The 72,089-nt window shown below is 45.0% G+C and overlaps 1 protein-coding gene across 3 annotated transcripts; it reads left to right on the top strand.

Annotated features, from left to right (window-relative positions):
• The first annotated feature begins 16,586 nt into the window (after positions 1 to 16,586).
• On the top strand, positions 16,587 to 56,627 carry UBXN7 (UBX domain protein 7). 3 transcript variants are annotated; one of them, XM_073674379.1, is made up of 11 exons: positions 16,587 to 16,857; positions 22,162 to 22,309; positions 23,112 to 23,176; positions 25,414 to 25,479; positions 33,941 to 34,053; positions 44,032 to 44,178; positions 46,641 to 46,731; positions 46,841 to 46,974; positions 47,303 to 47,726; positions 51,094 to 51,173; positions 52,728 to 56,627. In XM_073674379.1, exons 1-11 carry the CDS (start codon positions 16,800 to 16,802, stop codon positions 52,887 to 52,889), a joined length of 1,488 nt encoding a protein of 495 aa, XP_073530480.1. In that variant the 5' UTR covers positions 16,587 to 16,799; the 3' UTR covers positions 52,890 to 56,627. The 3 variants fall into 3 exon arrangements, with proteins under 3 accessions (XP_073530480.1, XP_073530478.1, XP_073530479.1); XM_073674377.1 differs by having other exon boundaries at positions 16,589 to 16,857; positions 47,303 to 47,732; XM_073674378.1 differs by having other exon boundaries at positions 16,592 to 16,857; positions 46,841 to 46,968; positions 47,303 to 47,732.
• Positions 56,628 to 72,089: the final 15,462 nt, after the last annotated feature.

Raw genomic sequence — 72,089 nt, 5'->3', positions numbered from 1 at the left:
GAGGGTCTGCCTTAATATCACCAGTAAAGACCCTGAACTGCACTGCAAAGACTCTGAGTCGTTCCTGCTTCATCGCCGCACCAGCACTACTAGTGCTGGGACTCCCGTGCACTATCACCCGCACCATCAACTACACTGCCCTGGGGCTCCACTCTTCCCGTGGGGAGTCACACTACCTCAGCTGCACACACCATCAGCCCCAGCGGTCTGCCTTGCAGCGGCGGTCCGCGCTGACCGCAATCCACGGGTGGCGTAGTCAGACAATTAACCTAAAACCCCCACAAAATACCGCCATCGGCCTGACCACCCTGAGCCTCGGGACCGGGTCACCGCCACGGATTCTACGACCCCCAGAGACCCGGCTCCAGGTATCCCATACACATCCACACTAGGCCCAGGGGGCGAGTCATGTGCAAAGCAGTCATCAAAGCAAAAGGTGGCTACTTTGAAGAACCTAGAATATAAGACATATTTTCAGTTGTTTCACACTTTTTTGTGAAGTATATAATTCCACATGTGTTAATTCATAGTTTTGATGCCTTCAGTGTGAATGTACAATTTTCATAGTCATGAAAATACAGAAAAAGCTTTAAATGAGAAGGTGTCCAAACTTTTGGTCTGTAGTATGTATGTATATATATTTTATTATACTGCTCAACAAAAATAAAGGGAACACTCATAACACATCCTAGATCTGAATGAATGAATGAAATATTCTCATTGAATACTTTGTTCTGTACAAAGTTGAATGTGCTGACAACAAAATCACACAAAAATCATTAATGGAAATCAAATTTATTAACCAATGGAGGCCTGGATTTGGAGTCACCCCCAAAATTAAAGTGGAAAAACACACTACAGGCTGATCCAACTTTGATGTAATGTCCTTAAAACAAGTCAAAATAAGGCTCAGTATTGTGTGTGGCCTCCACGTGCCTGTATGACCTCCCTACAACGCCTGGGCATGCTCCTGATGAGGTTGCGGATGGTCTCCTGTGGGATCTCCTCCCAGACCTGGACTAAAGCATCCGCCAACTCCTGGACAGTCTGTGGTGCAACGTGACGTTGGTGGATGGAGAGAGACATGATGTCCCAGATGTGTTCAATCGGATTCAGGTCTGGGGAACGGGCGGGCCAGTCCATAGCTTCAATGTCTTCTGCCTTCATCTTGCACGAACTGCAGACACACTCCAGCCACATGAGGTCTGGCATTGTCCTGCATTAGGAGGAACCCAGGGCCAACCGTACCAGCATATGGTCTCACAAGGGGTTTGAGGATCTCATCTCTGTACCTAATGACAGTCAGGCCACCTCTGGCGAGCACATGGAGGGCTGTGCGCCCCTCCAAAGAAACGCCACCCCACACCATTACTGACCCACTGCCAAACTGGTCATGCTGAAGGATGTTGAAGGCAGCAAATCGCTCTCCACGGCGTCTCCAGACTTTGTCGCGTCTGTCACATGTGCTCAGTGTGAACCTGCTTTCATCTGTGAAGAGAACAGGGCGCCAGTGGCGACTTTGCCAATCCTGGTGTTCTGTGGCAAATGCCAAGCGTCCTGCACGGTGTTGGGCTGTGAGCACAACCCCCATCTGTGGTCGTCGGGCCCTCATACCACCCTCATGGAGTCGGTTTCTAACCGTTTGTGCAGACACATGCACATTTGTGGCCTGCTGGAGGTCATTTTGCTGGGCTCTGGCAGTGCTCCTTCTGTTCCTCCTTGCACAAAGGCGGAGGTAGCAGTCCTGCTGCTGGGTTTTTGCCCTCCTACGGACCCCTCCATGTCTCCTGGTGTACTGGCCTGTCTCCTGGTAGCGCCTCCAGCCTCTGGACACTACCCTGACAAACACAGTAAACCTTCTTGGCACAGCTCACATTGATGTGCCATCCTGGATGAGCTGCACTACCTGAGCACCTTCTGTGGGTTGTAGAGTCCATCTCATGCTACCACAAGTGTGAAAGCCCAACCAACATTAAAAGTGACCAAAACATCAGCCAGAAAGCATTGGTACTGAGATGTGGTCTGTGGTCCCCACCTGCAGAACCACTCCTTTTATTGAGGGTGTCTTGATAATTGCCAATAATTTCCATCTATTGTCTATTCCATTTGCACAACAGCATGTGAAATTGATTGTCAATCAGTGTTGTTTCCTAAGTGGACAGTTTGATTTCACAGAAGTTTGATTTACTTGGAGTTATATTCTGTTGTTTAAGTGTTCCCTTTATTTTTTCGAGCAGTGTATATTATATATATCTCTAGAGCTGTAGCTCTCTCTCTAGATCTCTAGAGCTGTAGTTCTCTCTAGAGCTGTAGTTCTCTCTAGAGCTGTAGTTCTCTCTAGAGCTGTAGTTCTCTCTAGAGCTGTAGTTCTCTCTAGAGCTGTAGTTCTCTCTAGAGCTGTAGCTCTCTCTCTAGAGCTGTAGCTCTCTCTAGATCTCTAGAGCTGTAGCTATTTCTCTAGATCTCTAGAGCTGTAGCTCTCTCTCTAGATCTCTCGAGCTGTAGCTCTCTCTCTAGATCTCTCGAGCTGTAGCTCTCTCTAGATCTCTCGAGCTGTAGCTCTCTCTAGATCTCTCGAGCTGTAGCTCTCTCTCTAGATCTCTCGAGCTGTAGCTCTCTCTCTAGATCTCTCGAGCTGTAGCTCTCTCTCTAGATCTCTCGAGCTGTAGCTCTCTCTCTAGATCTCTCGAGCTGTAGCTCTCTCTAGATCTCTCGAGCTGTAGCTCTCTCTCTAGATCTCTCGAGCTGTAGCTCTCTCTCTAGATCTCTCGAGCTGTAGCTCTCTCTCTAGATCTCTCGAGCTGTAGCTCTCTCTCTAGATCTCTCGAGCTGTAGCTCTCTCTCTAGATCTCTCGAGCTGTAGCTCTCTCTCTAGATCTCTCGAGCTGTAGCTCTCTCTCTAGATCTCTCGAGCTGTAGCTCTCTCTCTAGATCTCTCGAGCTGTAGCTCTATCTCTAGATCTCTCGAGCTGTAGCTCTCTCTCTAGATCTCTCGAGCTGTAGCTCTCTCTCTAGATCTCTCGAGCTGTAGCTCTCTCTCTAGATCTCTCGAGCTGTAGCTCTCTCTCTAGATCTCTCGAGCTGTAGCTCTCTAGATCTCTCGAGCTGTAGCTCTCTCTCTAGATCTCTCGAGCTGTAGCTCTCTCTCTAGATCTCTCGAGCTGTAGCTCTCTCTCTAGATCTCTCGAGCTGTAGCTCTCTCTCTAGATCTCTCGAGCTGTAGCTCTCTCTCTAGATCTCTCGAGCTGTAGCTCTCTCTCTAGATCTCTCGAGCTGTAGCTCTCTCTCTAGATCTCTCGAGCTGTAGCTCTCTCTCTAGATCTCTCGAGCTGTAGCTCTCTCTCTAGATCTCTCGAGCTGTAGCTCTCTCTCTAGATCTCTCGAGCTGTAGCTCTCTCTCTAGATCTCTCGAGCTGTAGCTCTCTCTCTAGATCTCTCGAGCTGTAGCTCTCTCTCTAGATCTCTCGAGCTGTAGCTCTCTCTCTAGATCTCTCGAGCTGTAGCTCTCTCTCTAGATCTCTCGAGCTGTAGCTCTCTCTCTAGATCTCTCGAGCTGTAGCTCTCTCTCTAGATCTCTCGAGCTGTAGCTCTCTCTCTAGATCTCTCGAGCTGTAGCTCTCTATATTATAAGGATTTCTGGGAGTAACATTGGGTGATAGAGAAAATAGAATAGTCCTATAAGAAAAAGAGAAAAAGGACTTGAGGGTGGTATTAGGATTAGGTATTGATAGATTCATAATACCTCCCTTCCGTGGGCTATTCAAATGTTGGAGGAGTTTTTGTTTTTTTCTCTCTGAAGCAAGTTGAGCATTATGCCCCTCTGAGGTGCTCATTGGACACCTACTAATAAATAATTTTATATAGCACCAACGTATTCTTCAGCACTTTACAATTACACACCATCTTCAATTTATAATCTCCCTGTGGTCATATATATCACTAAACTTCCAAATAAATTCAGAAAAAAAATAACTTTTTTAGACTACGTTACAAATTAATGTAAAATGTGGAGCACATTACCATTCTCTGTTTTGGGACAGATCAATCTTGTCAAAATAATTCTATTACCAAAAGGGCTATATTTACTAGACACATGCCCAAGTCTTTTTTTCTGATCTGCAATCACTTTGTTTCAAGAGCTGCGCCATATTAAAGATATATTATATATACCTGCAGTAACCGTTAGGCTGTGTGCCCACGATGCGGATTTAATGCATTTCCGCCGCAAATACGCATTAAAAACGCTTGGTAGAAGGTCTGCCATGTCCCCCAATGATAATCCACATGTGCTGTGCACATGCTGCGGAAATTTCCCCTGCAGATTATCATTGCGGAAAAATCTGCAGCATTACCAATTATTGTGCGTAATCGCGGCGAAATTGCTGCTACTGACTTGCATTGAACCGCATAACCTCCGCATGTATACGGAGGTTATGCAGTTCAATGTGCGGATGGTACGCGGGTCTGGAGAAGAGGAGACTCTCCTCCAGACCCGGGTACCATTAGTTAAAAAAGAATTAAAACGTAAAAAAAAAAAAACATTATACTTACCTCTCCGGCAGCCCCCTGTCTCCTCTCCGGTGGCGTGCTCTGTCTTCGACGTCCCGCGGTGTTCTGAAAGGACCTGTGATGACGTCATTTAGTCGTGATGGTCACAAGACCACTGACGTCAAGAAGATTGAGCACGCCACCGGAGAGGTAAGTATAATGTTTTTTTATTTTTTTACGTTTTAATTATTTTTTTTACTATTGATGCTGCATTTAAAGCAGCATAAGTTGGTCACACAATATAAACCATGCCAGTTGCATGGATTTATATAGTGTGACCAACTTGTCAAGCACTTTTCCAAGTGATGCTCAAAATCGCTTGAAAAAAACGCTTCTCCCTGGCAGAAAAAAACTCATGTACAATCCGCATGTGTTTTTTCTTTCAGGGAGAGGCAGAAACGCTCTGGAAAAATCCGCATCATTTTAGCATTGTGGGCACATAGCCTTACTCCACGATACCACTGCATGACCAGCTCTACCCTCACCTACTGCATCATCACCCATCCCTTGTAGACCGTGAGCCCTCGCGGGCAGGATCCTCTCTCCTCCTGTACCAGTCGCCGTCACGTTTTGTTAAAGATCATTGTAATTGTTTTTGTATGTATCCCCCTTTTTCACATGAAAAGAACCATGGAATAAATGGCACTATAATATTAATAATAATAATATATAAGTATTTTACAAAGACCTAAGGCACAGAGAGGAAAGACACCGACTGACATTTACTTCTTTTTTAGCATGAAATTGCCTAAATCAATGCATTAGACCTGTCGTTTGCTTTATTACTGAACAGCTGGCCAATCTCCAAGACTACTTTTTGATTTATCTTTGCCTTTAACTTTTATTCTTCTACGAATTCATAAATTAGCAATCCCAGTGTGGGAAGCAAGTAAGGAGGTAGACTGGTACAATGGGCATCTCGGATGTTCCTCTGTGGAACAACCCTATACTTGATCACCTTTTCACAATAAAGGATAGTCTGTTTTGGAAGGTGCATAATGTTAACATTCTTGGTAATATTTACATGAAAAATGCTATTAAATAATTTGCACAAATGTAGGAAATTAGAGAAGCAGCCAATAGGCCCATGGTCACGCTGGAGAAGCTGCAGAGATCCACAGCTCAGGTGGGAGAATCTGTCCACAGCACAACTACTAGTTTTATACTCCACAAATCTGCCCTTATGGAAAGGGTGGCAAGAAGAAAGCCATTCTTGAAAGCAAGCCATAAAAAGTCCCATTCACAGTTTGCAAATTGCCATGTAGGGGACACGGCTACTATGAGGAAGAAGGTATTCTGGTTAGATGAGACCAAAGAACTTTTGGGCTAAATGTAAAGTGCTATATGTAGCAAAGCTAACACTGCACATGACCCTGAAAACACCATCCCCATTGTCAAACATGGTAGTGGCAGCATCATGCTGTGGGGAGGCTTTTCTTCAGCAGGGACAGGGAAGCTGGTCAGAGTTTATGGTGAAAAAAAGATTGAGCTAAATAAATGTTTTTCTCCACATATGCCTTGGATTCCCTCAAGGCATTTGTGGATAAAACGGAATGTTGTTAAGCCCACCCATGGTTTCTGCACAGTAGTTGTTTTGGACTTAAGGTGGGTCTCCTGCCAACATGTGATGTCAAAATGCTTAGGGTGTAGGTACTTCAGCACCAAAGCCCTTTTAATTTTATCACTCAATCCCTGCACATTCCAGGACAGGTATGTGACAGGCCAAGTCGCACACTAAGTGGATGTAGATATATTAGCCATAGAGATAGATAAGAATAGGTACAAACATATTAAGGATTACGTTCTGACCGAACCTCTGACAGATGCACAAAAATGAAGTAAAGCACACATCAGTAATATTAACCCCTTTATGATGTGTGCCGTAATAGTACGATACACCTCATATCCACTTGTTTGGCGCGGGCTCCAGTGCTGATCTATATAGCTGACATGCGCCCGCAACAGCCGCGGGTGGAATCGTGATCCACCTGTGGCTGTTAACTAGTTAACTGCCGCTGTCAGAGAAAGCACGTTGTTTGCTCCACCCATCGGCGACCCCGTCACATGACTGCGGGTCGCCAATGGGTTGGCATGACAACCTGGGGTCTTCAGGAGACCCCTGCGGTTTTTCATAGCTAGATTGCCGCTGGGCGGCGCTCATAGCAAATGAGCATTTCTGCTACACACAGGCGATCTGATGATCACCTGTGTGTAGTACAGGAGATCAGACAAGTGCTGCTTCTAGTCTCCCATGAAGACTATTGAAGCATGCAAAAAGTAAAAAAAAAAAAAAAAAAGTTTCTAAAAATATAAAAAGAATGAAAAGAATATAAAAGTTTAAATCACCCCCCCCCTCTTGCTCCATTCAAAATAAAACAAATCAAACATACACATATTTGGTATCACCACGTTTAGAATCGCCGATCTATCAATAGAAAATAATTCTAAACTCCAGATTTACGTTCTTTGGTCGCCACAACATTGCAATAAAATGCAATAACGGGCGATCAAAGCATTGGATCTACCTCAAAATGGTATCAATAAAAACGTCACAAAAAATAGGCCCTCACCCGATCCCAGATCACGAAAAATGGAGATGCTACAGGTCTCAGAAAATGGAGCCATTTTTTTTTTTTTTTTTTAACAAACGTTGGATTTTTTTTTTCACCACTTAAATACCAAAACATGTATAGATTATTTTTTAGCTACGAACTCGTAATGACCTGGAGAATCATAATGGCCGATCAGTTTTAGCATTCAGTGAGCGTGGTAAAAAAAAAAAAAAAAAAAAATTGTGGAATTGCACTTTTTTTTGCAATTTCACCGCACTTGGAATTTGTTTTCCAGTACACAATATTGTAAATTCAATGGTGTCGTTCAAAAGTACAACTTGTCCCGCAAAAAACAAGCCCTCACATGGCCTTATTGACAGAAAAATAAAAAAGTTATGGCTCTGGGAACAAGGGGAGCAAAAAACGAAAACGGTTAAAGATAAGAACACCGTTCACCGCCTTCCCAAAGATAGCGAGACCTGCATCTCAAACCAAAAGTACACCAGGACAGAGGTATTAATGAGAAAGTAGGGAACACAATTTTCGTTGAGAAAGATCTGACACTTGTTTTTGATTTACTTTTGGCTTCTGAATCTTAAAGTGACCCCAGTTTTTCTGTATCGCAACTTTTTAAACTACATAATACCCTCCCTTTGTCTCCAAACCATACAAAATGTACATACAATGGAAAATAATGCACAAAATAACCTAAATGTAATGTCTATTGAAAGCGATTTTGTTCATACGCAAGATACATTGTTGCTGTAAGGGCTCGCTCACGTACGCGTATTCATCGTCAATGTTATACCGGATAGCACTCGGACCAGTGTTATACTATGGGGCAGCCATGGAAAATAGGCTTGCTTGACAAATGTGCTGATGTTCGTCCTTTGGCTGGGAATGGTGAAACTGACACATATAACAAAAGGAATCAGGGCTGTTTAGGCACTTATGATGAAAAATAGAGACAGACTTAATCTGAAAGAAAGGAAATAAGTGTGAATAAAAAATAAACTCTGCTTACCTCTTGTATACTGACTTTCGGAATACATTTCACTATATAGAGCGGCACACCTCTTGCCAAACCTCTTGCCACACTATCTCACGTGTCACTGAATTGCCTAGACCAGGGGTGGGCAATTAATTTTCCCAAGGTGCCACATTAGAGACCGTGACTATTGTGGTGGTGGGCCGAACCAATAGGCTGAAATTAATTCTGCTCAATATTAATAAACTAATTACAATTAATATAAATATAAAATAAAATATTGAGCAGAAATAAGTATGCTGACAACCCCCTATATACCATAAGAGCCCCCACATAGCCTCCTATATACAGTACGAGCCCCCACATAGCCTCCTATATACAGTATGAGCCCCCACATAGCTCCCTATATACAGAATGTACCCTCACATTGCCTCCTATATGCAGCATGAGCCCCATATAGCTTACCTATATACAACAAGAGCCCCACATGGGCTCCCATGTACAGCACGAGGCCCAAACAGCCTCACATACACAGCACAAGCTCTCATATAGCCTCCTATATACAAACTAACATCCCATACACATGAAAGAAAAAAACCACATACTCCCTTTGCTCCCATTCTCTGGGCGCCCTGGCTCTGCTCCTGTCTCTGGTGTATTGACTCTCCGTAGTGCACAGCTGGTGTGGTGAAATTACATCATCGCTTGTGCTGGCTCACATGCTGATTGGTGGAATAAAGGGCCGGCGGCCCCGTCCTCCCCCAATGTATTCACCGCTGTCTGCATCCTGAGGATGCAGATAGCGGGTAGCAGCGGTGGATGGGTGACGGGCTGTGGGGGCACGGTATGGCCCGTGGGCCACTGATTCAGCCCTTCGGCGGTCTCAGTCTGCGGGTCGGACTTGAATAGCCAGAGGGCTGGATGTAGCCTGCGGGCCACACTTTGCCTAGGTCTGACCTAGACAAATAACCTGTTTCTGATCGCTAAGGTTGTCCCCCACCCCTTCCCACTCGAGGGCGATATGAGAGCACTATTGCTACCGTCGATCCAGCCTAGAGTAATCGCATTAAGATAAGTTGTAGAGGAAAACTATAATGTGATAGAAAAAAACTAACCGCAGTTTTGAAATCAGCATGCCTATTTCAGTCTAAATCAGCAGGAAAATCAAACTCAACAAAAATGATGTTCAAAATTGTTCCCCAGCGAATTGTGGAATAAGTACATGCTGCAATAGTCCACCTGTAATGTTATGAATATAAGTTATTCAGCATAGCAAAGTTGCATTCAAGTTTGTTTTACAGCAAAGGATACATTGCTTGTTGGTGCATGGTTAAACAAGAAAAGGTTGAGGGATCAAAAGACCCCTCCAAGAATGAGTCCCAAACAGACATAGAATTACTAGTGAGATGAGTGTCTACTCGGGTGCCTCAACTCCAGCCAATTGTGCACCCCCTGCGGACTTTCAGAGAAGACCAGTTGCTGGAAAAGATGGATGCTGTATAGAACATTACGTATTGAAAATTGTTGCCCAGCTTTAGAGTACAAATCTACAGTCACTCTATGTGACTGCAGACTAGTGAATCCTCACATCGCACACACTGCATGCTGTAGGGATTCTCCAGTGCTGGGAGCAGCGGTCATCCAATTTGCTTCTGGCCACATTCCAACTGGACATGTCCGTCTTCACTCAAAACACCTGTATTGAGCAAGGCTGCGCACGTCTAGTCGGCATATGACCCCATATATGCAAATCACATTCTTGCAGTCACGCACTTGCTGCTCCTGGCACCGGCGTCACATAGACTGACTGCATACTTCTACCCTAAGGATGGACAACCCATTTAAAGTTATGTTTTGTAAGACTTTTCATGACAGAAATAAGTTGAGCTCTCCTGCACTGCACCTCAGCCGAAAAGTCTGGGTACACATGAATCCAGGTACTCTCAAATGGAATAGGGTCTTTTTACCTGAAGGGAAACAAAGAAGCGTGTCCAGGTCTCAGTAAATCAAAAATTTTGTGATGGTGTGAGGTGGAGCATCCAACAGTTGGGTAGGGATACAATGAACTCTCTCAACTGTGAATATAGACAAAAGATCAGAGGATTCATTCCATAGGTGTTAATTGATCTTCCATAAAGTGTAAAGCGATCTTGCATGTCGCTTATCCTTTGTTCTGCTTCGTCACAGTTCTCTCGTTTTCTGGGAATTTTGTTCTATGGTAGAAATGTCAACTTTGAGTTAAACAATTCTAGATGTTAATGCTGTCTGGCATTGATGGATCGTCTGAAGAACTTCCTGGGTGTCACTCCTCTGAGATTCGTAACAAGATTCCTCTGAAGAGACTTGCTGGAAATCAAGTGCCGTGTCTTTCACAGCTTTGGTTCCGCAGTTTTTTTCCAGTCTTTTATCCGCTTCTGAATGTCTCTCATGTTGTAACTGCTGGGATCTTGGCAGGCATTTTAAGAAAGACATGTAGGTTGTGATGTAGAAGCGTTGGAGTCAGTAGAAACTGAGTTATCAATTGTCGGATGCAAGTGGAATGCAGCAGAGTATTGACACTACGTCCCACGTTGTGAGGGGTGTAGCAGGAGGGCTAAGTTGGAGAGCGATGCCAATGTCCAATGTATGTGCCGGGGCTGTAGATCTCTAGGTAGGTAAGGAAAAGAAATGAAAAGTCCATCTGAGAAAAATGGCATCTCACAGGTTAACTAGGAGAGTGCCAGCAGAAACATTAAGGAAGTGATATAGTGAGGAGGGGGGCTGGAGTAGACAAATCCACATAGAAAAAGACATATGTAGCCACAGTAAAATTATCAAATGGGTAATAATAGCCAGGACGGGACAGACCTTGCACTGCCACGTTAAAGATATCACATGCACTGGACAATGGGAGAAGATTACTTTGTAAAGATTAAAATACGGAATGTTCTGTATTGTATGTAGAAAAAGACATGTTGCAGCTTTCCTGTCTGCCACACGATGGCAGCATAGTACTGTGCACAGGTTGAGTTCCTGCCTGATGGTACCCGTGTAGAGATGTGCGGCTCCCCCGTTGACATGCTGATCAGGGTTACCAAGCGTCCAAAAATTCTAGGACATAAATAGGGCACTTTTTTGGCCTATCTCTAAATAAATGTAACTTGTCCGTGATTTTTTTGAAGCTGAAGAAATTTATACAAATTATTTTGACTGTAATTATAATCATTTTACAGGTCACAGTAAATGCAGCTGATGTCTCCATATCAGAATTATGGGCGGCAGTCATTTATCACTTATGATCATAATGATTTATTATAATTTTCCAATGGGTCTGTTAAAGATATAGTCTTGTTTGTGATTTTTTGATAAGCTGTCCAGAAAAAATAAAAAATCAAGATGGCACCCCTGACTGCTGATAAATAATGTCACTGCACCCAATGCTGACCTTCGGGATACAACTGTGCCCCACTCTTTAGTCTCCTCTCCCCCCTTTGAGCACTGGGCGGTAAGTGACACAGTGAGAAGGAGGGGTATTGATGTCCGCTGCAGATGCACAGCTTGTGACACTATCGCTTCATGTCCCCGCCGTCTGGTGAAGATTGCACTTGCCAGTGAAAAAGCGCACCCGGGGACCAATGCATGTTTGGATTTGGTTTCAATGACCACAGCACAGGAGAAAAAAGGAGACTGTGGGCTTCTAGTCCTCCATCCTAGTGTGAGGCCACGGCTCTGATCTTCATGTAAGCCACCCTCACTGACCACCATAATGGGCCCAGAAGCTCACTCCAGGCAGCGAGACAGACGCAGTCAGGAGCTCTCACACATGGTCCCCACTCCGGAGAATATTTACTTCTATTCTCCATGAAATATCAATTCAGATCGATCATCTTTTCCTATAACTATGTGTTGTGCCACTTCTAATATTCCTACCGTATATTTCTGAATAAATTGAGAACGTTCCCATTCCCCCTGTCAAAGAGGTTGGACCCTGTTCAGTCTGGCTGTCAGCACTAATTGGCCAATGGCTGACTGCACGGACAGCCCCCGAGCACCTAGTTGTCGATTTATTCACACATTTCTAAACAGAATAGATGAGGAAAGGTACAATTGACTGAATTGAAGTATACAAGTATTTACTACAACTGACATGTCAGGACAAGTTCTCATTAACCTATTAACCCCTTAACGACCGCCGATGCGCATTAAAATGGCAGTCGTTAAGGGCCCTTATTCCCTCATCGCTGTTTTAGAAAGGCAATCAGGAATAGCGCTGCCCGGCAGTGGCAATTCCCGCGGGTGTCAGCTGTATGTGACGGCTGACACCCTGCAGTATCGGCCCCAGCCAGTTTTGCGACCGATCGAGTCCAATTAACCCCTTAAATACCGCTGTCAATCGCGACAGTGGTATTTAAGTTGTTACAAGGGGGTCACAAGACCCCCTTAGTAGCCATCAGAACCCCGAGATGAGAATCGTGGGTCCCAATGGTTATGTGATGACCCCAGCGTACGGTGGCCTGTGAGATCCAGCTATAAGCTGGGTCTCACAGGCTGAGTCAGTGACTCACTGATAGGTCTCATGCTCTCCAAATGTAACATGGCGTTTGCTCTCAATTCCAGACATTTTTGTGTTCAAAAAGTTAAACAGCGCACCTTCCTTCTGCCCAAACAATAATTTTCCTCTACGTATGGGGTATCGTCGTACTCAGAAGAAATTTCACACCAAATTTTGGGGTCCATTTTATCCTGTTACCCTTGTGGAAAAAAAAATAAAAAAATAGGCTAAAGTAAAATGTTTGTGAAAAAAAAGTAAAATGTTTATTTTTTCCTTCCTTTAGTTCCTGTGAAGCACCTGAAGGGTTAATAAACTTCTTGAATGTGGTTTTAAGGACTTTGAGGGGTGCAGTTTTTAGAATGGTGTCACTTTTGGGTATTTGCTGTCATTTAAATGTGATGTAGTCCCTAAAAAATGGTTTTGTAAACTTTGTTCTAAAAATGAGAAATCGCTGGTCTAACTTCCTAACAAAAAAAATAATGTTTCAAAAATGATGTTGATGTAAAGTAGGCATGTGGGAAATGTTATTTATTAACTATTTTGTGAAACATATCTCTCTGATTTAAGGGCATAAGAGTTAAAGTTTGAAAATTGCAAAGTTTTCACGGAATTTCCAATAGTTTCACAACTAAACGCAAGTATGAAACAAATTTTACTACTTTCATGAAGTACAATATGTCATGAAAAAACAAATCTCAGAATCAGGGGAATCTGTTGAAGTGTTCAGAGTAATTACCTCATAAAGTGACAGTGGTCAGAATTGCAACAATTGACCTGGTCATTAAGGACATAATTGGTTCTGTCACTAAGGGGTTAAACCGGCCCGCCGTTATTTTTGTACATTCTTATGGTTGACCTCTAACCAAATTTGAATTTAACGCCATGATCAAAAGATGACTTTCCACGGTGGGTCGTGATCCCAAAGGTTATGGTAATCACTCTTTCCGCATGGGGGACACAAAAGAGTCTGCTTGTGTGGTTATTACGGAGTGGCAGCTGAGATGCAGAGGTAGATGGAGGTAAAACTGCTACACAGATGCATTTGACCAGTTCTTGGTAACTAACATTTATATCCCATAGGACGACCAAAGGTTTGAATCATCAGACATTCGCATATCTTCTGGGCTGCCCAAAGGGCCGAATGCCATTCAGGAGCCTGGAGCCTTGGTGTTGAAGAGGCAGACATTCACTGGAAAGGGATACGTGGCCTACGGTGGTCGCAGGTGCTACCGGAGGTGGTGGAAATCAGCAGAAATGCTTAAAGTCCAATAATTTTAGTACTGCACGCAGGGGGTAATGGTATAGGTATTGTGAGGTTGGGCTAACTGGTGACCCTGACGAAGATAGATTTGGAGTGTTTTTCCCTGAATTGATAGTGGTCTGGTCTGAGGTCATCCCTAGGCTGGAATGGCACGGTGCCAGGGATGCTGCAGCTGTGGAGTAAGCGAGGAGAACTATGAACACCCACATTTCTCGGTATGGAAGGACTAGCAGCGGAGTAGTGGTTTGTCACAGATAATTAGAGGGGGATAATAGTCATTTATTGAGACCCCATGGTGTCCACTTAAATTATATCAGCCTGGATATCTTTTATCAGGAATTCAAGATGGCATCAAATTTGCATTATTTCTTTTGGGTGGGGGTCGGAGCAAGGTGTAGGAGGTACACTCGCTCCTTATGGCGGTCATTAAGTACCAGGATAGTTTATAAGGTATGGAGTTCCACGTCACCAGTATCCCGGCTAAGAGCATTCTACCCATGGTACGAAAGTACGAGTTTTTATAAGGTTATGATGTCTAAATAAAAGCTGTGGCCAAACCACATCCATGAAAGGTTGAACTTGTGTCGTTTCAGTTATTTATGGGAAGTCTGGTTGGTATAGATCTATTAAGTTTGTTGCATTCACACAGTCATAATTATAGTGTGCTTGCTATTATTATTAGATAGGTAACCCACATACCAGAAGAGAAAAGGTGTATATTTTATTAAGGTACTAACACCTCCTTTCCTACAACTTCCTTAACACCTTCACGACATTTGACATACGTTTACGTCATGGGAGGGAAAATGTTCCCGCAAAATTATGTAAATTTACGTCATGGCGATCATGCAGGCACAGGAGCGGTGCCCACACGATCTTCGTCAACTCATCCTGCAAAAAACAAGCCCTTACAAGACTCTGTTGGCAGAAATATAGAAAAATTATAGCTTTCAAAATATGGCGATGCAAAAACTTGTTTTTGCAAAAAAAGTGTCATTTAGTGTGTGACAGCAGCCAAACATAAAACCAATTCTTCACCTGCTCCAGATTTGCTCATTCTGCCTCCCAAAGATCGCAGCTTGGCTCGGCTCACATTTATCCTGCGCTCTGCGCTGAGCGCTTACATCGGGGTTTCCATGTAAATCTCTGAAATCCTTGATTCAGACGTCCGTGTTATTTGCTGATTTGTGATGTTTATTGTTTAAAAAAACACGCATTAAACATGACATTATTTTTTCCATTCTCAAGTGTTTTTCATTATTTTTTAGTAATTTTATAGGATGAAGAAATCTTATTTATTCTCCCTCTGGAATTCAGAGACATAAAAATACCCTGCTGTATACAATAGCTATAGCTCCAATCTGTAATGTTGAAGGCTGTGGGTTCAATTACCGGGTAGACTTACAAAAAAGAAAAAAAAAACATTTTTGTAATTCGCTTTTATTATTTTTAGTAGTTTTATAGGAACAAAAAATCTGACTTTTTCTTCACCTCATTATATAGAGACCGTAGAAATACATTGTCAGCCTAGAGTGAACAGATTTGGGGCATCGTCTGCTGTGTAAAAGTCATTTAACCCTTTAAAAATGTATTTGAATGAGAAAATTGTTTGTCTGCCCACTTTGATGCCAGCTGTTATGCCCAGAACTGTTTGGGCCAGGCTGAAATTACCAGAATTTGATGTGAGCCATCTCTTTCTGTGTCTGGAGTGTGAGCTCAGTGACCTACAAAGCCATTTAAAGGGAACTTGTCACCAGAAAAATGCTAGTAACCTGCAGGTTAACAGCGTTATTATGCTGCCCGGCGCCTGCTCGTAGCCAAACACTGCGGGGAGTAAATTAACTTTATTCCTCCCCGACAGCGTTCCGGTTTCAGTCACGGGGTGGCGCTGGTTCATTCACCACTCTAATTATACAGAGCACGGCTGTAACTGTGCCCCCGACTGACAGCCAGCCCCAATGCTGAGCCTGTGTCAGTCAGGGCCAGGGGCGCGATTAGAGCTGCCGCTCTGTACTGAAGGTGAATGATCCGGTGCCACCCCCGTGACTGAAACCAGAACGCTGCCAGGGAGGAATAAAGTTCATTTTCTCCCCAGCCTTTGGCAAAGTGCAGGCGCCGGGCAGGTTAGTAACACTATTAGCCTGCAGATTAACCCCGTATCTGCAGATTAACAGCATTTTTTGTGGTGACAGGTTCCCTTTTCTTGACTGTTTGGTGCCAATTTTTGTGCCACTTGTAACTGTTCTGTAGGTGCCGTCCAGTGTCTTCCCCTCTGGGCCCTCACAGCATTGTACTTTACTATTGGGATCATTGTTTGCTTATTATTAAACTTGTAAAAAAATAATGATTTTTTTTAATAAAAAAGAAACCAGCTTCAGCATGGTCAATTTTTCCTTTTTTACTGATAAACAGCTGATAATATTCACACCGACATGGACCGAGGCGTAATTCCTGCTTAGTTATCACTGCAGTACATATAAGACGTGGTCATGGTCCCAGGCATGGCGTGTACCAAACCCCTCCACCCTACCCACAGATGGTTGTTAACAACAGACGTATAAATAAAGATTGTTTGAAAGAGCGACGCATGCGCATTTCTACAGGATCCGTGCATAAGATACTAGGGGGAGCCATGTTGCATACAGTCTGGTATCATGGTCTCCAGAAACATGGCCGCCGGCTAAACCTGCTACCACTACTCACTATCCCACTTACTTTCTCCAGGACTCCGGGGACTATGTGCGCACTCCACTACAACTGCTGTGTCCTCCGCTGCACAGAGAGTATTGGGGCAGGATACGGCACGAATATACATCAATGGGCTATATGTACCTCTAGTGTTCACAGCTGCGCGGGCACGAGCGGACTGGGCGGGGACGGTGGTGACGTCAGCGGTTGTTGTTGTGTGGCGCGGAGAAGATGGAGGCGGATGGCGGGGTCGCAGCCCAGTTGTTGAGGGAGTTCATATCTATCACGGGTGAGCAGCAGGGCAGCGGCGGGGACCAGAGTGGCACTGCGGTAATGGCTGACGGAGAGGAGCAGTGCTGCCCGGGACACGGGGGCCTCCCCAGTGACTGGCAGCGGGTGTGTGCTGTTATCAGTGTGTGGTACCGCACCATTACCTGTGTGTACGAGCACAGCCTGAGACTGTGACAACTCTTCCCATCATAGCCTCCTACTTATCTGTACATCTCATAGAGGGCACAGACCCTCCCTGCCTATCCATGGTGGCCAAGCGGCTCATGTCCTCACATGGAAGAGGGGGAGAAGCCGCTGCGAGATGCCTCTGTGGCCCCTTAACTTCCTGAAGACACGAGGATCTCATCTCCCCCCATGTTTGGCATGATATGTCCATCACACACATTATGGTCGCCGGGTTAGGCCCATGGATGCCCCTGGTCGCCGGGTTAGGCCCATGGATGCCCCTGGTCGCCGGGTTAGGCCCATGGCCGCCCCTGGTCGCCGGGTTAGGTCCATGCCTCTGTATGTGTCTGGCCGGTGTATCGCTAACATCTGCTGCTGTATCCCCAGTGACTATAAATACCTATTTAAAGACGTGTTCTCAGGTTGATAAAGTTGTCCCCTATCCATGTGAAAGACAATAACTTACCGATTGGTGGGGAACGACCACTTGGCCCCCCACAGATCCTAACAACCCCTCTGTGACTGGATCTGAGGTTGATCATGCACACTGTTGCTTCATTCATCCTTATGAGGGTGCACAGCTCCCCAATCTCCAGCAGTCCTATTAACAATAAATGAGGCAGTGGTGCACATGACCAACCTCTGCACCATTCACACACATCTCTTTAGAGCTCTGGTTGTTAGGATCTGTTGGGGTCAGACCCCCAGTGACTGGGAAGTTATCCACTATCTGTAGGATAGAAGATAACTTGATACATTAAAACCTAAAGGCTATGTGCCCACGATGCAGAAATGCTGCAGATTTTTTTCCACATCTCCCTGGCAGGAAAAACGCATGCGGATTTTACAGAAGAAGAAGCATAGTTTGTCAAGTTTTTTTGCATGCATTTCTGCATGCGGGTTACCAAGAGCTTTTCCAAACGATTTTAGCATCACTTGGAAAAGTTCTTGACAACGTGGTCACATTATATAAATCAATGCAATCGGCATGGATTTATATAGTGTGATCAAGTAATAGTTTAAAAAAAAGAATAAAAATGGTAAAAAATAAAGATTATACTTACCTTCCGATGGCCCCCGGTAGTGTGAAAGGACCTGCGATGACGTTGAGTCAAGTGACAGGTCACGCGACCACCGACATGACTAAATGACGTCATGACAGGTCCTCACACCACCGCGACCCATACAGCAGACCAGACGCATCGCAGAGGAGACCGGGGGCCATCGGAAGGTGAGTATAATTTTTATTTTTTATTTTAAATTCTTTTTTCAACAGGTTCTATGGTACCCAGGTCAGGATGAGAGTCTCCTCTTCTCCAATCCCGGGTACCATCCGCAAATAGAATCGCTTAATATCCGTGTGTGCAAATGTGCTGGCACGGATATTAAGCGTTTCAATGCAAGTCAATGGCGGCAATTACTCTGCGTGTCCGCAAAATTAATGGACATGCTGCGTATTTTTCCGCAATGATAATCCGCAGCGGAAATTTTCGCAGCATGTGCACAGCACATGCGGATTATTATTGGGGACCATAGAGCACTTATTACCAAGCGTTTTTGCTGTGGAAATTCCGCAGCAAAAACGCATAGTGGGCACGCAGCCAAAATATCCCTGTTATTTACATGGTCAAAAAATACCCATATAGTATCATAGCAATCTATAGGGTCACCAAAACATTGCAATAATAATCTTAAAACACAATAATATTGTAGAAAACAGTCTAGAAGGGGAGGGGGAATGTCTTCTCACCCTACGTTGCCACAGAGGTTAGCACCCTAAGCTCCACACGGCTCCCCCGCTCAACGTGGCTTTCCCTTCTGACCCTAAAGGGACTGACTATCCAAAAAAGCACTGCCATCACCAAGTAAAGTGCTACAGTGCAAAATAGTAGCTTATATCTATTAAATGACCATGGTTACATGTGGTCGTACATTTAAGGAGCAGAAAATAAATATATTTATGTAGACTTAAGAAATACAGCAGAATGTTTTTTTGTAGTGTTTCAGTAGGTAACGCCAGTCATGAACACACATAAAGTAATAATGGGATCTGCAATAGCAGACTGTTCACATAACAGAATATCCCTCTTACACAATATAGATATAAGCAGAGAAAAAAACGATCATCAGGATCGATGGCATGTTCAAAATGAAGCAGAGCAGAGAATAAATAATTGTACTTATTTTATGATATTAAACAAGCCCATTCAGCCGCTTTTCCCCCAGGAAAATAGACCAGGGTTTATCAGGGGACCTAATGTGCATTTTATCATACATGCGGCTACTGAGACATGTTGCTCACTGTAGTGACCTCTCCTCTACTAGGTCCCCTGATGAACCCTGGTCAGCGCTGGCGTCACTGTGTCCGCCATTGTACGAATTGAACATGAAGAGGAAGTCTGGGCTGACTTCCTTTTCATGTTCTGTCTGCCTTTATTCTACAGTGGGGAAAATAAGTATCAGGTGCACTGCTGATTTTGCAAGTTTTCCCACCTACAAAGAATGGAGAGGTCTGTAATTTTTATCGTAGGTACACTTCACCTGTGAGAGACCCGAATCTAAAAATAAAAAAAACAGAAAATGACATTGTATGACTTTTAAATAATTAAATTGCATTTTATTGCATGAAATAAGTATTTGATCACCTACCAACCAGCAAAAATTCTCTATCTCACAGACCTGTTAGTTTTTCTTTCTGAAGCCCTCCTAATCTGCACTCATTACCTTTATTGATTGCACCTGTTTGAACTCGTTACCTGCATAAGACCTCTCCACTATGACCAAGACCAAAGAGCTGTCTAAGGACACCAGGGACAAAATTGTAGACCTGCACAAAGCTGGGATGGGCTATAGGACAATAGGCAAGCAGCTTGGTGAGAATGCAACTATTGGCACAATTATTAGAAAATGGAAGAAAGACAAGATGACTGTCAAATTTCCCAGTCTGGGGCTCCATGCCGAAACTCACCTCGTGAGGTAAGGATGACTCTGAGAATGGTCAGGAATTAGCCCAGAACTACAACGGAGGACCTAGTCAATGACCTGAAGACAGCTGGGACCACAGTCTCAAACATTACTGTTAGTAACACACTATGCCGTCATGGATTAAAATCCTGCAGGGCACGCAAGGTCCCCCTGCTCACGCCAGCACATGTCCAGGCTTGTTTGAAGTTCACCAATGACCATCTGGATGATCCAGAGGAGGGATGGTAGAAAGTCATGAGGTTAGATGAGACCAAAATAGAACTTTTTGGTATCAACTTTCTCCAAACACGCTCTGTGTTTGGAGAAAGAAGGAGGAGGAGTACAACCCCAAGAAAACCATCCCAACTGTGGAGCATGGTGGGGGAAACATCATCCTTTGGGTGTGCTTTTCTGTAAAGGGGACAGGACGACTGCACCATATTGAAGGGAGGATGGATGGGGTCATGTTTCATGAGATTTTGGCCAACAACCTCCTTCCCTCAGTAAGCATTGAAGATTGGACCATGGCTGGTTCTTCCAGCATTACAATGACCCGAAACACACAGCCAGGGCAACTAAGGAGTGGCTCCATAAGAAGCATTTCAAGGTCCTGGAGTGGCCTAGGCGATATCCAGTCCTGAACCCTATAGAAAATTTTTGGGGGGAGCTGAAACTCAATGTTGCCCAGCGACAGCCCCGAAACCTGAAAGATCTGGAGATCTGTATGGAGGAGTGGAACAAAATCCCTGCTGCAGTGTGTGCAAACTTGGTCAAGAACTACAGGAAACGTCATGACATCTGTAATTGCGAGCAAAGGTTTCTGTACCAAATATTAAGTTCTGTTTTTCTATTGTATCAAATACTTATTTCATGCAATAAAATGTAAATTAATTATGTTAAAATCATACAATGTGATTTTCTGTTTTATATTTTTAGATTCTGTCTCTCACAGGTGAAGTGTACCTACGATAAAAATTACAGACCTCTCCATTCTTTGAAGGTGGGAAAGCTTGGAAAATCAGCAGTGTATCAAATACTTATTTTCCCCACTGTATATATCATTCATCTTCATCCAAGTGCTACTAAAATAATGCTGAGTGCTACATGAAGTGCACAAATAAGGTCTCTGACTAGGCCCATGAATTACTGAAGCTTAGCGAGAGCCTCCGCTGCTCCTAACTTCTACCTTTTCTGCCACCGCAGTATTTACCAGGGGCCAATAGTCAAGGTTTGGCGCCCTCACAGGGGGAGGTGGAGATGCATGTAGGTGAGAAAACTGATGGCACACACTTCTCCAAGAGGGATATTTTACAAGCGACCGCTCCCTGAAAAAGTCCCTGTGATAAATGGGCATAGTGAATCACAGAAGCAAAAAATGATGGCCCAGACGTCCGACCAGAATGAAAACAGTTCCTCTATGTTGTCCTGGCTCCTTGGTCTGATGTCTCGCCCAAATGATTCAGGTGACAATTTTCTGTGACTTGGGCCTTATTCAGACGTCAGTGGTTCATATATTCTATCTGTATCTTTCACGGGTAGAACACGTACCCATTACAGTCTGTGGAGCTGTTCGCATGTTCGTGGACATGGGAATATGTCAGATTTTGATTTGAATCACGGATCAAACTCACCAATGTAAGTCTGTGAAAATATCTGCCGGTACTCGCATCCAGAGGAAAGAAAAACCCTGTGGAGCAGACACTAATAGCTCCATATTAGGAGAAAAATTCCTTCCCGACTCCACGTACGGCAATCAGGCTAGCTCCCTGGGTCAACGTCCCATAACATGTAATATTATATTTTCCAAGAAAGGTATCCATGGCCTCCTTGAACAGACTTTCAGTAGATCAGGCTCCCTTAACCTAGTGGCAACTTTAAAAAAAAAAAAAAAAAAAAATTAACTGTTCTTGTATCCGCTCTATGGTCTTCATTCAGTTCAGGTTATACGGACATATGATCATTGGCCACAGTGTTGGCCCACTGTTCACTGCTGCGGCCGCTGACTGACTGCAGCAGTTGCATGAAGTCCCCACTGGACAGCTCCTTTAAAACAACAACTGAAAGTTGTTTTTTTCTTTTTACATCCTCACTATAGCTGCAGAATAATGACACTGATGAGTACAACACATCGCTGAATGAAATCTATATTTCTGTTTTTGTTTTTTTTATATAGGTGCCAGTGAAAGCGTTGGCAAACACATGTTAGAAGCATGCAGTCAGAATCTAGAAATGGCAGTCACTATGTTCCTGGACGGAGGTGGTATAGCAGAGGAGCCCAGCACCAGTTCTGCAGGAGCGTCCACAGCTCATCCTGCTGTAGAGTAAGTGCCCAATATTCTTTTGGATGGGGGGAGAGGCTTTGATCCTAGAAATATGCAGGGTTACTAAGGATATGTGCACAACCATGTGTTCTAGAGAAAAGACGCCCCATGCCTGGGTCTTAAATGCCCCAAATACACTGCCTGACTGGTATCTCTGCTGCTGTAATGGAAAAGGATTTGCTGGTGACTGCACGACCTTTCTAGCGGAGCTGTAACCCAAATTCTAAAGCTGTAAACTACACATTGTATATACAAATAATAAACCTGGGAATCTTGAGAATTTAACTGTAATCCTCATAAACTAAAATCCTCCTCTCCCAGAGTAGGAGAAGCAATGCTCCACGGCAGCACTCTGAAGAGAATATTATCATTAGGTGCCAACAATGAACTGTGTAGATTCCTTCCAGATTTGTTTGATGGAGAGGATGGCAGAAAACTGCCCTGGTTGATTTGGATGATGCCCCCTCCACCGTCTGTCTATCCTGAAGTGGTATCTAAGGGTGTTAAATAGGCTGGATGCGAGATCCAGCTTATACTGGCTGCTAATGACACGGGCACAGCTTCTCGTCCTATGCCACCCCCATAAGGTTTTATTTACAGCCCTGAGATGGCAGAGGTTTCCGACTTGCCTTCCTTACAGCTGCTAGGTGATTCTCTCTGATGGGGAACCATCATTGGAAGATGTTTTTTCCTCTTCTGTTACTGTTGTGTTTTTGTGGTGCTCACTCCATAGGAATACAGTTCTCTGTACTGTGTACTTATTTTACTGTACTGATATGTGATGTACTCTCTTTTGTTTCAGAGATGATGTTCGAGCCCCTATACCACAGAAGCAAGAAATCCTTGTAGAGCCAGAAATGTTTGGCGGTAAGAGGTTTGGGTGTTTCTTGTTGCCTGGGAAGTGTCACAGATGTGTTTACTCAGCTCATACAATGTGTACTAATGAGAGCAGCTTAGAGTAGACGCTGTTCACATCATGTTTGACACAAGGCTCCATCCTCTGCCACTGTGTGATCATACGAGAGGGATATGTCACTCTTAGTATTCCATCGTAGAAAGAAAAAAAATTATAAAGGTATTTTGTTAATTCTCATGCTTGTCTCAGTTGTTTTGTTACTTGTCATAATCAATGAAATTGATTTCAGCAGGAGGGAGTGCAAACATTTCCCTTGGGGGATAATTTCTTCCCAATCTTGCCATCTGTTCCTTTTAGGGAGGGCCTTGGGTAAAGTCTTATGAATGAAGTAGTCCTGTATATACACTGCTCAAAAAAATAAAGGGAACACTTAAACAACAGAATATAACTCCCAAGTAAATCAAACTTCTGTGAAATCAAACTGTCCACTTAGGAAGCAACACTGATTGACAATCAATTTCACATGCTGTTGTGCAAATGGAATAGACAATAGATGGAAATTATTGGCAATTATCAAGACACCCTCAATAAAAGAGTGGTTCTGCAGGTGGGGACCACAGACCACATCTCAGTACCAATGCTTTCTGGCTGATGTTTTTGTCACTTTTGAATGTTGGTTGTGCTTTCACACTCATGGTGGCATGAGACGGACTCTACAACCCACAGAAGTTTCTCAGGTAGTGCAGCTCATCCAGGATGGCACATCAATGCGAGCTGTGGCAAGAAGGTTTGCTGTGTCTGTCAGCTTGGTGTCCAGAGGCTGGAGACGCTACCAGGAGACAGGCCAGTACACCAGGAGACGTGGAGAGGGCCGTAGGTGGGCAACAACCCAGCAGCAGGACCTCTACCTCCGCCTTTGTGCAAGGAGGAGCACTGCCAGAGCCCTGCAAAATGACCTCCAGCAGGCCACAAATGTGCATGTGTCTGCACAAACGGTTAGAAACCGACTCCATGAGGGTGGTATGAGGGCCCGACGTCCACAGATGGGGGTTGTGCTCACAGCCCAACACCGTGCAGGACGCTTGGCATTTGCCACAGAACACCAGGATTGGCAAAGTCGCCACTGGCGCCCTGTGCTCTTCACAGATGAAAGCAGGTTCACACTGAGCACATGTGACAGATGCGACAGAGTCTGGAGATGATGTTTAGAGCGATCTGCCTGCAACATCCTTCAGCATGACCGTTTTGGCAGTGGGTCAGTAATGGTGTGGGTTGGCATTTCTTTGGAGGGCCGCACAGCCCTCCATGTGCTCGCCAGAGGTAGCCTGACTGCCATTAGGTACCGAGATGAGATCCTCAGACCCCTTGTGAGACCATATGCTTGTGCGGTTGGCCCTGGGTTCCTCCTAATACAGGACAATGCCAGACCTCATGTGGCTGGAGTGTGTCAGCAGTTCCTGCAAGATGAAGGCAATTAAGGCATTGAAGCTATGGACTGGCCCTCCCGTTCCCCAGACCTGAATCCGATTGAGCACATCTGGGACATCATGTCTCTCTCCATCCACCAACGTCACGTTGCACCACAGACTGTCCAGGAGTTGGCGGGTGGTTTAGTCCAGGTCTGGGAGGAGATCCCACAGGAGACCATCCGCAACCTCATCAGGAGCATGCCCAGGCATTGTAGGGAGGTCATACAGGCACGTGGAGGCCACACACAATACTGAACCTCATTTTGACTTGTTTTAAGGACATTACATCAAAGTTGGATCAGCCTGTAGTGTGTTTTTCCACTTTAATTTTGGGAGTGACTCCAAATCCAGGCCTCCATTGGTTAATAAATTTGATTTCCATTGATGATTTTTGTTTTTGTTGTCAGCACATTCAACTTTGTACAGAACAAAGTATTCAATGAGAATATTTCATTCATTCAGATCTTGGATGTGTTATTTGTAAATACAAACCCCAAAAGAGAATTGCCTTTTTTTATTTTGTAATTTCAACGCACTTGGAATTTTTTTCCAATTTTCCAGTGCATTGAATGGTCTGATTAAAAACTACAACTCGTCCCGCAACAAACAAGCTTCATACGGTTATATGAACAGACAAAAAAGGTTATGGCTTTTGGAAGAAGGGGAGGATTAAACAAAGGCAGCAAAACGCAAAATTGCCTGGCCGGGAAGAGGGTTAATACTTTTCTTTTCCTATTGAACTGTTCAATACAATTAATACAATTGTTTATCTATTATAGCTCCCAAAAGACGAAGACCAGCCCGGTCAATATTTGATGGATTCCGAGATTTCCAGACGGAAACCAGTAAGTGTCCGTATAATAGTCCGATAAATGTTTGATTGTATTTGATCACGGCATAAGCATCAAATCCAGAGTGTGCACCCGTTATCTAAATGACTCCAAGTGGAGAAAGATCTGATAATGGGATTAGAAAGCTGATTACATGCTGGCTCTCTGTGTGCTGACAGATCTGCTCAGTAAAGCTTCTATACTATGACTGCTGAACGGCACAAGTCCATTTTATATGGTAGTGTGGGGACTGTCGCACCTACAGAAATATTTGCTATTGTCGCCCCTGAAGATCTTGGCATTTTTATGTTGTAGTGTATGGTGGCCATGTAGCGTGTCACACTACATATGCTTACTGATTTTTATCAGAAGAGAACTCATAAGCTGAATTTTCTGAGAGGGAATCCGAAGTACATCAGGGGTGCCATGACAAACATGTCTGTAATGTCTGGACACACAAGCATTTTATTATGTGAAATCTACAGGGGTTTTACAATAAACAAGGTAGATTTTAATCAATAGATCTTGGAATAAAAATAAGTTCCACATTTGGATGTGTTTAAAAAAGATTATTTTAGCACAAGAATATTTTTTTTAATCTTATAAATGTGCCCCTGCTGTGTACTGTGTAATGGCTGTGTCTGACCGTACAGGAACATGGTCTGATCATACCACAGCTCCTGGGCAGGGGAGGAGAAAAAGAGTATACAGACAGGACAGCAGGGGATCACAGCTGATTCTTTGAGGTAAAGCATTTTCCTGACTGTTTTTAACCCCTTCACAACATATATTTACATGATATGTCATGTCCCCAGGCTCCAGCGATGAGCCTGCATGTCTCCCCTTACTTAACAGCTCAACCCGCGGCTTTTAACCAGTTAAATTCCACTGTCAATCTCTGACAGCGAGATTTAACCCAGCCGGAAAGCTCATTACAAATCCTGCCCATCGGCGCCCCTGTTGTGTGATCAGGAGGCGCCGATGGGTTATCATGACAGCCGGGGATCTGCAGAGGAACCCCCCCCCCCCGTGCCCGTCACTGTCACTGTGAATCTCCTGTGAACGCCGACTCGTGGCCGGCATTCACAGGAGATCGTGATTTTTGCAATACATAGCAGTGCTCCAGTGTAACTCAAGCGATTAGACAATCGTAGCTCCAAGTCTCCTAAGGAGACTATTTAAAGTAAAAAGTGAAAAAAATAAAATAAAAAACGCAAGTTCAAATCAGCCCCCTTTTGGCCCATTGAAAAAAATACACATGTTTATTATCTTTGCAATGCCCTGTCTATCAAAATATAAAGTAAATTAATCTGTAAATGGTGTAACAACAAGAAAAAAGAATCGAAACACAAGAATTACGTTTTGTCCATCTCAACATTGCAGTAAAAAGCGATCAAAACATCATATCTAACCCTAAATGGTATCGATGAAAACGTCAGCTCGCAGCACAAAAAATAAGCACCCACCCTGCCCCAGATCCCGAAAAATGGAAGCGCTACAAGTCTTGGAAAATTGTGACAAACGCAAAAACTTTTATTGGTACAAATTTCGGATTTTTTCGCCACTTAAATAAAAAATGAACTATACAGGTTTGGTATCTGTGTACTCGTAGTGACCTGGGGAATCCTATCAGGTCAGTTTTACTATATAGTGAACATGGTCAGCAAAAAAAACTATTGTGGAATTGCACTTTTTTTCCCCCTCACCCATGACAGCACACCTTGAGAGAAGGATCCGCCCCATCAAGGACAGGAAACCGTCTGAAATAAAAGGGCGGTACCTCTCCCTCACTTCAGTTGGTTTCCTGTCCTTGATGGGAACCTGTCTGGAAAGAAGATGCAAAGCTTACCTGGGTCTGTTCCAGTGTGGAAGAGCGGGCACTGACCTGTGCACCGGATTCCAGCGTCTAGAAGCGCCGTCCGCAGCTCTCCTGGGGTCCTGCGTCCGAGCAGGCACACGCGGTGAGGCAGGCCTCGGCCTCCCGTAGACCGCTGCGACACCCTCCCCCTGCCGCTCCTGTCGATCGCGCTCCGGAGCGGCAACTTCCGGGTATGACGCGCCTGACGTCACGGCGCGGGGCACGCTGGGAGAAGGCGTGACGTCAGGGGGCGGCGCCCGTTCCAAGATGGCGCCCTGTGAAGCGCTCCAGGCCTGTTTTTTCTGTTTGAAGCCCCAGCCTTGGAAGAGGGTGAGGGCCCTTGAACCGGAGGAGGTTCTGAATGGCCCTATATTGGGGGGGGGGGGGTTATCCTGGGAGCGTGGAACGCTTCTGAAACATGGCTGACCAGGATAGCCAAGAGCAGCAGCTAAACCGACCCCCCCCCCCCCCACTCAGCTACGAACGGACGCCTATTACACGGACAGCCACTCGAGCAATCGCAGTCGCAGGAGCAAGGTCTCAAACACCTCTGGACCATCCAGAAAGGAATCATCGGTTCCGCTACAGCCTCTGAATCCGGTACCTGTTTGTGACTTCAGGGGTGAGTGATCTTCGTCAATGTCACCTTTTAGTAATGGGAAGTCTCTTATGTGCTTCCTTTTTTAGGAGCCTAGGAAGAGTAGCGCCAAGCAAAAGCACAGGATTTGTGCCCTATGCCAAACTTCCCTTCCCATAGACTGGCAAAAGCCGCTTTGCCTGAACTGCATTGCTAAAACTATAGCAGAAAATTCTCTGGATTTCTCATCTAATTTGAAATCCATAGTCCACGCAGAGGTTCAGGGATCCCTGAAAGGGTTGTTTAGAGGGAAGAAAAAATCCCATAGAGATGTCTCCTCCAACTCTGATTCCTCCCAGTCCGAGGATCTATGGCTGAGTGATTCATCATCCTCTTCCTCATCGGATAACGGTAGACCCTGCTTCCCCATTGAGAGTGCAGACAGACTGGTTAGAGCAGTCAGATCAACCATGGGTCTGGGGGAGGAGAAAGCATCCAAATCCCGGGAAGACGTTATGTTTGCGGGCCTTGGAGAAAAAAAGAGACGCTCCTTCCCAGTAAACACTAAAATTCAGGGCCTCATTGACCGAGAGGGGAAGAAACCAGAGAGATCAGGAGCCTTACCCTCCTTCTCTAAAAGAAGGTACTGCTTTGAAGAGAAGGACCCTGAGCCTTGGGATAAAATCCCTAAAGTTGACGAGACTGTAGCCAGGTCATCCAAAAAATCTTCCCTACCCTTGGAGGATTCAGGCGTCCTAAAGGATGCCCTGGATAAAAAGGCTGCGTCACACTTGGGAAGCTGCAGCAGGAGGCCTGAAGCCGGCGGTAGCTTGCACCTGTGTGGCGAGATCTCTAATGGTGTGTCTCCAACAATTGGAAGACCAACTTAGAGATAAAAAGATCCCTAGGGATAGAATCCTTTCCAATCTACCCCTAATCCAGGCAGCATCGGCCTTCCTGGCAGACTCTTCAGCGGACTCTGTCAGGCTTTCGGCTAGATCAGCTAGTCTATCTAATGTTGCCAGACGGGCCTTGTGGCTCAAGGGTTGTCCAGGCGACCTACAATCCAAACATAAATTATGTTCCCTCCCTTGTGACGGCAGACTCCTGTTTGGCCAGAAGCTGGATGACCTTTTAGAAAAAGCGGGCAATAGGAACAAAGGGTTCCCAGGATTTTCCGGGGACTCAAAAAGGTTTAGTTTTCGGAGGAGAAAATTTAATCTGGGTCGCCCTCCGGGAAACAGAAGAAGATGGGAGTCCAAAACCAAGAGGGAGTCAGGCTATATGTTTGGAGGACCGTCCTCAAATACAAAAAAGGTCTTCCCAATGATGCCAGGCCGGAGGTAGGGGGGAGTCTTTCCCACTTTCTTCCAGCTGGAAAGCCATTACATCAAACCCCTGGATTCTGAATATTGTGAGTGGTGGCCTGAAAATATGGTTCAGCCACATTCCTCGCGGGACCTTTATGATTACCCCCAATAGAAAGGTCCAGGAAGAACAAATAGCCCTGGAGTCGGAAATATTGGGGCTAGTAGAAACTGGTCCTTCTCGAAGTTTCGATACCACAAAGGGGGAAGGGATTCTATTCCCCTCTGTTCATGATAGAAAAAAACAACGGGTCCTTAAGGACCATCATCAACCTCAGGAGTCTAAACCAGTTGATAGAAAACCAGACCTTCAAGATGGAGTCAGTGAGCTCGGCAGTGAAGCTCTTGCACCACAATTGCTTTATGGCAGTAATAGACTTGAAGGACGCATATTATCACGTCCCAATTCATCCAGACTACCAGAAGTATCTGAGAGTAGCCCTGTTCATTCAGAAAGAGCTGAGACATTTTCAGTTTACTGCCCTACCCTTCGGCCTCTCCATAGCCCCGAGAATATTCACAAAATTAATAGCGGAAGTAACAACAGCCTTTCTACAAATCAAGAGCGTAGTGATCGTTCCCCATTTAGACGACTTTTTGGCAATAGGGAAATCAGAAATCCAATGCTCCAGTCATCTTCTAGACGTCACAGCGGTGTTGCATCAGCTAGGGTGGTTGGTAAATTTCCAAAAGTCAAAACTAACACCCTCAAGGACTCAGATCTTCCTAGGTCTAATCCTGGATTCTCGTCTTCAAGCATGCTTCCTCCCAGGAGACAAGGTACGCAAAATTATCAATTTAGTCTTGAAAGCTATGCGGTCTCCGGTGATATCCCTAAGAGAGGCAATGTCCCTCCTGGGCTCTGACGGCCTGTCTCCCAGCAGTCAAATGGGCTCAGGGGCATATGAGACTTCTTCAGTGGGAGGTCCTGTCAGCGCAGAGGTCCTTCAATGGGCATTTAGAAAGCAAGTTTTCTCTCTGCCCAGAAGCTGTAGATTCCCTTTCATGGTGGACAGACAGGGGAAAAATGACCTCAGGCGTGCAGTGGTCCAGACCAGTAGATCGGGTGATTACGACCGATGCGAGCAGCTCCGGATGAGGGGGTTCATCTAGCAGAGCTCTCAGTACAGGGTCACTGGACCTACCACGAGATGGGGGCATCCTCAAACTTAAAAGAACTTTGGGCAGTGGAGAAATCCCTGATAGGCTTCCTTCCCCACATTCAGGGTCACCACGTCCAGGTCAGGTCCTACAACCTGACATCAGTAGCCTATGTAAATCACCAGGGGGGAACAACGTCACGCTCCCTGATGGCTGTGGCAGACAGAATCCTTCATCTGGCAGAGCAACACCTCCCATCCCTCAGTGCCCTTCACATAAGGCGGGTAGAAAACGTAAGGGCAGATTTTCTCAGCCGCCACACCCTAAGACTGGGGGAATGGAGCTTAAACCTGGGGGTCTTCCAACAGAAGTATTTATAGCTGCTCGGTTAAATCGCTCCCGTGTGCATGATTTGCAACTGTTTGGCAGCTTTATTACATGTGAGGAATGTATAAGAAATAGACATTCCTCTCATGTAATAAAACTGTCAAACAGTCGCAAATCATGCACACGGGAGTGATTCAAGCATATCACAGAGCAACTGTAAATACTCGGTGCTCGGCCCGAGCGTACTCGGCGAAAGGGTTAACAGAAAATACTCGCTCAACACTACCCAAGAGGCCTTGGTTCTCCCTGCTTCGACTAATGTCGATTTCAGATCCCTGGGTTCTACCAGAGAGGCCGGACCTTCTCATTCAGGGACCAGTATTCCACACCCAAGCCAGAGGTTTCCACCTTGCGGCGTGGAATTTGAGAGGTCACTACTAAGTAATAAGGGGTTTTCACCAGGGTTAGTCTCTACCTTGCTGGGTAGTAGGAAACCAATAACGACTAAAATTTATAACCGAGTCTGGAGGAAATTTCTAGAATTTATTGATGCCCCGTTATCAGACAAGCCTCCAATCAAGGGAATCCTGGAGTTTCTGCAAAAGAGGCGTGACCTGGGTTTAGCCAGAGGGACTCTTAAAGTTCTGGTGTCGGCCTTGGGGGCACTCTATAATTGTTACTTGGCTGAGAATAGGTGGGTCTATTTATCAAGTCCTGTGCCAGAGCCAGACCGGTTCGGTCCCCTTAGAATTCCTTCCTAGGACCTGAATTTGGTCTTGAATGCACTTACCAGTGACCCGTTCGAGCCCCTACAGGATGTCTCTCCAAAGATCCTCACCCTTAAGATCATCCTCTTAGTGGCCTTAACATTTGCTCGTAGGGTGGGTGACCTGCAGGCCCTTTCGGTTGGTCCTCCCTACACACAAATTTATGATGATAGGGTCACCTTGCGACCAGATCCAGCATACTTTCCCAAGGTGGTATCTAGATTTCACTGTAACCAGGAGATTGTACTACCCTTATTTTGCAGCAATCCAAAAAACCCAGGGGAAGTTAGGTTCCATAACCTAGATGTTAGAAGATCCCTACTACAGTACATTAACATGACTAGTGTATGGAGGAAGGACCATTCCTTGTTCCTGGCCTTTCAGGGGAATAGGAAAGGTCACGGGGTGTCCAAGGGTACAATTTCTAGGTGGCTTAGGGAGGCCATTTGTTTAGCATATACGTCCACAGGAGTTCCGGCCCCGGACAATGTCAAGGCTCATTCCACCAGAGCCGTCGCAACCTCCTGGGCGGAGAGGGCAGACATCTCAATCAATCATATATGTAGAGCTGCTACTTGGTCTACACCATCCACCTTCTATAAACACTATCGGTTGGATCTGTCCTCCTCTGACCTCACCTTTGGGAGAAGGGCACTTCAGGCGGTGGTCCCTCCCTAGGGTGCTCATAATTCTCCAAAATTCTCTCAAGGTGTACTGTCATGGGTGAGGAGAAAACACCGAGGTTACTTACCTGAAGCCGGTTTTTCCTGAACCCATGACAGAACCTGTAGTCCCCCCCCCCCCCCACTCCCCTATTTTCGTTTTCTCACACCCTGGTGTGCACTGTTTTGGGTGTTGTATATATTTTAGGTGTTGGTTATATGTCTAACTTTTTTGGGAGGTTCTCTCAATGCTCTGTAAACAACTGAAGCGAGGGGGAGGTATCGCCCTTTTATTTCAGACGGTTTCCTGTCCTTGATGGGGCGGATCCCTCTCTCAAGGTGTGCTGTCATGGGTTCAGGAAAAACCGGCTACCGGTAAGTAACTGTTACGGATCCGGTTGGTGGAACCTCTGTGCCGCGATGCAAGGAGGGACCCAGAGGGCCGTAACTAAGTATCAACTCAGACCGACCCTGGTCGTACGGCGGCTAACGACTCCGTGACCAGGGAGGGACCGAGCAGAGGGACCAGGTGCTACTCTGGGGACGACCTTGTAAGAGAGCAGGTGGCTCCCACGGGTCAGCAGACTGGGACTGACCGGTATAGCGCATGGACACAACAGGCAGGCAGCAGTCTCTGGATAGTAGACAGGTGGTCACGGCAAGTGATGGCAGGAGTCTCCAGGTGGACTGCAGGTGGTCACGGCAAGTGACGGCAGGTAACAGGCAGGTCACAGGAAAGTGCTCCCAGGTGAGCGGGCTGGCAGGCACGGCAGGTAACAGGCGGGCAACAGGCAAGTGCTCCCAGGTGAGCGGGCTAGCAGGCACGGCAGGTAGCAGGCAGGTAACTGGCGGGTACTTCCTGGTAAGCAGGCGGACTGGCCCATAGACAGACTGGCGCGTTGAACGGAAGGCAGACTGTCGGGCTGGAGAGTAGTCAGACTGGCGGACTGGAACAGTAGTCAGGCTGGCAACTGGACCTGAGGGCTGAAGCAGAGGTAAGTATGCTGTGCATCAACTTTGCCCAGGCACCTCCATTTTGGAGAAGGTGCCTTATATATGGGAGGACCCTCGGCTATTGGCCGGGGACTCCTTAGGACAGCGCGCGCGGCCCCTTTAAGAGAGAGGGAGCGCGCGCCCTAAGCACAGTACCTGGGAAGCTGCACGCGCCGGCAGCAGCAGCAGGAAGAGGAGCGCAGGAGGACGCCGCGCGGGGAGGTGAGAGGGGGGCAGAGACGCCGATGCTACAGTAACCTTGGTGTTTTTTGCAATTTCAGCCATTTCCAGTACAATATTTGGTAAAATCAATGGTTTCCTTCAAAAGTTTAACTCGTCCCACAAAGAGCAAGCCCTCACACTGCTATATTGATGGAAAAATAAAAAAGTTATGGGTCTTGGAAGAAGGGAAGAAAAAAAAAAACGAGAGGAAAAAAAGAAAATGGCTTGGATGTGAAGGGAGTTAAACAATGTTTTAACTCACAGAAAGTGTCACCTGCAATCCCATACTGTCCTGTCTGTATACTCTCTGTGGTATGATCAGGCCATGTTCTTGCACGGTCAGACACAGCCATTACACAGTACACAGCAGGGGCACATTTATAAGATTATCTCAGAACAGGAACATTTTATTGAAACACATCCAATTGTGGAAGTTGTTATTATTCCAAAATATATTAAAATTAACTTTTGTTTGTGGGAAAACACCTTTTAAGGTTTACATTATCTGCCAGATAAATGTTATATACTGTATAATTATGGGGAAACCCTTTCATGAAATCCTAACTAACTCTTGTTTTCCTGCTCTTCCTGGGTCTCCACAGTCCGACAAGAACAGGAATTGCGGAACGGAGGAGCAGTTGATAAGAAATTGACTACGTTGGCAGATCTTTTTCGACCACCCATTGACATAATGCATAAAGGCAGTTTTGAGACAGTAAGTGTTTAGTTATAAGTGTCTGTGTGCACGTTCACTTCTCATGTGTTATGTCATGTATTATCCTTATCCTTTCAGATTACAGATTTTTTTCCATACACTGCTGAATAGTTTACAATACTATGAATGGTTCATTGCCTATTCTAAAAATCTGTTAAAAAGCCTCTAGTCTACCACTGCGTTTCCTATAATATTCGGTGTTTTCAATCCTAATGAAACTAAGCTGGAAGAAGAGACACAAGTTATATGAAACTTTGTCAGTGCATATACAGTGGTGTGAAAGTGTTTGTCCCCTTCCTGATTTCTTATTCTTTTGCATGCTTGTCACACTTAATGTTTCAGATCACAAAACAAATTTAAATATTAGACAAAGATAACACAAGTAAGCACAAAATGCAGTTTTTAAATTAAGGTCTTTATTATTAAGGGGAAAATAAATCCAAACCTACAGGGCCCTGTGTAAAAAAATGATTGCTGGTTCTGCCACCCTTAGCAGCAATAACTTCAATCAAGCATTTGTGATAACTGGCAATGAGTCTTTTACAACACTCTGGAGGAATTTTGGCCATTCATTTCTGCAAAATTGTTGTAATTCGGCCACGTTGGAGGGTGTCCGAGCATGAACCGCCTTTTTAAGGTCGTCTCACAGCACCTTAATTGGATTGAGGTCAGGACTTTGACTAGGCCACTCCAAAGGCTTAGTTTTGTTTTTCTTAAGCCATTCAGAGGTGGATTTGTTGATGTGTTTTGGATCATTGTCCTGCTGCATAACCCAAGTGCGCTTCAGCTTGAGGTCACGAACAGATGGCCGGACATTCTCCTTAAGGATTTTTTGGTAGACAGCAGAATTCATGATTTCATTTACCACAGCATGTCTTCCAGGTCCTGAACCAGCAAAACAGCCCCAGACCATCAAACTACCACCACCATATTTTACTGTTGGTATGATGTTCCTTTTCTGAAATGCTGTGTTACTTCTACGCCAGATGTAATGGGACATACATCCTCCAAAAAGTTCAACTTTTGTCTTGTCAGTCCACAGAGTATTCTCCCAAAAGTCTTGGCGATCAAGATGTTTTCTGGCAAAACTGAGACGAGCCTTTTATGTTCTTTTTTTCTCAGCAGTGGTTTTCTTCTTGGAACTCTCCCATGCATTACATTTTTGTCCATTCTCTCTCTTATGGTGGAGTTATAAACACTGACCTTAACTGAGTCAAGTGAGGCCTGCAGTTCTTTGGATGTTGTTGTGGGGTCTTTTGTGACCTCTTGGATGAGTCACCGCTGGGCTTTTGGGGTAATTTTGGTCTGCCGGCCACTCCTGGGAAGGTTCATAACTTCCATGTTTTTGCCATTTCTGGATAATGGCTCTCACTGTGGTTCGCTGAAGTCACAAAGCTTTAGAAATGGCTTTATAACCTTTTCCAGACTGATAGATCTCAATTACTTTGTTTTTCATTTATTCCTGAATTTCTTTGTAATAGCAGCATGATGTTTAGCTTTTGAGTATCTTTTGGTCTACTTCACTTTGCAGATCCTATTTAAGTGAACTCTTGATTGAGAACAGGTGTGGCAGTAATCAGGCCTGTGTGTGGCTAGGGAAATTGAACTCCGCTTCCCAAAAATGTGATAAACCACAGTTAATTTATGTTTTAACTCCTTTAAAGCCTGGGGCGTATTAGTACGTCCCAGGTCATCACCCCTGGTTCAGTGAGGGCTCCGGCGCTGAGCCCGCACTGAACCGGGCACATGTCAGCTGATTTATACAGCTGACATGTGCCCGCAACGGCCGCGGGTGGAATCTCGATCCACTCATGGCTGTTAACCAGTTAAATGCCGCTGTCAATCTCTGACAGCGGCATTTAACATGGCCGAGTCGGAGGTGCGGCATTAGTCCCGCCCATCGGTGACCCCGTCACATGATCGCGGGTCACCGATGCGTGGGCATGACAACCCAGGGTCTGCAGCAGACCCCTGTGGGTGTCATGTAAAGATTGCTATGAGGGCCGCCTAGTGGCTTGCGCTCATAGCACATGAGCATTTCTACTGCATACAGGCGATCTGCTCATTGCCTCTGTAGCAGAGGCAATCAGACAACTGCTGCTTCTAGTCTCCTATGGAGACTATTGAAACATGCAGAAAGTGTAAAAAAAAAAATTTTTTAAAAATATATATATATATATATAAAAGTTTAAAATCACCCCCCTTTCGCCCCATTCAACATAAAATAATAATAAAAAAAAACCTTATACAAAACTTTGGTATCGCCGTGTTCAGAATCGCCCGATCTATCAATATAAAAAAAGAATTAATCCGATCGGTAAACGGCGTAACGAGAAAAAAATTCTAAACGCTAGAATTAACTTTTTTTGGTCACCGCAACAGTGCAATAAAATGCAATAACGGGCGATCAAAACATCGGATGTACCCCAAAATGGTATCAATAAAAACGTCCGCTCGTTGTGCAAAAAATAAGCCCTCACCCGGCCCCAGGTCCCGAAAAATGGAGATGCTACGGGTCTCGCCATTTGTTTTTTTTTTTTAAGAAAACTGGATTTTTTTTTTCACCGCTTAAATTATAAAAGAACCTATACAGGTTTGGTGTCTACGAACTCATAATGACCTGGAGAATAAGAATGGCAGGTCAGTTTTAGCATTCAGTGAACGTTGTAAAAAAAATATATATATAAATCTGTGGTATTGCACTTTTTTTTGCAATTTCATCGCATTTGGAAATTTTTCCCGTACACGATATGGTAAAACCAGTAATGTTGTTCAAAAGTACAACTTGTCCCACAAAAAATAAGCCCTCACTTGGCCATATTGACCGAAATATAAAAACGCTATGGCTTTGGGAACAAGGGGAGCAAAAAATGAAAACGGAAAATCCTAAGGTCCTTAAGGTGTTAAGGGGGCAGGGGGAGTGTTGGGAATCATATTTTCACACCGGGCCCTGTAGGTTTGGATTTATTTTTCCCTTAATAATAAAGACCTACATTTAAAAACTGCATTTTTTGTTTACTTGTGTTCTCTTTTTCTAATATTGGAAACATGCAAAAGAATAAGAAATCAGGAAGGGGTGAACACTTTTTCACGCCACTGTAGATATTATATCTTTGATCTTGGTTTGTTAACACATATTGTGGTAGGCTCTGTTCACATCACGTTCAGAGCCTATGTTGGAGATTTACATCAGGAGAATCTCCCTATGTAAGTCTCCGACCCAAGGCTGCAACGTAGTCCACTGTTAAAGGGAATCTGTCACCCCCATAACTTGATTAACTATTTATACAGTCATATATGGAATGTGGCTTCTCTAAAAATCATATCTGCAGTATAGATTTCACTTCTTCAGCTTTTATTAAAAACTGTTTTATTTCATATGCAAATAAGAGCTCCTCAGTGCACTGTGCCCCTTGGATCACCGTGCCACACACTCTCTTTTAGCTTGCTTGCCCCAAGCAAGCGTTGCCTGATTGGAGTGCTAGACATTGCACGTTTGCACTGACACTGCCGGACCTGAACAGCCATGCGCACACAGTGTCAGTGCGGGCAGGTGCTCTTCTCTCTCTCTTGTCTGCATTAGCTGCTCAATACGCACAGGATCACAGAGTTAGGGGGATACCTATACAGACAGGAGAGGGGGATGAGGGAGCGCCCACACTGACACTGCGCACCCGCTGGGCTGCTGCAGTGTCATTGCAGAGTGCACTGATGGGGCTTCAATACTGGCAGTGCGAACATCAAATCAATCACAAATCCAGCTAAGGGGAGGTGTGCAACATGGTGATAGAGGGGTCAGAACAGTGCACTGAGCCCTGGCCCACTCCTTCATTTGCATACAGAGTAAAATAGTTTTTCTGTGCAACTAAAAAAGTGAAATCTATTCTGCAAGTATGAGTTTTATAAGGAGTAAGTCCCCTGCCTGTCTGTATAAGCAGTTTAAATTGAGTTTTAGGGGTGACAGACTCTTTTAAATGATAGCGACCTACTCCATTTAAAGTGGGGGGGATGGATATTATAAAATTATTTTTTTAACACCTAACTGAGCTCATGGGAAAAAGTAAGCAGAAAGCCCCCACCGTTCATGCTGGTGATAGTTTCATTAGCCCTATGGTGAACATGAGTATAATTTTTGCTGCCAGTAGACATAAGTATACCTGAAAGGAAAATGTATGGAATAGACTAATGGACAACACTATTTCATACAGTTACAAACAGATGCCGTGCTGTGTAAGGTTATTTTTCCCCTTTATGTTAGACCCTATAGATGCTTGATGGCATACTCTGGAGGTCACTTGTCAGGAACTGTTCCTGGTGTGTACGTCATCCAGAGCCATGTAATGTTATCAGGTCGTGAGTAATGGGTGGGAGATACCAGGCTGTAGGGAACCTTTTACGGAGTGCTGAAATAGAATAAAAACATGATAATAGCATAGGCAGTTCTGCTATTACACATGTTATTTTTCTGATTTCAGAACCCCTTAAAAGGAGAAGTAATGTAGTAAATGGAAGAAATCCCGAGAAGACCCATTAACTTCAGTGCGGGAGAACACAATGTTCTGCATCCTGTAAGCACAAAATGTGAGTTGGGCATCTCATCTCGAATTGTGTGCACCTTCCTACTTGGCTGTTGTAGATTCTAGCTTAGTGAGGCACCCGCACATTTTTTTTTAAGTTATAAAACAAATATTGGGCCAAATCAACGAACAAGTAATTCCCCATAAAGTACTGTATTTTTCATACTATAAGACGCACCCCAGGTTTAGACAGCCGAAAATGGGAAAAACATTTTTGCTGTTAAAACTTCCCTAGCAGTGTAAAGTGGAGGGGTCATTATCAGTAATTTTAATGATCTGGGGTAGTGTAGGGAGTTTATAAATCTATTCTTGCTGTCTATGCAGTGTGTATTATACAATGAGCTGGCTCCAATGTATAATCATTTGCAGCGCTGTCTCATAATGAAGTTCACTGCAGCAACTACTGCCTCGCTTTTTATTATAGCTGACAATAATAAGATCCCCTACCTCTGGCCAATTATGATTATAAGGGACCTTGCTTAGCCATTGCATAAGTCACATTTTAAATGTTTCAGATCATAACACAATTTAAATATTAGACAAAGATAACACAAGTAAACACAAAATGCAGTTTTTAAATGAAGGTCTTTATTATTAAAGGGAAAAGAAATCCAAACCTACAGGGCTCTTTGTGAAACAGTGATTGCCCCCTAAACCTAATAACTGATTGGACCACCCTTAGCAACAACAACTGCAATCAAGCGTTTGTGATAACTGGCCAGGAGTCTTTTACAACGCTCTGGAGGAATTTTGGCCACTCATCTTTGCAAAATTGTTGTAATTCAGCCACATTGGAGGGTTTCCGAGCATGAGCCGCCTTTTTAACGTGGTGCCATAGCATCTCAATCGGATTAAGGCCAGGACTTTGCCTAGGCCAATCCAAAGACTTAATTTTGTTTTTCTTAAGCCATTCAGAAACTTGCTGGTGTGTTTTGGATCATTGTCCTGCTGCATAACCCAAGTGCGCTTCAGCTTGAGGGCACAAACAGATGACCGGACATTCTCCTTCAGGATCTTTTGGTAGACAGCAGAATTCATGGTTCCATTTACCGCAGCATATCTTCCATGTCCTGAAGCAGCAAAAGAGCCCCAGACCATCACACTACCACCACCATGTTTTACTGTTAGTATCAGGGCTGTGGAGTGGGTAAGCCAAACCTGCGACTCCGACTCCTCAATTTCCCTTACACTGACTACGACTCTGACTCCCACATATATTGCTTATATTTAAGTGAAAAATTTATTGTAGTACAATGTGAACATTAGACATTTAATCATTTTTATGATACAATAATCAAGATATTTAGATAGAATATATATTTATTGGAATACAACTTTAGAACACAAACTGTAATAAATTGTAAATATTTAATACACTAAGTAATATCGAATATATATATATATATATATATATATATATATATATAAGCACTATGTAAGTGGCAAAAAACAGTTTTCAACAAAAACATACTAAATAACATTTGTGCAGTCTATGAATTTGTTCTAAGAAATAGTATCGCCTCCTTCAGGTCCTCCTTCATAGACTACCTCAAATCTGACCTAATTATTTTAAGGCTAGAGAACAACCTTTCTACACTAACTTGGGTTGGAGGCAAAGCCGTAACCACATGGGCAACATCTCTAACAATTTCCGGGTATAAAAGAATTGCCTCGTGCACAGTCAGTTTTGATGAACGGTTGAATTTTTCTATTTCTTTGAGAGCAAGTGAAACATTTTGCTGAAATATGGTCAATCTGCTTGCTATAGGAGACGGAGTGAAATCTTTTTCCTTGCAGCAACGGCTTTGCCTGCTCCATGTTATCCGAATACTTGTCAAAGTCAAACTCCTCATCTGATGAGGATGACGATATGGCAGCAGTAGCACTGTCAGGACCCAAGTCCTCTAGCGCCTGGCAGTCCTCCTGTAGGCCACTCATCCTAACTGCTACCTCAGTCAGAGCTTCTTTTCCTTTAGTAAGCTGTTGATCATCAAGCAGTATACAATGACTTTGGTCCACATAAACAGCTGCCTGAAAATTTTTATTTTCCAATAGCTGTGTCTCTCTCCTTTTCATTGAAGCAGAAATGGCATCTGCGATTAAGCCTCCTCTTTGGGACAGGCAAAATAGCAAGTTCTTCCACTCCCTTATGAAAATGCCAGGAGTTAAATCCTCAGCTTGTAATTTTTTAGTCACGGTAAATGGGTGATTAAGCAATTCCTTCAATTCAACCACCTGTGTCCATTGACCTTCATTTAGGGTTACCTGATGGTTCGCCATATCTATAAGAAACGGTTTTAGTTCAAGCAATCGCTCAATCATTAAATAAGTGCTGCCCCACCGAGTGGCTTGATTGACAATTGCCCCTTTCCCAGCACCTCTCTTCAAGATGGAATCAATTTTAGGGGTTCTGGCGGCAATAACCAATTTCCTCACTTTTCCAATCAGATTTCCAGCATGTCCCTCTTGCAGACTATCTCTTATTGCCAGCTGCAGCGTGTGCACAACACAGGAAAGTGTTTTGAAGCAGCTTCAACAAGATCTTCTATTTCTAAAGTATAATTTTGCTGTTCTTCTGTTGTAATATCTGTTTGCTCCTCAGTTACATGAACAGCACTGTGGCCTTCCATCTCAAACATACTGAATCCTAAATTTTCTTCTAGCTTGTTGTTCATTACTCTCATCAGTTTAATTGTACTTATCATGTTTGAAGCATTGTCCGTTACAATAGCAAGAACCTGTTCTTTTTTGAGTTCATAATCTTGCAGAACTTTTTCCACTAAGGCCTGGAGAAACTGGCTTGTGTGTTGAGCTTTAGTATCTTTTACTGCCAGTGTCTTGGTAACAATTTCTTTGTTGTCACAAACATATCGAACATTGATGGCAAAATAGTTCACTCTGTGACGTGTGCAGGCATCCATTTTAAAAAACATGAAGCGTATTTTGAGAGTCTTTTTAAAAATATTCCCCACAAACTGCATTGATCTACTGCACCCAATGTATTATATATTTTAGGAGTTGGAGTCGGTCCATTTTATACCGACTCCGACTCCACCAAAATGAGCACCGACTCCACGACTCCGACTCCAAAGCCCTGGTTAGTATGATGTTCCTTTTCTGAAGTGCTGTGTTACTTCTACGCCAGATCTAATGGGACATACACCTTCCAAAAGGTTCAACTTTTGTCTCGTCAGTCCACAGAGTATACTCTCAAAAGTCTTGGCGAGATCAAGATGTTTTCTGGCAAAACTGAGACGAGCCTTTATGTTCTCTTTGCTCAGCAGTGGTTTTCATCTTGGAACGCTGCCATTTTTGCCCAGTCTCTTTCTTGTTGTGGAGCCATGAACACTGACCTTAAGTGAGGCCTGCAGTTCTTTGGATGTTGTTGTTGGGTCTTTTGTGACCTCTTGGATGAGTTTTCACTGCACTCCTGGGGTAATTTTGGTCAGCCGGCCACTCCTGGGAAGGTTCACCGCTGGTCCATGTTTTTGCCATTTGTGGATAATGGGTCTCATTGAGTTTCACTGGAGTCCCAAATGCGGTGTCTGCATTTTCCTCCATCGCAGGAAGCTGCCTCTGGACTTTAAGTGTATGTGCACACAATCAGTACTGTCATCGCTTTGAACGCAGTATACTTTATGCTGCGTCCAAACCGCTGCACGCAAGTGAATCCGTAGGTGTTCATTGAACCATGCGGATCCACCACAATCAACAATACATTGCACTGGTCTAATTTCTCTTGCGGAGACTAGCGACTCCGCAATGGAAATTGACATGCTGCGGTCTGGAAAGACACGCCTCATGTCAGTTTCCGCGAGTGATCCGCAGGTGCACAAACGCATAGTGGGCATGGGATTTCTTGAAATCCCATCCACTTTGCTTGTAATGTGGAACGCTGTGGTTTGCATGTTTACTGACCGAGTGCACATACCCCAAGACGCACGCTTTTTAGCAAGAATTTTTCTTGTTAAAAAGTGCATCTTAAAGTGCGAAAAATATAGTATATGTGTTTGCTAGATTTTTTGAATTGTCCAAACTCATATATATTATCCCAGGAATCTTGCAGGACCCATAGACTGGCCATACATATTAGATGACTGTCAGCTGAACGATGCTTTGAGCGATTGCTTGGCCGATAGTCATCTCGGCCATCATTCTTATCTGGGCTGTGGAGTCGGTAAGCCAAACCTCCGACTCCTCAATTTCCATGACACCGACTCCACGACTCCGACTCCCTCATACATGGCTCATATTTAAGTGATAAATTTACTGTAACACAGTCATCTCAGCTAAAAGTCTAGACCCTTAGATCAGGAATAGGACATTTCATAACTTTCCCAAATTCTTATGAAAAAATATTCCCCACAAACTGCATTGAACTACTGTACCCAATTTATTATATATTTTAGGAGTCGAAGTTGGTCCATTTTATACTGACTCCAACTCCACCAAAATGGGCTCCGACTCTCCGACTCCACAGCCCTGACTCTCATACACAAGAGCTCTGGTTCGGCCGAGTGCGTCTGTTTTCTATGAGAAAGCTGCCGACTGACACGTTGGCCGGTGACTTATCTCATGCAGTATAATGTGATCAGAAGTCCAAAATCGGATTCACCAAGCAAAAATCATATCTGCAAAAAATGGGAGAACAATGGATGGCTAATGAATGGATCAGTTGTCCATAGACTTCAATGTTAAAAAAGTGGATCCAGCAGAGATCCTTTTTTGAAAAATGAACTAAAAGTTGTCCGCACAGTTTTGTTGTCAAGTGAATTCTGCTGGCTCCGTTGTAACGGATCATTACTGGACATATGAACATAGCCTTACTTTCTACTCCCTCCACGGTGATCTTTGCCCAGGTTATAGCATTCCCAGAAAACACAACTATACAAACAAATGTGGTTTGAGTCAGTCTATTGCTGTGTATGTCCATGTGAAGAGCAGGATGTAGTAGTATATTAGGCCTACCTGCGTAGTTGGGCAACAGGAGGCCCAATGTATACAATTATTAAAGTGGATTTCTGTGATTTTACATTGATTGCCTGTTTCTATGTTATCTATGCCCCACTCTCGGACAGCTGTTTTGGCGTTCAGGATTCAGATCCCAACTCTCACTGTTCAGAGATAAGAAATGTGATATATATTTTTTAATACACCCCCAAAATATATTGTGTTTAAAAAAATATTTTTTTTGCTATGCCTCCCAAAACCGTCTGCCTACAAAATCCACCTATTCCTGAATATCAAACTGCCAAATTAAACTTTCCCATTAAATATTGAGTGAGTCGTAGGCCAAGCATAGTGAATTGGCATGACATTGGAGTTCCTATCACTGTATTTCTGCCGAGTGCATCAATCTGGAGTCAGGTTAGAATAATTTTTTTTTTTTTTTTTTTTGCAGGCGAAGGAGTGTGGGCAGCTGAAGAACAAGTGGCTGATGATCAATATCCAGAATGTGCAGGATTTTGCTTGTCAGTGCTTAAACCGAGACATATGGAGCAATGATTCTGTGAAGTCATTAATAAAGGAACATTTTATATTTTGGCAGGTAGGTTCCCTTTAATAGACAGTAACAAAGATTTACAGGCATAAAAAAAATCAACAGTGATTTAGTATTTTATTAAAAAATGGTTCCTGTAGCCTATATCTCTTAGCATTTACTTAAAATGTATTCATGGTATATCCAGAAAAACAGTGGCAAAAAAAGAAAAGAAAATTATAAGTAAATTTAACCCTCTCTGTATATCTGTGCACATCCACTGTGGAGAACTTTGTATCTTAGATGGAGGCAATGTGGAAATATGCAGATATATGTAGATTTTTGAAGCAGAAATTGTTTCGCTTATGTACTATAAAACTGCGACATTAGTTTGACGAAAATGTTAAGTACCATCAGGTTTTAATCTTTGACTGCAGTGATGCTGTGGCATCCTCCCAATACATAATTTACTTCTAAAAATCAAGTCAGCTGATATGCGATATATGATATTGTTCCAATGGGGCATTGACCTGTTCATAAAAAGCATCTTGCCTATAACACGTATGTGAATTTGTACCAAATCTAGTTGCACCCATTAGCTGTCTTCTCTCGGACTTCCTTAGAATTTCTGCAGGAGCCATGAAAAAGTTTCCTGTTAGTTTTTTTTTCTTTGTCCACCTTTTTATAAGCAGATATCATGGAAGCCGTTCATGAAGCATAATATGTGGACAGTGCAAAGGAACATACCCCAGCTGGCTAGTGAATGCCTCATACTAGATCCAAGGGATAACAAATGAAGATTCAGCACTCATCTGCTGTTTAGAAAAGAAAAACCCTTTGCAATTCTTTACTACAGTTGATTTTAACATTGCAGAGTAAAGTATCAAAAATCTCAAGTTCAAAATAATTTAGCCATATTTTCCTACGTTTTTCGAACTTATGATTTTAAAGACTCTCCGTCATGACATAAAATATTGCATCGTGAGAAAAATCACTATTTCATCACCCAAAAGAGCTTTCACAGATCTGCATTAGTTAGACCTCACTTGTTCGCTCTGGAGCTAAGTGTAGATTTATAGAAGCCCAATACTACACGAATACCACAATTAACTTTGCTTCTTTCACTTGAGAATGTGCTTGAATAAAATATATTACCAATTGCTTGAGTACATTTGACCATAAAATTGCAGCCCATTTTAAAGGGGTATTCTGAAGTTCCTAAATTGCTTTTAGACAGCATGAAAATTAACAAGTTTGCTATTGATTTGTTTTTTTTCTATCTGCTGTCATTTTCCTGCAGTGAGAACTTTTATCTTTTATGGTGTAAAACTGGTTTTCATGGATCTGGGTCACCAGACCCTGATTGAGTGCACAAGCAGTTACATTCCAGGAGAGGAGTTAACTCCTAACATCTCAGCCATCTCTCTCCAACCCATTGATATCTATATGGTAGTTAGCTGCTCACCTCCCTCCCATCACGCTTGTCTTCTGGAGGGATGCTGTTATAAGTTTTGCAAAATCACTAGCCCACAGCTTTCACAGCAGCTCTCTGTTCTAACTGTCTAGTTCTGATCACGATTTTGATGATCACTAAGGATGTGTAATAATGAATTGCGGATATTGATTTTCTGTGTATGCAGCAATTCACTTTCCCATGCTCTGCATTTCCATTTAGTAAGATGTCTAAAAGGGATAGTAATTTCCTCTTGAGACTGAAAAAAACAAGATTATAATCATTTGTGTATCTGACAAATTCTGTTACGGACTCCACGCTGCCACCCTCCTTATGAGGAGCAAATCATCGTGACTTACAACCACTGGATGCCATGAATGTGCTGTTCACCAATGCAATTTGTGTAAATATCTAATGAAAACTACTAGGTTTTCATCCATGTAGACAAACCAACAATGCAAAATTAATTCCTTTGATTAAATGCAGGGTTAAAAATGTATTATACTTGGTGCACTGAAACCAGTGCCCTAAGTACAAAGAGTGAATGACCCAACCATTTAGAAAGTGTATTGGAGGACATCTCCGTGATGTGGGTAACCCTGGCACAAGTAATAGTTCAGGTGTTTCTAAACGTTTTACCTAGGTTCACCGTGGCAAATTAGCTAGTTGCAGAATAATTGACGTTGAACAGGTTATAAACCCCATACGAGGAGGTGACTGGTATAGAAAACGTATGACCTGAGAAACCTTCTGGATTCTTGAGTTTACACAGTGGGTTTCCTACAGGAATGAACTTAAAGCAGAATTATTATATGTGCTATTTAGGTAATATAGAAAACAGCCGACCAGGGTGTCAGGTGTTGGACCCCCATCAATCTCATATTGATGTCTTAAATAAATACATGGATCTCAGAGTACTTGTTGACTGTGTGAAATGCAACCAATAGTAGCCATGTTGTATGTTTTTTTTATATAGGGGTTTTATGCCTTTCTTAGGCTTTTCTGAAAGCTGTTTATGGGCTTTTCAAGTAATCCAATGTCTCAATAAGTCATCCCTGCAAATGTTGTGTTTTCACAGGTTTACCATGACAGTGAAGAGGGGCAGAGGTATATACAGTTTTACAAGTTATCCGACTTCCCATATGTCTCCATATTGGACCCTCGTACAGGTGAATGACACTTATTTTGAGCTTTCCCTTTTTCTCGATTCCTTCCTTTAAAGGTCTCTGACTCTTTGTTGAATTTTTTTTTGTTTCCCCTCTTCTCTCTATCCCAAAGGCCAAAAGATGGTTGAATGGCACAAGTTAGATGTTAATTCCTTTTTGGAACAAGTGATGGGCTTTTTGGCAGAGCACGGTCAGCTTGACGGACTTTCCAGCAGCCCTCCCAAGAAACGGTTGCGTTCTGTAAGTGTAAGGCACCTTCTGTTCTTTCTTTCTTTTATACCACATTTTTTTTCCGCTAGACTTCTATTCGGATCTGTGGGTGTAATACAGGGTAGGCCCATTTAAGACCCCTCTCTGGGTCACAGCTGAGAGTCATGCTACATATTTTTATATAGATGCGTCTTGCCGAGTCGATTATTGATTAGGAGTTAGACTACAATTAGCTGGAGGTTTTTTTTTTCTAAAAAGCAAAGTGTTTGACACCTTTTATGTACATTGTATTTTAGAGTACTACGGGCCTTGTTTCTTTAATCGTACTCTTCTAATTTGCATTAGTGGTCTTACTGTCCTCCAGGAGAGCCTCATCGATGCAAGTGAGGACAGTCAGTTAGAAGCAGCAATACGTGCCTCCCTGCAAGAAACCCATTTTGACTCTTCAGCCAGTAAACCAGCCACTCGCTATGAGGAGGAGTCTGACACGGAGCTGTATTCTGGCAGTGAAGAGTTCATCTCAGTCTGTGGATCAGATCATGAGGATGAGGAGGAGGAGCGGCTGCCTGAGTCAGTGCCAGAGCAGGGGACATCCAGCAGTAAATCTAGGAAGGCCACAACTAAAACAGTCAATCACAGGAAAGACGATCTATGTCCAGCAGATCCAGTTACAGGAGAAGACGATTCTTCCAACCACCAGTTACTACCTGAAAAACCTCCCACAGAATCTCAAGATATAAAAGACAATTTTGGGAATGATGAATCTTCTGAAGACTGTCCCGATACAAGTAACGGTTTGTACTGCAACATATTATACATGCCTGTAGAAATCTAGTACTGTTTTGTAGTTTCCATAGGTAACACTGCGTGATTAATTGAATTACATCGCAGTTTGCATGCTCCACGATTCAGATTTTTTTTTTTTTTTTTGTCAGTATCTTAAATTTGACTTTAGTTCAAACCCAGAGCACTGTTGTCTTACCATTGCACCTCAGGGGGCAGCAGGTGGCTGCTAAACTCCTTGGTAAGATAGAGTGGCTCAAGAGTGAGAGAGTGGTGACCTGAAGCACTTTGTTCCCAGCGGCTACACATACCCAGGAAGCAGCACGCTGGTATATGGAGTCCCCACAATAGCTGTAGGCGAGGTGAGCCGGGGCTGTGGGGTGTTGGCACCAGCACTGCCTTCTGGGGCACATAATAACAGCTGGAGTATAGCTGAAATGGCTGTCTAAGTGCAGGAGGAGAGCTAATTAGTTTAACTTTTTCCCATCTTTTTATCTCTTGCCTCGCGCCCCCCCCCCTCTCTGCCTCGCGCTCCACCCCCCATCTCTGCCTCGCGCTCCACCCCCCCTCCTGCCTCGCGCTCCACCCCCCCTCCTGCCTCGCGCTCCACCCCCCCTCCTGCCTCGCGCTCCACCCCCCCTCCTGCCTTGCGCTCCACCCCCCCTCCTGCCTCGCGCTCCACCCCCCCTCCTGCCTCGCGCTCCACCACCCCCCCTCCTGCCTCGCGCTCCACCACCCCCCCTCCTGCCTCGCGCTCCACCACCCCCCCTCCTGCCTCGCGCTCCACCACCCCCCCTCCTGCCTCGCGCTCCACCACCCCCCCTCCTGCCTCGCGCTCCACCACCCCCCCTCCTGCCTCGCGCTCCACCACCCCCCCTCCTGCCTCGCGCTCCACCACCCCCCTCCTGCCTCGCGCTCCACCACCCCCCCTCCTGCCTCGCGCTCCACCACCCCCCCTCCTGCCTCGCGCTCCACCACCCCCCCTCCTGCCTCGCGCTCCACCACCCCCCCTCCTGCCTCGCGCTCCACCACCCCCCCTCCTGCCTCGCGCTCCACCACCCCCCCTCCTGCCTCGCGCTCCACCACCCCCCCTCCTGCCTCGCGCTCCACCACCCCCCCTCCTGCCTCGCGCTCCACCACCCCCCCTCCTGCCTCGCGCTCCACCACCCCCCCTCCTGCCTCGCGCTCCACCACCCCCCCTCCTGCCTCGCGCTCCACCACCCCCCCTCCTGCCTCGCGCTCCACCACCCCCCCTCCTGCCTCGCGCTCCACCACCCCCCCTCCTGCCTCGCGCTCCACCACCCCCCTCCTGCCTCGCGCTCCACCACCCCGCCTCCTGCCTCGCGCTCCACCACCCCGCCTCCTGCCTCGCGCTCCACCACCCCGCCTCCTGCCTCGCGCTCCACCACCCCGCCTCCTGCCTCGTGCTCCACCACCCCGCCTCCTGCCTCGCGCTCCACCACCCCCCCTCCTGCCTCGCGCTCCACCACCCCCCCTCCTGCCTCGCGCTCCACCACCCCCCCTCCTGCCTCGCGCTCCACCACCCCCCCTCCTGCCTCGCGCTCCACCACCCCCCCTCCTGCCTCGCGCTCCACCACCCCCCCTCCTGCCTCGCGCTCCACCACCCCCCCTCCTGCCTCGCGCTCCACCACCCCCCCTCCTGCCTCGCGCTCCACCACCCCCCCTCCTGCCTCGCGCTCCACCACCCCCCCTCCTGCCTCGCGCTCCACCACCCCCCCTCCTGCCTCGCGCTCCACCACCCCCCCTCCTGCCTCGCGCTCCACCACCCCCCCTCCTGCCTCGCGCTCCACCACCCCCCCTCCTGCCTCGCGCTCCACCACCCCCCCTCCTGCCTCGCGCTCCACCACCCCGCCTCCTGCCTCGCGCTCCACCACCCCGCCTCCTGCCTCGCGCTCCACCACCCCGCCTCCTGCCTCGCGCTCCACCACCCCGCCTCCTGCCTCGCGCTCCACCACCCCGCCTCCTGCCTCGCGCTCCACCACCCCGCCTCCTGCCTCGCGCTCCACCACCCCGCCTCCTGCCTCGCGCTCCACCACCCCGCCTCCTGCCTCGCGCTCCACCCCCCCTCTTCCTTGCGCTCCACCCCCCCTCCTGCCTCGCGCTCCACCCCCCCTCCTGCCTCGCGCTCCACCACCCCCCCTCCTGCCTCGCGCTCCACCACCCCCCCTCTTCCTTGCGCTCCACCCCCCCTCTTCCTTGCGCTCCACCCCCCCTCTTCCTTGCGCTCCACCCCCCCTCTTCCTTGCGCTCCACCCCCCCTCTTCCTTGCGCTCCACCCCCCCTCTTCCTTGCGCTCCACCCCCCCTCTTCCTTGCGCTCCACCCCCCCTCTTCCTTGCGCTCCACCCCCCCTCTTCCTTGCGCTCCACCCCCCCTCTTCCTTGCGCTCCACAACCCCCCCCTCTTCCTTGCGCTCCACCCCCCCTCTTCCTTGCGCTCCACCCCCCCTCTTCCTTGCGCTCCACCCCCCCTCTTCCTTGCGCTCCACCCCCCTCTTCCTCGCGCTCCACAACCCCCCCCTCTTCCTCGCGCTCCACCCCCCCTCTTCCTTGCGCTCCAGCCCCCCTCCTGCCTCGCGCTCCACCCCCCCTCCTGCCTCGCGCTCCACCACCCCCCCTCCTGCCTCGCGCTCCACCACCCCCCCTCTTCCTTGCGCTCCACCCCCCCTCTTCCTTGCGCTCCACCCCCCCTCTTCCTTGCGCTCCACCCCCCTCTTCCTTGCGCTCCACCCCCCCTCTTCCTCGCGCTCCACAACCCCCCCCTCTTCCTTGCGCTCCACCCCCCCTCTTCCTTGCGCTCCAGCCCCCCTCTGCCTCGCGCTCTGCTCTCCCTGTAAAGTTTGAAAATGGAAATATGTAGATAGCAGACCATGTATTTATGACGGCTGTGGTCCTGCGCATGTCAGACATTGTCCATAACCTACTGTGGTCTATACAGATGTCTGTCCCTTTTAGCATTCACCAGTATGTATGTGGCCTCTACCATCTGCTATACAGGCAAAAATCACAATGTACAATTATTATTTAGTTTTTTTCTGTACCATAGTAATCTATGGGCAATGTTCGCCAATCTATTCCTGAGAGATACATGTCTATGTATACGTTAAAGAGTTTCCCAAATGCAATGTGAATAGGGCCTTTCTGTGGCTTATGCACTGATGGTGAGCAGGCATTACTATAGGGCTGTATTTCCCAGCTACTCCAGGGTTACTCAGCCCAACATTGAATTATTATCCGTACTCATACACAGATGATGATGTGTTTGTCCAGTAATGGCTTATAGAGAGCTGATTACTAATTACTGCTCTCCAGTCCATCTTGTCATTTCCTGTGTTTGTTTTTTGATCTTCCAGGTCCCAAAGCGAAACTCATGTTGCGATACCCAGATGGTAAAAGGGAACAGATCTCACTACCAGAAAAGGCCAAGTTGATGGTATGTATGGTATGAGCAGGGCTGGTGATGTCACAAGGCTGGGTGAAAGACACAGGCAGTTGCCCTGGGTGCCAATTCTTTGGAGGTGCAAAATTTTACCCTATTCACCAAATGCTGCTCAACGGCCACCGAGCTAGATGACTGAAGCAGTTAGTCGCTGTTCTGACATATCGGTCAGTGCTGCAGGTTTAGCTGTCAAGATGAGTGTGCTCAGCAGTGACCAAAATCACTAATCTCTTAGTCTGATGAAATGAATTTTGTCGCCCTTCACTACCTTTGGAAAGTGGTGCAGCTTATAAAAAACAACCCTCATCTTGACTGCTGCGCTCTGCACCTCGGTCGCTGCATATGCAAAGGCTGCACTGCACTTTCCCATTTCCCACAGCTCATCCGCTCACTTGGGACCGAGCTAGGACACACAACAATGTATAATTTTTTTTTTTACATTTGTCAGTATTCTGCAAAAGGTAGAAAATAACTAGGGTCAAAGGGCACACTGTAATTATAGCAATATTCTCCTTGAAGTACAATACCTGTGGTTGAGGGGGATAAGGGGTTTCTATATTGGGCTGGTGGAAGCGAGTGGGGGGTATACAAACGTTCCATGGGTGAAAAATTCTTGTGTTGCCTGGCCACACTACGCCACTAGATGTCATGTCTACTAATCCCTGCCAGGCTGTACAACATCAGCAGGTGTGCACATGGATTAAAGAAGTTGTCCACTACTTTTTTCCCGCCCCCCCCAATGTATCCCCCCGGGGCCCTTAAGACTTATTGCAAATACCTTCTGTTGCTGATAATGCCTGTGAGCGGCGCTATCGGTGGCCGCTCACAGGCATCACGTGACCCCGCGCTGACGTCACGACAAGTGAGGCGTGACTCAGTGCTGGGCTCCCCGCGGTGGCTGCTGGGTTGTGGGCGGGGTTACCCCCCGCGTCACACCCAGCACCCACCGCGCGCTTTCCCAATGAATGGGGAGAGGCAGAGCGCGTGGTGGATGCCGGGTGTGACGCGGGGGGGGGAGGGGGGTAACCCCTCCCACAGCCTGGCATCCACCGTGGAACCAGGAAGATCTTGACCCCCGGCTGCTGCCAGCACTTGTCGTGACAGCGGATGTCAGAGCCGGGGTCACGTGATGCCTGTGAGCGGCCAGTGATAGCGCCACTCACAGGCATTATCAGCAACAGAAGGTATTTACAAGAAGTCTTAGGGGCCCCGGGAGGGGGGGGGGGTACTTGGGTGGGGAAATATAAAGTAGTGGACAACCCCTTTAAGTTCTCAGTGTAATGTCTAATGGTGCCTCTTGTTTTGAGGTCACAAGCTCATGTATAATAATACTATATGCAGTATGCATTGCAGATGCTCGCAGTTTGTCAATCTATTTTTTTATTTTGCTTTTGATAAGATTGGAGCCCAAACGTAATAAACCTGGGTGATTTGGTGGGTAACCTGATAGAAATGTCAGTATGGTCTCTACCTCTTAGGGATGTGACTATTTGGGTTACATAGACAGAAGTTGTAGTGATCCTTCGTGTCTTTTCCCTTGTCTCGCAGGCTCTGGTTAAGCATGTACAGCAGAATGGATATCCAAATGAGAGGTTTGAGCTCCTAACAAACTTTCCACGACGGAAGTTGTCACACTTGGACTATGATATCACATTACAAGATGCCGGCTTGTGTCCTCAAGAGACTGTGTTTGTGCAAGAAAGAAATTGACCAACTTCATATATATATTTCCTTCCCTCATCTTCACCTTCTCCTACTTTGTCACTCCTCATAAGATTTTTTTTTTTTTCTGCCATTTTTTCTAGTTTTGTTTCATCCTTATTGCATATTTTTGGGAATGGCCAATATTGGTGACGTACAGTGGTTCAGAGAGGCCTCTAGTTCTATGGTTATGAAGGAACCATGAAGGCAGGTCCTGAATTTCGCAAACTGTCTTTCTTCAACTGTACTGGAAAAATCTGCCTCGTCTGATGTCAGCAGCTCCCAACTATTTTTTTTTCTTTTTGGAAGTCACAGCCAATTTTGTAAATTTTTTTAACTTTAATGTTACATAATTGATAAGTTCATTTGGAACTTCAATGGTAATTTCATCAGTGACTCTTATTTATTGCATCTTTATTTTATTTTTTTTGCTTTGCAACAGCATCAGAGCATGTTATGTTTCATATACGACCTGGTTTTATGTATTTGATATGTTGATTCTCTGACCAATTGTAGATTCTCCATTTGTCTCTGCGCGCTATTAAATGCCAGTAATACTGGAGGCAGCCTCAGATTGCACTAACTGTCCCACCCATGACCCTCGTTTTCTTGGTTGATAGGAGCAGGATAAAATGGGTGTTTATGTAAAATATTTACACCATGCCTATTTTTTTATTTAAAAAAATATTGGGTGTTGACTATAATAAGATATCACAATGATGGAGTATACATTAATACAGTAAAATTTCTGTAATCTGACATTATTGGAAGAAATGCAAATGTGTGTAAAATATAAACTTTACGGTTAAAAACACCTGTCAACCAAAATAAAATGACACTGTCCTACCATTAGGCTACATGTATACAGAGACACACATTAAATCCTCGCCCCCTCCATTCTCAAAATTTATCTTACTATGGAGAGTCCGTAACTCACAAATTAGATAAATGGTTCAAGTCTCCCATTGAAATGAATGGGACTGCAGCTTTTGCATAGGATTAAAGCCGAATTATTTTGGTGGAGTTTGTCCATTTGGTTGTGTCTGGTATTGCAGCTCTGTCACATTCACTTTGACTAATGTAATCTGAGGGCAGCATGAATTGGGGGCTGAGACACTGATATCAGCGATGTGTCACTTATTGGGCTGTGTTTTGCTGTTTCAATACAATGAGAGTTTTATCAGCTGGAGATTATCACTGCCGGCCCATGTGAGCCCTGCTCCTGCTCCGCCCCCAGCACTGATTAGCAGCTCACTGTCTCTATACAATGTACATACAGAGCCTGGTGTGGGCGGGGGCAGCTTTCTGAGCTCTGCTACATGCTACAACTAAAAACTCATTGTATCACAACTGCTGCACCCAGTAAACTGGAATCAGGGTTTCTTTCCCTACATTATGCTGCTCTCAAATGAAGTAGCAAAAACCTGGTGACCGATTCCTTTTAAATGGCAGTGATAATGTGTAGAGGAGGGCAGCCATGTTTTTAATATATACGCGCCCCACCCCTACTTACACAACTCAACGCATCCCTAAAGTCGCTATGTAGTTATCGCACTTGAAATGACATTCCTTACCCTTTTTTTTCTTTGCTGTGCAGCATAACCTAGCGGGATGCATTCATATAAACCTGTTTTTATAGAAAACATTGAAATTCATTTACTTCAATATGTCTGACATTTGGCAATGTGGTTTTATATAAAGTTGATTATCTGTCGCTATGAAGCTTTGTGCTGAACTGTCAATGTCTGGACTGTACTGGATTAAAAACGCTTTCCTGTTCACATCTGAAATTTAGCTCCCTACCTTTACCTGCTCGAATGTGGGTCTAATGGACTGTGACTGCCATGTAAAGCGCTATAAAGATGTTGGTTTTGGGTCATTAGATGTGTGGTCGAGCCTGTAATGCTGCGCATTTGTGGTTTTCTGAAATTGGGATAATTGTAATCTTTATTCAAGGGCACATAACACGTTCTATGATCAATATCGTGACTTATCCAAGAGCTTAATACTGATCCAAGCTTAATATTCCTCTTAAGCTCAGGTGGCCCAGTTCACAATCCCATAGTTTTCTGGGATGAGTTAGCCCCATTTAAGTTTTTTTTTTTTTTTTTCTTTTTAAGTACAAAAAAAAAAAAATGCTCCATTGAGTGCCATATTACGGTGCTATTGCACAGCACCACATGGCGCCACACAGGAAACCTTGATAGCTGGCACTCAGCTTTGAGACCAAATGCCATATTTAAAGATGTTGCCTACTAAATGGTGTTTTCTCTGGAGCTTCTGCTGAGGGCTCTGGTCTCTCATGGATATTACAAAGTTTTAGCTTTGTATGTCCTCTACTGCAATCCACAGTTGCTATTTTTTTTATTGGTGCAGAGATCCTGTGTATAAGCGACTAGTTGGGATTTAAGAAAGGATCTAACCTTGGTTTCTACACATTCTAGTACAGTGGACAATTGCTGAACAATGAGGTGTACTTCCTTTTTGCACAGCTAGTCATTTATTCATTTAATAGGCCATGTTTGCTGTTAGTTTCACTTAATATAGTGGATTATGGGCTCTTTGAAATGCCTTCTAGACATTTTTGATCTGTCAGTGTGAAAGGATTAATGGGGGTGATTGTTTCCAGAAAAATCGTTTCTCATGTCCATGGGGTATATGTGGCATTACACCCTAGCTGCATTCACTTAAAGAGGTTGTCCACTACTTTTACATTGATGGCCTATCCTTAGGGATAGGTCATTAATGTCTGATCGGCCAGAGCCTGACACCCGGCACCCCCGCCGATCAGCTGTTATAGGTGGCCGCTAGCCGGAGGTATTCCCTTGCCGAGCTGCTCAGTCTATTGTTGCTGCCGCAGGGTACTAAACTTCTGCCTCCAATTGATTTGAATAGGAGGTGGATGTGCAGTGCCCTGCGGAAACTTCTACAAGTAGATGGAGCATCTCGGGCAAGTGAATACTTCCGGCCCCTGACACTGATAACAGCTGATCGGTGGGGGTGCCGGGTGTCAGGCCCTGGCCGATCAGACATTGGTGACCTATCCTAAGGATAGATTATCAATGTAAAAGTATTGGGCAGCCTCTTTAAGTGCGGGTGATCTGCGATACAAGACATGGTTTATGAGTAAGAGAGGTCCTATCTATGATAGTGGGTGGTCGGGGGGAGGGTACAGATACCTTTTAACCATCCCAAGCATGTGAATGGCGTTTCGGCAACTCTTAAAAGAACATTTCCAGGAAGAGCAGCACATCCGAAACAGAAAAGCAATTTTCTGCAGATCTTGATGTAAGATGTTGGTCAGATTTGCAGTATGAGTACGTAACTAAATTATTTTCGTTCCTGTAAGTTAATACTTCCTCCACTTTCCTGCTCTCTTCTGTAAGTCACGTGATGACTATGATGGGCGTAGGATGGGAGATTTCAGCTCTGGAGGGTGAGTCGCAGTCATACCAGAGGTCCTGTTGGTATTGCTAGTGTGCATTTTGATTGAGCTGTTTAGGAATCTTTCCTATAAGAATTCTCAGTCATTCGTCCTTCATACAAATGTTTCCAAATGTATTATTTTTCATTTCAATCAGAAATACAGATCAGTCGTTTCCAGGCATTTTAAGTGACACCATTTTTTTCATCAGTGTTAAAATACTGTGATGAATAAAACTAAATTCTGTTATTACCCCCATGTCAGTTAAAATATGTAAATTTATTTTGTTTTTCATTTACAAATAAATACAATTTTGTATCATATTGTGGCTGAATATTTCCAGATTATTACTGGGTGGTCTTTTGTTTACATGGGATGAGAGTTTTACTTGTTTTCAAGCCTTTGGGTCTGAATTGTGAGGGTGATAGAGGCTTTGCCTCGGCAACTGCGACACGAGGCTTTGCAGATATATATACATTTGTATCATATACATTTTTATTTGAATGTCTAAAAATCTTTTTGGCCAGCCATGTTGAACACGTACTTCAGCTCCCGGCAGATGATGGCTGATTTATTCAACCATCATCTGCCTCTAACAGCCACTGGGTGAAGTGGAGCTCTGCCTGTGGCTGTTAACTTGTTAACTGCTGCTCTGACAGTGGAATGGGGGGCGTGTCATTCCATTCCCCCATTGGCGCGCCCCATGGGATGACTGATAGTATATTATACATTATGATGGAGACACATAATTAGAATAAGAGTTTGACTCCAGTTTCACTGTAATACACTTTGGCATGTTCTAACTATATCTGTTAGATCAAAGATAATTATATTTAATTGGTCTAGGCAAAAAAAAAAAAAGGAATAGAAGAAACATTGTGTTTAGGTGTGTATGATTATCCTATCAAATCGTGAATGGAACCAGACAATTTACGAGATGACATACATATGATATATTTGAATAAGTCTATTACAGGGATTTGTCTAATTTGCTGATTTTTGACATTTTATTTTAAGTGCATTAAAAAGTCAGTTATTTTTCATTATTTTTATTTTTTTTTAGTAATTTTATTGTAAGAAAAAAAGAAAAAAAAAATCTGACTTTTATTTTACTCCTAGAACACAGGTATATAGAAATGCAGTGGTATATAGGGCTCATCAGTATTTTGCCACCTGTGCTGCCACCGCCTTTATCATGGGGACTGCTGCATCCTGTAGTGCATTAGTATTGTGACCTGGTGTAAATATGGCTGCCTTTTTTTCTGTGATATTTAGTGGAATCTATCCGAACACAAACAGAACAGGGCCCCTATGCAAGAACAATGCATAATTAAAACAGTTTTGGAGGTGGAAGTGGGGCCCTTTACCTCTTGGACCCCTGTGTGGCTAGACAGGTTGCACCAATCATATGCCAGCACCCCCCACCCCCAAACTGTGGCTCTGTGTTAGTACAATGTGCCTGTAATGAAGAAGAATACATTGTACATTCAAGTACAGAAATTTTGAATCCCAGGAAAGACTACATTTCAAGAAAAGAGAAGAATTAATTAAATGTGGACAGTAGTGTTTAAAATAATAGCAGTGTGTTCAAAACCATGAGCTAAGCACAAAATCTTTATACCAGTTTTTATTTCCATGCATTGGGAACATTGCACACTGTTTTCTAATTCAAAACATGAAGAGAAATGTATATAATTTGTAACTACTTTACAGAAAAAAAATGAACATTGGGCTGTTCTGTTCTAAAAAGTAGCAGTGTCTGCATTTGTCTTTTACAAACTCACAATATGTACTACTTTTTTTGAGGATTTAGCGTTCCTGTGAATCACTAACCTAATATTTAGTTGGATACCCACAGTTTTTTAGAACTGCTTCACAGCTATGTTGCATAGTGTCAACCTACTTATGGCACCTGTCAACTGTTATTCCAGCCCAGGATGCTTTGACTACATTCCACAATTGTTTGGCATTTGTTGGCTTTGCCTCAGTAACAGCATTTTTGATGTCGCCCTACAAGGCGCCCGGATTAACATCCGGGATTGGGCTGGCCACTCCATAACCTCAATTTTGTTGACCTGGAACCAAGATTTTGCTCATCTACTGGTGTGTTTAGGGTCGTTGTCTTGTTGAAACATCCATTTCAAGGGCATATCCTCTTCAGCGTAAGGCAACATGACCTCTTCAAAGTATTTTAATATATGCAAACTGGTCCATGGTATGCGGTAAATAGGTCTGGCACCATAGTAAGAGAGACATGCCCATATCAAGATGCTTGCACCACCGTGCTTCACTGTCTTCAGAGTGTACTGTGGCTTGAATGCAGAGTTTGGGGGTCGTCTGACGAACTGTATGCGGTCCTTGAACCCAAAAAGAATTTTATTTTCATCAGTCCACAAAGTGTTTCTCCATTTCTCTTTAGGCCAGTTGATGTGTTCTTTGGCAAATTGTATCCGCTTCAGTACATGTCTTTTTTTAACAGTGGGACTTTGCAGGGACTTCTTGCTAAGAGATTAGCTTTACACCGGCGTCTTCTGTCACAGTACTCACAGGTAGCTTGAGACTGTCTTTGATCATCCTGGAGCTGATCATTGGCTGAGCCTTTGCCATTCTGGCTATTCTTCCATCCATTCAGATGGTAGTCTTCCGTGTTCTTCAACGTCTCTCTGGTTTTGCTTTCCATTTTAAAGAATTGAGATCATTTTAGCTAAACAGCCTATCATTGCTTGCACTTCTTTATAAGTTTTACCCTCTCCAATCAACTTTTTAATCAAAGTACGCTTTTCTTCTGAACAGTGTTTTGAACGACCCATATTTCTCAGGTTTTCAAGGAGAAATGTATGTACAACATGTGCTGGCTTCACCCTTAAGTAAGGGCCACCTGATTCACACCTCTTTCTTTATAGAATGATTGACCTCACTAATTGAACTCCACACTGCTATTATTTTGAACACCCCCCCCTTTCAATTAATTATTCAACTACACAGACTCAAAAACATGCAGATCATGAATGCAGAGTCTGTTGGTTTTCTTAGAATCTACTGCACCAACTGGTAAATTGTTTGACATGTGGTAATATAATTTATACCAGAAACAGTGATTAATCTGGTCAGTCATATTGGACTGCTATTATTTTGAACACTACTGTAAGTATATGCAATGCACAGACACTCCGGCCCCACCAACTACTAAGTGATAAACTCACTAATGCAAGGACATCTGAACGGCAAGGAGAGGAGACATCGAAGACAGAGAGTTAGGGCGATTTCACACGTCTGGATATTTCCAGTACCAGAAACACCCGTACCGGAGATGTACAGTGCCTACAAGTAGTATTCAACCCCCTGCAGATTTAGCTGGTTGACACATGCGGAATTAACTTGGCATTGTGACATTTGTACTGTAGATCAGCCTGGAAGTGGGAAATGCACTGCAGCAAATTTTGTTTTTGTTTTTTTTTTTGTTTTGTTTTTAAAACGTTAAAAGTTAATTCAGAGTGTCATTTATTATTCAACCCCTCAAACCACAAGAATTCTGTTTGGTCCCCTTAAAGTATTAAAAAGTAGTTCAGGCACCAAGAATAATGAGCTTCACATGTGTGGATTAAAGATCTCTTTTGCCAGCCTTTTCTGACTATTTAAGACCCTCCCCAAACTTGTGAACAGCACTCAGACATGGTCAACATGGGAATGACAAAGGAGCATTCCAAGGCCATCAGAGATAAGATCGTGGAGGGTCACAAGGCTGGCAAGGGGTACAAAACCCTTTCCAAGGAGTTGGACCTACCTGTCTCCACTGTTGGGAGCATCATCCGTAAGTGGAAGGCTTATGGAACTACTGTTAGCCTTCCACGGCCTGGCCAGCCTTTGAAAGTGTCCTCCCGTGCCGAGGCCAGGCTTGTCCGAAGAGTCAAGGCTAACCCAAGGACAACAATGAAGGAGCTCCGGGAAGATCTCATGGCAGTGGGGACATTGGTTTCAGTCAATACCATAAGTAACGTACTCCACCGCAATGGTCTTCCTTCCAGACGAGCCCGTAAGGTACCTTTACTTTCAAAGCGTCATGTCAAGGCTCGTCTACAGTTTGCTCATGATCACTTGGAGGACTCTGAGACAGACTGGTTCAAGGTTCTATGGTCTGATGAGACCAAGATCGAGATCTTTGGTGCCAACCACACACGTGACGTTTGGAGACTGGATGGCACTGCATACGACCCCAAGAATACCATCCCTACAGTCAAGCATGGTGGTGGCAGCATCATGCTGTGGGGCTGTTTCTCAGTCAAGGGGCCTGGCCATCTGGTCCGCATCCATGGGAAGATGGATAGCACGGCCTACCTGGAGATTTTGGCCAAGAACCTCCGCTCCTCCATCAAGGATCTTAAGATGGGTCGTAATTTCATCTTCCAACAAGACAACGACCCAAAGCACACAGCCAAGAAAACCAAGGCCTGGTTCAAGAGGGAAAAAGTCAAGGTGTTGGAGTGGCCTAGTCAGTCTCCTGACCTTAACCCAATTGAAAACTTGTGGAAGGAGCTCAAGAATAAAGTCCACATGAGACACCCAAAGAACCTATATAACTTGGAGAAGATCTGCATGGAGGAGTGGGCCAAGATAACTCCACAGACCTGTGCCGGCCTGAACAGGTCTTATAAAAGACGATTATTAGCTGTAATTGCAAACAAGGGTTATTCCACAAAATATTAAACATAGGGGTTGAATAATAATTGACCCACACTTTTATGTTTAAAATTTAATAAAATTCAACTGAGCAACATAACTTCTTGGTTTGTAAGATTTATGCTTCTGTTCATAAAACCTACTCTCGTTTGCAGTTTGAAGGCTCTAACTTATTTGCATCTTATCAAACAAGCTAAATCTGCAGGGGGTTGAATACTACTTGTAGGCACTGTATGTCGGTGTGCACCTGTGTGACACACGTGTGCCGCATCAGGAGCACACGTACCGGCGTTTGGGCATCAGCAGTACAGTTATCACTGTTCCCAAGTGCTGGGTGCTGAACGCTGCCCTCATCATTGTCCTCTGTCGGCGCTGTGATCAGCACGAGCAAGGGACAATGTTGGCAGTAGTAGTCTGCTCCCCCAGTGTCCATGTATAAAAATAAGAATAAAATCTTTATACTCACCTGTCCGAAGATGTCCACTGTAATCCATGTGACCGCTGACGCCGAGGAGCTAGGGAGAATGAGCCGCTCCAGCGAGCGGGCCCCGGAGCTGCGCTGAGCTCAGGAGCGGTGTACTGTCACACAGAAACGGTCAGCACCTGGCGCTTGGGAGCAGCGCTAACTGTACCACTAGATCCCAGGCATCGGTACGTTTCACACTGATGACACACGGATGTCATCCGTGTGTGTTAAAGCGTGAGTCATTTTGCAGACTGTGCAGCGTGTAAAAAAAAATAGAAATGTCAGCGTGTGTAGCACATGGACACACGGTCCGTAGAAACACGCTGAAATGTGCACAGACCCATTCATTAGAATGGGTCTGCATGTGTCAGTGTCTCCAGTACGTGTGGAAACTGTCAACACACTAACTTGTGAAAGAGCCCTTAGTGAGTGAAAGTTGGGAACATAGTGCTGACCAAACTGGGAGTGTCGCACTGGATTCAGGATGGTTGGGGCCTATGCACAGTGTATAATCATTATACTCAAACGAGCACAGTTTTAATTATAAAAAATGGATTATCTATTTAAAAATACAATTCTCCAAAAAGTCACATATTTAGCATTGCCTTGTTCATAACGACCCATATTACGAAACTCTAATTTCTAATCCTATATGGTGAATGCTGTTAACTGAGTACATATGGGAAAAGCTAGGTAATAATTACTGTTTTTGTTAATCTAGGCTAAAAAAAAATTAAATAACAATTAAGAAGTCGTATGTATTTCAAAATGCTACCAATAAAAATACAGCTCGTTACACAAAAAAAGTCCTCAAGCAGTTCTTTAAACAGAAAAATTAAAAAAAGGTCTTACAATATGATATCCCAAGAAAGTGATTTTTCTTGTAAAAAAAAATTTGTAAAACATGAACAAAATTTATAAATTTGATATTGACGTAATCTTATCGACTTGCAGAATAAAGGTAACTGGTCAATTATGTTGTATGTTGAAATTTCTAGAAGTTAGAAAGAATTCCAGATTTCTTGCATACTACCAAAAACAAAACACGTGTAATCCGCAGTGGCCAGATGTTACAGCATAATGGATAGGATTTGTAGAAATCCCATGTCCACTATGCGTTCCCGTGCTCCTGCGGCCCACCCGCGGAGACGGACATGCGGCGCGTCTTCACAGACCGCTGCATGTCAATTTCTCTTGCGGAGACACTGGTCTCCGCAAGAGAAATTCTATAGTGCAATGGATATGATGCGGTGAAGCCGCATGTGTTCAATGAACACATGTGGCTTCACCTGTGTGCAGCGCTTTGGACACAGCATAGAGTATGCTGCGTTCAACGCGCTGCCAAAAACAATCGTGTGCACATACCCTAAGAAAACCAACAGACTCCGCATTCATGATCTGCATGTTTCTGTGTATTTGAATAATTAATTGAAAGGGGGTGTGTTTAAAATAATAGCAGTGTGGAGTTCAATTAGTGAGGTCCATCATTCTGTGAAGAAACAGGTGTGAATCAGGTGTCCCTTATTTAAGGGTGAAGCCAGCACATGTTGTACATACATTTCTCCTTGAAAGCCTGAGAAATATGGGTCATTCGAGACATTGTTCAGAAGAAAAGCGTACTTTGATTAAAAAGTTGATTGGAGAGGGTAAAACTTATGAAGAAGTGCAGACAATGATGGGCTAAAATGATCTCCACTGCTTTAAAATGGAAAGCAAAACCAAAGAGACGTAGCAGAAAACGGAAGACTACCATTTGGATAAAGAATAGCCTGAACTGCAAAAGCTCAGCCAATGATCAGCTCCAGGATGATCAAAGACAGTCTCAAGTTACCTGTGACTACTGTGATAGAAGTCGTCTATTTGAAGCTAATCTCTTCACAAGAAGTCCCCGCAAAGTCCCACTGTTAAAAAAAGACATGTACTGAAGTGGATACAAAGAACACATCAACTAGCCTAAAGAGAAATGCAGAAACATTTTGTGGACTGATGAAAGTAAAAATTGTTCTTTTTGGGTACAAGGACCATAGACAACTCGTCAAACAACCCCAAACTCGACATTCAAGCCACAGTACACTCAGAAGACAGTGAAGCATGGAGGTGCAAGCATGGGCATGTTTCTCTTACTTTGGTGCCGGACCTATTTACCGCTTACTAGGGATCATGGACCAGTTTGCATATATTAAAATACTTGAAGAGGTCATGTTGCCTTACGCTGAAGAGGATATGCCCTTGAAATGGGTGTTTCAACAAGACAACGACCCTAAACACTCCAGTAAACTAGCAGAATCTTGGTTCCTGTCCAACAAATTGAGGTTATGGAGTGGCCAGCCCAATCCGTGCACCTTAATCTGATGTAACGCTTGTGGGGTGACATCAAAAATGCTGTTTCTGTGGCAAAGCCAACAAATGCCAAAAATTGTGGGATGTAGTGAAAGCATCCTGGGCTGGAATAACAGTTGACAGGTCCCAGAAGTTGGTTGACTCTATGCAAGATAGATGTGAAGCAGTTCTAAAAACCTGTGATTTAACAACTAAATAGTAGGTTAGTGATTCACCCGAATGCTTAATCCTCAAAAAAGAGTTCATATTATGAGTAGTGTTGAGCATTCCGATACTGAAATATCGGGTATCGGCCGATATTCACTGTATCGGAATTCCGATACTTAATTCCGATACTTTTATAATATCGAATACCGGAATCGGAAGTTCCCATAATGCCTGCGCTCTGCAGTGTCTCTGAAGGATGACAAGCTGGATGGCAGCGCTCAGCTGCGATCCAGCTTGTCATCAGAATGCCATCCCAGCGTGGGAGAATTCTCCTGATTGTTTAAAAGCCGGCGCGCGGTAAAAAGCCGCCGGCTTTTAAACAATCACGCAGCCCCATACTGCTTCCCCGCAGCCTCCCACCCCGATCCTCCGCTCCCCTCGCCACCTCCCATCCCGATCGTAAATTAGGACCGGGCGGGGAGCGCAGCACCAAGGAGCGAAGGACCCGGGCGGGGAAGCCGGCAGTGAAAAGACTTCACCGCCGGCTTTCCCGTTCTGTGCTGCGCTTTCCCGCCGGTTATTTCAAATGAACAGCTGAGGTATCAGGTGATGCCGATCAGCTGTTCATTTGAAGTAGCCGCGGTGCCCTCAGAGGGTTCATGTGAGTTCATGCTTGACTGCATGAACTCACATCAACTTTCCCACGGCCGCACAGGTCAGCCTCACCTCCCGGACCCGTCATGATTAGTGTGTGCGGGGTGTGTGTGTGTGCGGGGTGTGTGTGTGTGCGGGGTGTGTGTGTGTGCGGGGTGTGTGTGTGTGCGGGGTGTGTGTGTGTGCGGGTGTGTGTGCGGGGTGTGTGTGTGCGGGGTGTGTGTGTGTGCGGGTGTGTGTGCGGGGTGTGTGTGCGGGGTGTGTGTGTGCGGGTGTGTGTGTGCGGGTGTGTGTGCGGGCAGACATAGGCCGATGTGACACTACTACTCCCATCGGCCTATGTCTGTTCCCCATCCACTCCTGCCAGCAGGATCAGCTCGATGGGAGCAGTAGTTCCCATCAGCCTGATCCTGCTATTTAAATTGCCCTACTGTGTCCCCAATAAATGTTAAATACATGTCATTGGTGGCCAGTGGTTACCTAAAAGAAATTAGTTCATACATTACCTGTCCCCGCCGATCGCCACCTAAAATAAAGTAAAAAATAAAAAACTACACCTATACTCACCAAGACACCTAATTCCCCGAAGCCATCGATCTCCTGTAATAAAATATAAAATAATAAACCACAACCTTATCCTTACCCCTCCGTAGTAGTCCACGAGTGTCCCACGAAGATCTCCAGTTCAGAGCAGCCACATAGAATGTGACCGCTCTGAACCGCTGCCGCCGCTAGAATGACGGGGCCGTAAGGGTTCACCGGAGTTCAGGCAGCGCTGCTCCGGTTAGCTGCTTTACGGCCCTGCTGTATAGTGAGAAATTCCCACGGTACAGCACTGCCGTAAAGGAGGTCTCCGGAGCTGCGCTGCCTGAATGCACTCCGGTGACCTCAGTCAGTGGCTCCCGCTGCCGGGAGCGGACGTGTTCCCGGCAGCCTGAGCTTACAGCAGCCATGCACAGCTGTCACCATCTCCAGATGTGACAGCTGTGCATGGGAGATCAGCGCAGGAACGTGGACAGGTAACTATTTTTTTTTTAGTAAACTAAGAATTAAATAAAATGGTGTTTTATTTCAAATAAATTATTTTTTTCTGGGTGTAGTGTGTGTTTTCTTTTTAACACTTTGTAGGTTAGTAATGGGGGTGTCATATAGACGGCCATCATTACTAACCTGGGCTTCATGGCAGCTGGCGCTGACATGAACCCCACCACTATTACCCCCTGCCACCGCACCAGGGCAGCGTGGAAGAGCGAGGCTAAGTGCCAGAATTGGCGCATCCTATGGATGCGCCATTTCTGGGGCGGCTGACGGCTGGTGTTTCTAGCCTGGGAGGGGGCCAATATTCATGGCACCCTTCCTGAGCTATTAATATCAGCCCCCAGCTGTCTGCCTAGCCTTTGCTAGCTATTAAAATAGAGGGGACCCCACGTCATTTTTTTTTGGGGGGTCCCCCATTTTAATAGCTAGTAAAGGCTAGGTATTCAGCTGGGGGCTGATATTAGTAGCCTGGGAAGCTCCGTGGGTTTTACCCCCTTCCCAGGCTTCAAACATCTGCCCCAGCCGTCTGCTTAACCTCCGCTAGAGACTAAAATTATGGGGGATCCCACGCCATTTTTTTTTTAAATAAATCCTTTATTTTAACACTAAATGACATTTGAGGACTTAATAAAGATGCAGTCCCTAAATTATTATTTATTTTTTAATAAATTTTTCCCAAAACTTTTGACGTGGGCTTCGCCATATTTTTGTATGCCAGCCAGGTACAGCATCCAGCTTCTATGAACGCGCCATTTTCCGGGGCGGCCGCGGACTGCAATTTTCAGCGGGGGGGGGGAGGGCAAAAAGCTTGGGCCTCCCTGCGCTGCAGATTCCATCCCCCAGCTGCCTAGTTGTACCTGGCTGGACACAAAAATAGGGAGAAGCTCCACGTTTTTTTTTTTTTAATTATTTCATGAAATTCATGGAATAATTAAGAAAAAAAGGGCTTCCCTATATTGTTGTGTCCGGCTAGGTACAAATAGGCAGCTGGTGGTTGGGGGCAGCCCGTTCCTGCCTGCTGTACCTGGCTGGACACAAATATAGTGTGAAGCCCCACGTCAATTTTTTTTTAATTATTTCAGGAAATTCATGAAATAATTAAAAAAAAATTATGTGGGGCTTCGCCCTATAATTGTGTCCAGCCAGGTACAGCAGGCAGGAACGGGCTGCCCCCAACCACCAGCTGCCTATTTGTACCTAGCCGGACACAACAATATAGGGAAGCCCTTTTTTTCTTAATTATTCCATGAATTTCATGAAATAATTAAAAAAAAAAATGTGTGGCGCTTCGCCCTATTTTTGTGTCCAGCCAGGTACAACTAGGCAGCTGGGGGCTGGAATCTGCAGCGCAGGGAGACCCAAGCTTTCTGGGTCCCACCCGCTGCAAATTGCAGTCCGCAGCCGCCCCGGAAAATGGCGCGTTCATAGAAGCGCCATCTTCTGGCGCTGTACCCAACTCATCCAGGGCCCTGGTGCGGTGGCTCACTGGGTAATAAAGGGGTTAAGGCCAGCTTGGCATTATCAGCTGGCCCTAAGCCCGAAATTCATGGGGTCACGCCAATATTAGACATGACCGCCATGAATTTCTAGTAAAGTATTTAAAAAAAACACAAACACCCAGAAAAAAGTCCTTTAATTGAAATAAAGACACAATTCTTTATTGTTCTAAATTAAACCATACTTACCGCCACACCCATTCCAGCTGAAGCCAACGATCTCCTGCAATAAAAGTAAAATAATAAAGCAACCTCATCCTTACCTTTCCATGGTTCCCACGACAGCTTCAGCTCTGCTACATCGAGATGACAGGCTGGACCGCAGCAGAACGCTGCCATCCAGCCTGTCATCCCGCGGACACTGAGAAGCGCAGGCATGCTTGCGCTCCTCAGTGTCTTTCTGTGACGTCATCCAGATGAGCCGAGGTCATGTCCAATGAACTCAGCTCACCTCATGCACGTCACTGACAGCGTGGGAAAATTCTCCTGCACTCAGCGCTTCAGCGTGAGAATTCTCCCACGCTGTCAGTGACGTGCATGAGGTGCGCCGAGTTCATGGGACATGACCTCACCTCATGCACGTCACTGACAGCGTGGGAAAATTCTCACGCTGAAGCGCTGAGTGCAGGAGAATTCTCCCACGCTGTCAGTGACGTACATGAGGTGAGCCGAGTTCATTGTCGGCTCATCTGGATGCCATCACAGCCAGACACTGAGGAGTGGAAGTATGCCTGCGCTTCTCAGTGTCTGCGGGATGACAGGCTGGATGGCAGCGTTCTGCTGCGGTCCAGCCTGTCATCTCGATGTAGCAGAGCTGGAGCCGTCGTGGGAGCCATGGAAAGGTAAGGATGAGGTTGCTTTATTATTTTTCTTTTATTGCAGGAGATCGTTGGCTTCAGCTGGAATGGGCGTGATGGTAAGTATGGTTTAATTTAGAACAATAAAGAATTGTGTGTTTATTTCAATTAAAGGACTTTTTTCTGGGTGTTTGTGTTTTTTTTAAATACTTTACTAGAAATTCATGGTGGTCATGTCTAATATTGGCGTGACCCCATGAATTTCGGGCTTAGGGCCAGCTGATAATGCCAAGCTGGCCTTAACCCCTTTATTACCCAGTGAGCCACCGCATCAGGGCCCTGGATGAGTTGGGTACAGCGCCAGAAGATGGCGCTTCTATGAACGCGCCATTTTCCGGGGCGGCTGCGGACTGCAATTTGCAGCGGGTGGGGCCCAGAAAGCTTGGGCCTCCCTGCGCTGCAGATTCCAGCCCCCAGCTGCCTAGTTGTACCTGGCTGGACACAAAAATAGGGCGAAGCTCCACGTTTTTTTTTTTTTAAATTCATGAAATTCATGGAATAATTCAGAAAAAAAGGGCTTCCCTATATTGTTGTGTCCGGCTAGGTACAAATAGGCTGCTGGTGGTTGGGGGCAGCCCGTTCCTGCCTGCTGTACCTGACTGGACACAAATATAGGGCGAAGCCCCACATCAATTTTTTTAAATTATTTCATGAATTTCCTGAAATGATTTAAAAAAAATTGACGTGGGGCTTCGCACTATATTTGTGTCCAGCCAGGTACAGCAGGCAGGAACGGGCTGCCCCCAACCACCAGCTGCCTATTTGTACCTGGTTGGACACAACAATATAGGGAAGCCCTTTTTTTCTTAATTATTTCATGAATTTCATGAAATAATTAAAAAAAAAAAATACGTGAAGCTTCTCCCTATTTTTGTGTCCAGCCAGGTACAACTAGGCAGCTGGGGGATGGAATCTGCAGCGCAGGGAGGCCCAAGCTTTCTGCCCCCCCCCCTCCCCCCGCTGAAAATTGCAGTGCGCAGCCACCCCGGAAAATGGCGCGTTCATAGAAGCTGGATGCTGTACCTGGCTGGCATACAAAAATATGGCGAAGCCCACGTCAAAAGTTTTGGGAAAAATTAATTAAAAAATAAATAATAATTTAGGGACTGCATCTTTATTAACTCCTCAAATGTCATTTAGTGTTAAAATAAAGGACTTATTTTAAAAAAAATTGACGTGGGGCTTCGCCCTATATTTGTGTCCAGCCAGGTACAGCAGGCAGGAACAGGCTGCCCCCAACCACCAGCTGCCTATTTGTACCTGGCCGGACACAACAATATAGGGAAGCCCTTTTTTTCTTAATTATTCCATGAATTTCATGAAATAATTTAAAAAAAAAATGCGTGGGGCTTCGCCCTATTTTTGTGCCCAGCCAGATACAACTAGGCAGCTGGGGGCTGGAATCCGCAGCGCAGGGAGACCCAAGCTTTCTGGGCCACCCCCGCTGCAAATTGCAGTCCGCAGCCGCCCCAGAAAATGGCGCGTTCATAGAAGCGCCATCTTCTGGCGCTGTACCCAACTCATCCAGGGCCCTGGTGCGGTGGCTCACTGGGTAATAAAGGGGTTAAGGCCAGCTTGGCATTATCAGCTGGCCCTAAGCCCAAAATTCATGGGGTCACGCCAATATTAGACATGACCACCATGAATTTCTAGTAAAGTATTTAAAAAAACACAACACCCAGAAAAAAGTCCTTTAATTGAAATAAACACACAATTCTTTATTGTTCTAAATTAAACCATACTTACCACCACGCCCATTCCAGCTGAAGCCAACGATCTCCTGCAATAAAAGTAAAATAATAAAGCAACCTCATCCTTACCTTTCCATGGTTCCCATGACAGCTTCAGCTCTGCTACATGGAGATGACAGGCTGGACCGCAGCAGAACGCTGCCATCCATCCTGTCATCCCGCAGACACTGAGAAGCGCAGGCATACTTCCACTCCTCAGTGTCTGGCTGTGACGGCATCCAGATGAGCCGAGGTCATGTCCAATGAACTCCGCTCACTTCATGTACGTCACTGACAGCGTGGGAAAATTCTCCTGCACTCAGCACTTCAGCGTGAGAATTTTCCCACGCTGTCAGTGACGTGCATGAGGTGAGCTGAGTTCATTGGACATGACCTCACCTCATGTATGTCACTGACAGCGTGGGAGAATTCTCACGCTGAAGCGCTGAGTGCAGGAGAATTTTCCCACGCTGTCAGTGACGTGCATGAGGTGAGCTGAGTTCATTGGACATGAACTCGGCTCATCTGGATGACGTCACAGAGAGACACTGAGGAGCGCAAGCATGCCTGCGCTTCTCAGTGTCTGCGGGATGACAGGCCGGATGGCAGCTTTCTGCTGCGGTCCAGCCTGTCATCTCGATGTAGCAGAGCTGGAGCTGTCCTGGGAACCATCGAAAGGTAAGGATGAGGTTGCTTTATTATTTTTCTTTTATTGCAGGAGATCGTTGGCTTCAGCTGGAATGGGCGTGATGGTAAGTATGGTTTAATTTAGAACAATAAAGAATTGTGTCTTTATTTCAATTAAAGGACTTTATTCTGGGTGTTTGTGTTTTCTTTTAACTTTGACTATGGGGTTAGTAATGGGGGTGTCTTATAGACGCCTCTCCATTACTATCCTGGGCTTGATGTCAGCTGGCATTATAAGCTGACATCAACCCCAACCCTATTACCCCCTGCCACCGCACCAGGGCAGCGTGGAAGAGCGAGGCTAAGTGCCAGAATTGGCGCATCCTATGGATGCGCCATTTCTGGGGCAGCTGACGGCTGGTGTTTCTAGCCTGGGAGGGGGCCAATATTCATGGCACCCTTCCTGGGCTATTAATATCAGCCCCCAGCTGTCTGCCTAGCCTGTGCTAGCTATTAAATTAGGGGGGACCCCACGTCATTTTTTTGGGGGGGTCCCCCATTTTAATAGCTAGTAAAGGCTAGGTATTCAGCTGGGGGCTGATATTAGTAGCCTGGGAAGCTCCGTGGGTATTACCCCCTTCCCAGGCTTCAAACATTTGCCCCAGCTGTCTGCTTAACCTCCGCTAGAGCCTAAAATTAAGGGGAACCCCACGCCAATTTTTTTTTAAATAAATCCTTTATTTTAACACTAAATGACAAGTACAGTAATCAACACTGTCACTGTACTTCATATATATGTGACTGACATGTTTCTATCTATCTAATCTATGTGTGATTCTCTATTCCTTCTATTCTAAATTGTCGGGTACAGATGCTGAATTGCCGGCCGGCTTTCTTAAAGAGACGGTGCATGAAAACACTATTATTTTTTTAAATAAATCCTTTACACTAAATGACAAGTTCTGTAAGCAACACTGTCACTGTACTTCTTATATATGTGACTGACATGTTTCTATCTATCTATCTAATCTATGTGTGAAGCTCTATTCTGTCTGTTATAAATTGTCGGGTACCGCTGCTGAATTGCCGGCCGGCTTTCTTAAAGAGACGGTGCATGAAAACACTATTATTTTTTTAAATAAATCCTTTACACTAAATGACAAGTACAGTAAGCAACACTGTCACTGTACTTCTTATATATGTGGCTGACATGTTTCTATCTATCTAATCTATGTGTGAAGCTCTATTCTGTCTGTTATAAATTGTCGGGTACCGCTGCTGAATTGCCGGCCGGCTTTTTTAAAGAGACGGTGCACGAAAACACTAATATTTTTTTTAATAAATCCTTTACACTAAATGACAAGTACAGTAAGCAACACTGTCACTGTACTTCATATATATGTGACTGACATGTTTCTATCTATCTAATCTATGTGTGAAGCTCTATTCTTTCTGTTGTAAATTGTCGGGTACCGGTGAATGCCGCTGATGAATTGCCGGCTTTTCATGTCATTCTACATTATTCTTAGTTGTTTTACTTCATGTAGAATTAACCTACAAGGAAAGAAAGGGTTTATTTTCATTCCGATATTTGTGTCCCATTGACTTGCATTGGTTTCCGGTATCGGAATCGGCGATATCCGATACTTTTTGGGTATCGGCCCGATCCAATCCGATACGATATTTCCTGATATCGGAAGGTATCGCTCAACACTAATTATGAGTTTACAAAGACAAATGCAGACACTGCTAT

Source organism: Phyllobates terribilis, unplaced genomic scaffold (genome assembly GCF_046119375.1).
Source record: "Phyllobates terribilis strain yellow unplaced genomic scaffold, ASM4611937v1 Scaffold_3__8_contigs__length_932513732, whole genome shotgun sequence".
Lineage (NCBI taxonomy): Eukaryota > Metazoa > Chordata > Amphibia > Anura > Dendrobatidae > Phyllobates > Phyllobates terribilis.
This window is presented reverse-complemented; position numbering and strand designations above follow the sequence as displayed.

Excerpts from the sequence above, each read along its gene's own strand:
- UBXN7 (XM_073674377.1), top strand. The coding sequence starts at position 16,800 with ATGGAGGCGGATGGCGGGGTCGCAGCCCAGTTGTTGAGGGAGTTCATA. Across the intron at positions 44,179-46,640 it reads AACATTTTATATTTTGGCAG|GTTTACCATGACAGTGAAGA; the intron begins GTAGGTTCCCTT and ends GTGTTTTCACAG. Across the intron at positions 46,975-47,302 it reads AACGGTTGCGTTCTGTAAGT|GAGAGCCTCATCGATGCAAG; the intron begins GTAAGGCACCTT and ends ACTGTCCTCCAG.